Source organism: Prionailurus bengalensis, chromosome D3, assembly GCF_016509475.1.
Source record: "Prionailurus bengalensis isolate Pbe53 chromosome D3, Fcat_Pben_1.1_paternal_pri, whole genome shotgun sequence".
In the NCBI taxonomy this organism is placed as follows: Eukaryota; Metazoa; Chordata; class Mammalia; order Carnivora; family Felidae; genus Prionailurus; species Prionailurus bengalensis.
In genome coordinates this window covers 64,323,618-64,395,706 of record NC_057356.1, presented here as the reverse complement: position 1 = coordinate 64,395,706, position 72,089 = coordinate 64,323,618, and positions in this window count along the sequence as shown.

The window sequence follows — 72,089 nt, the reverse complement described above, 5'->3', positions numbered from 1 at the left end:
GAACTGGAGAGTGTGATGTTAATTTTTTTTTTCAACATTTATTTATTTTTGGGACAGAAAGAGACAGAGCATGAACGGGGGAGGGGCAGAGAGAGAGGGAGACACAGACTCGGAAACAGGCTCCAGGCTCTGAGCCATCAGCCCAGAGCCCGACGCGGGCTCGAACTCACGGACCTCGAGATCGTGACCTGGCTGAAGTCGGACGCTTAACCCGCTTAACCGACTGCGCCACCCAGGCGCCCCGAGACAATGACTTTCTTATTGAAACTCTCTCAGAGTTAAAAATAGACGGACATATATCCAAATCATTTATCAGGAGTGTATAGTTTGATTGTAAAATTTTAAAAAAGGACTATGCGATAAAATAAAACTATAGGCAAATATTACTTACTAACATAGATGCAAAATTCCTAAATAAAATTCTAAGAAATACTTTAGTATAATGAGAAATGCATCATGATTGAGTAGTATATCTTAGGAATCCAAGGGTGATTTATCACCATAAAATCTATTTACATTACTTGCCATAGATAAAAACAGAAAAGAAACATGGTCTTTTAAAGAGATAGTCAAAGCATTTGAAAAATTCAACACTCATTTATAATTAAAAATGTATTTTTCTCAACTACCAGGGAACAGAAGGAAAAGGTTACAATGTGAATTAAAAAAAATCTCTACCAATAGCATGCATTATAGACTCAATGGTGACACTCCTTAAATATTCCCATTAAATTGAGGATAATAAAGAAAAGCCTATTTTCCCTATCTCTAAGTAAACTGTATTGGCTGCTGTAGTCAATTCAATAAGAAATATGAAATGAATTCATTTTCAATATTCATAATCCAAGAGAACTAAGAACTATTAAAACCAGTAAAAGAAAATAGCATGTTTGAGAGAAAGCCAACACAGACATTCTTAGAGTGTACAAATAACCAATTTTTTAAAAAGTTAAAAACAAAAACTCCTTAAGTAGAAATATAGGGATAAGGTAACTAAGTATAAATTAAAAGATGTGTATGTTTGTAAAAATAAAAAAAAATCACAGAGTATAGTGGACATAACAGATGACTTATAACATAGAGAAATCCCTTATGGATAGAAAGTCTAATACATTCTTCCCTGAAATAAACTATAAGCTACTGTGACGCATCCTCTTGAAGCCCTACCGAGATCAGAATTTTTGTCTTAACTATCCTCTTACTCAGAGTGGGGTTCTCAAGAGATGCTTTTGTACTAAGTGACTGTGTTCACATCATTTGTTGTTCTAAGGTCTAACCTAGTGCTGTGGTTACAGTTGAGTTATAATAATAAATATAAGCTTTTGATTTAGCACATTGCTACTTCTTATCTTTAATTAACATTGTACTTTAAGTGGAATTTATTTTTTTTAAATTCTCCCTTAAGCAGCAGTGCTCAAAACAAGTGGATTCAGCTACATGCAATTGTTTCTAAATAAGAGTTGAAAATTGTTCAAAATCACTGCACTTAGAATCCATGACCCTGAAGACCATATATTCCTATATTTCAATAGCAGATTAAAATTAAACAATGATATTACCGTGTACAGTGATTGTAAAACCCAGGAAATATAGAACTTGAGTGACTTCAATTTTAGCTAAGTAACCACAAGATGTTATTTGTTTCAACTGTTTGGTTCCAGAGACATCTAAAAGCTACTCAGATCAATCTTAAAGACTGATTCAATAGACTTGCAATTTCAGGAATTTAGTGTGAAATGGAATTTTTGTGAAGCTCTGCCTAGCTTTTGTACACACTTCAGAATTATCTCAGCTATTTGTGTTATCCATTGTTTCACATAAATTTTAGAAATTAAAATTAATAAAAATGTTTTATGGACTTTAAACAAAGGTAGATTAACAAATCTGGCTATGCTGTCTATTGAACACAATTAGGGGAAAGGTAAATTTCTATAATGTCATAGAAATTTGTATAAGACTCAAAGACAGAAATTGTAATATTCTTATTGTTTACCAAGACATAGGAATATGTGGGTATAAATGTTTTATCTCTTTTTCAAACTATAATGTAGTTAAAATTACTGATTCATTATTTTTTTCCTTTGTGGATTGTGATATTTGTTTCATTATATATATATATGTTTTTTTTGCTTAATATTAATTTCACTGACATGATTATATACACAAAGAACAGTCATTTTTTCCCACTGGCTGCAAATTTTTCTGGCCATTATTAGTATTTGTTTCATTTCTTGATTACTACTAAAAATAGTTTGGTATATAAGAGAAGCAAGATCTTAAAAATTATTCTCTCTATAAGTCAACTACATCTTTTGTGTTGCTGTTAGAAACCAGAATAAAGATGAAAGATGTTCCATTGTAATTCCTCTCCCTGAAATTGTTGTATTTGGACTTCAAATTCCAGTTCTCACACCTTTCAAATGAGTACATGTACATTCATGACAGATTAGGGAGGAGGCATCCTTTTCTCTAGTGTACAGTTAATAAAAACCAGTATTCAGGCAGCAGATGAGCTGAGAGAAGAGGCTTCAGTTCCTGGTGCTTTTTCAATTTTTGAATCCAAGTCCTGTCTGAGACTCTTTTCATGAGAAGAATTTTTTAAAGTAATAAATTTCCTCACTTCTTCCTAAAGAGCTGGAGATGACTTCTATTTCATGGAACCAAATGACAACAAAGGTACTTGAACTCCAAAGCCTAGAGAATCAGAGAATGGAGAATAAATCTTAGAAATTCAGGGGAGGAAGCTACTACAAGAGTGGGTTTGTCCATGGGGGCTGGGGAGAGAGGAGACTGGCATGGGGAACCTGCACTGTGTCTGTCCCCTCACCTGGATTCCTGTGAGACCATGTCTATCCCCATAAAGAGAAAAGTTAGTTTTTACAAAGAAATCTGTATGACAAGGAGCCCTTTGCAGTAACAATTTGAAGCCAGGTGACAAAGTGAGATTTGGTCTGGCCACATTGTAGCCTACTTGGAGAGACACAACTGAATATTTGACATTGTACTTTCACCTTCAGGCATTACTTCCCATTTTTTATTGATTAATATTTGTCTTTACATCTAGCTGTCTATACATTTATTCACTGGCAAAAACAGGTATGTTGAGTTGTAGCTATATGTAGTAAAACCTAAATCTAGGGTAACACATTGCTCTTTTCTCCCATGGTTTATGCTTGTTCCAAAGATCTTATACTCTTTCCTAGTAATAATGCTTTAAGGTGTGATTAGTAAACAACTAAGTTGACTTTCTTCTAAAGCACAGCACACAAATTTGAAGGCATAATTTTTTTTCCCCAGAACTTACAAAATGTACTTTATCCCTTACTGACAAGGGAACAAAGGATTTCTATTTCTGGGCCTTTAGCTATCCTGTCAGAGAAGAAAATGCATTCACTGCACTGGGGTGCTGTCTGTTCTTTGGAAATAATAAAATTAAAAAAACCTAATAATTGACTAAAGTTATTTATTGAAATATATGCCTGAATACACAAGGACCAAATTCCAAGCATGTTGGACTTTTTCTAAATTATTGTTTTTCTCAAGAATAATATAAATTTTTAAATAAATCAGCCATTTTTCTTATTTCACTTAACAAGAAAAAATGTATATATCACTTGATCAGTCATGTCAGTAAAGATGTGAATGAAGCCAGCTAGTGTTAGATGCGTATAGGAGTATAAAACCAATATTGGCTACAAGTTTTCCTCTTGAAAATGTAGGATTTTGATGAAGGTGAAATTTGATAGCTTTAGTTGCTCACTTAAATCTGCTGTGTTTCACTGCTCTGCTACCTTTAGACCCAAAGTCATTTGGTCAGTGTTTAATCATTGTCAAGTTAGGGTGGTATGTTACTACCTCATGTAAGTTCCATGTTTTTAAGTATTTTGCATCTAATCCCTGATTGCAGAATTAAATTCTTTCTTTCTTTCTTTTTCTTTCTTTCTTTCTTTCTTTCTTTCTTTCTTTCTTTCTTTCTCTTCCTTCTTTTCTTTCTTTCTTTCTTTCTTTCTTTCTTTCTTTCTTTCTTTCTTTCTTTCGATAGGATTGAAGGAGAGTAGAAGAGAGTTTTGGGGGAGCGTCAATTTTCTTGATGCCCTTAACTATTATCTATTCTATTCATGCATGAGGTTGAATTTCAGTGAGATGCTCAGTGATGCTGGGGGTAAAGAACAAGCAGGTGGTTTTTGCTCTCCATGGAAACACACTCAAAACATAGAAAGGAACAGATAAATGACATGGTGAAGGTGATCTAAAAAGCAGTGGTCTGAGGCGCCTGGGTGGCTCAGTCAAACGTCTGACTCTTGGTTTTGGCTCAGGTCATGAGCTCATGGTTCATGGGATTGAGCCCCATATTGGGCTCTGTGCTGACAGGGGGGAGCCTGCTTGGGATTCTCTCTTTCCTCTCTCTCTGCCCCTCTCCCTGCTCGTGTTCTCTCTCTCTCTCTGTCACAAAATAAGTAAGTAAATATGAAAAATCAGCAGTCAAACAATAAGAGCCCTCAGAAAAGGAAACTATTAATATTTTGGCTTCTTCTAGTGAAAATCTAATCTCTTCTCCAAGCCCCATTGCCTGCATTGAGCCTGATGCATAGGAAGCTGCTCACATTAGATTTTAAGGACATGGTCTCTGCAACTGCAAACCTTTCTTTCTGCTTTGGCTTCTGAAAATTATACCATCTCACTCTTCAAATTATAAATCTTCATGGTTAATTATAAAAAGTAAACATTAATCTCCATTTAACTACTATTACTCATCATTCCTTTAAGTGACAGTAAAAGACTATAAAGCTAAAAGTTTAAGCTGAAAAAAATCCACATCTTTGGTCCCTGGTAGGATTGGAACAAATGAGCATGTTTTGAGGGAGTGACAGAAATGGGTCAGAGGTAATATCCTAGTTTTCTGGGGTGTATGGAGCCATAGAAAGGAGAAGACTACTGAAATATATGTAGAGGTTTTGAATAATTTTACAACTTCACAGTTCTACCAAGAGATGACCTTGTGTAGTCTGAACTTGTATGATCTGAATTTCTTTTGAACTAAAGACATACTTAGAAAGCAGAGTCATCTAGTTAATTTGCTTCCCATAATGAATGAATGAATGAATGAATAATTATTTAAAGATACCAGGAAACCCCTTTAATTCATTCACTCACACACTTTTCAAAGTATTAGCTGAATATGTTTGGCAGTATTAGTGAGTTGATTTTGAGCTGAACATACTGGGGCACCAGGATACCCACATGTAAGGACCTTGAAAGAGAAATTCATGCTAAAAGGATTTTATTTCTAAATCAGTTAAAGCTTGTAATTTTATTTCAGAGTAAAAACTTATTTTTCAGATAAGGAAATAAAATACACAGCTGGAAATGTAACTATATTACTTGTTTGGGAAAACTTCGTATCTTCATAGAAATTTAGACATTTCTTCTTTCAACATTAAGGGTATTTCCCAAACCTAAAATTCTATACTTTCACCAGATGATATTTTATTTTGCTTCTCTTGGAAAGAACATATCTGTCCCACTAGGCTGATAATGGCACAAAATGACATAATTTGTTGAAGAGTGAGAAAATGGCTCAAAACCATTGCCTCAAATTCCATCATTAGAGTTATTTGTTTAAAGGCATTGTATTTAATATAAATGGCAATAAAATAATGATGTACATGGTAGTGGTAAACTATCAAGCCATTGCTTATCCCCTGAATCTTGTTGGAAAATATCAAATCCTCTCCAAAATGACTCCAGGCTAAAGCAGTTTTGAACAGGGAATAGGGTCAGTTTTGGTGTTGAGAAGTGCATGAATTGAGAGGGTTTCATCTCCCCCATAATCTTCACTGACTCAGTACCATACCCCTGAAAAATCTTTTTTTTTTTGTTTCCAAACAGGAGTAGTTTGCTTTTACTTTTAAAATTTTTTAAATGTTTATTTATTTTTGATAGAAAGAGAGAAACAGCGCGTGTGTATGCACACAATTGCGCGTGGGAGTGGGAGGAAAGGCAGAGAGAGAAGCAGAGACAATCCCAAGCAGGTTCTGCACTGTCAGCATGGAGCCTGATGTGGGGCTCATCCCAGGAACCACAAAATCATGACCTGAGCCAAGATCAAGAGCCCGAGTGCTCAACAGACTGAGCCACCCAGGCACACCAATAATTTGCTTTTAAATAAATCTCTGAGTTAAGTCCCAGCTTCCCTTTCCAGATTTCTGCCCCAGCATGGCTGCAGCAGCCCCTAAAGTGGAAGGTCACAGATGGGCTGTCTCACTGAGTAGACATAGACAAACTTCCTCTGCCAGCAGGCCTTGCACAGCCAGGTTTCCTATGAGATGACCAAATGGTTGATTGGGTGCAAGTGAGTCGGAGCAGAAAAGCATTCTAAAATGTAACCCAGATAAGCCTAGAGAAACGTCATTTTGACTATGGCTGCTCATAAAATGAGTTCTGGTTTCTTTTTTTTTTTTAATTTTAATTTTATTTTTTAAATTTACATCCAAATTAGTTAGCTTATAGAGAAACAGTGATTTCAGAAGTACATTCCTTAGTGCCCCTTCCCCATTTAGCCCATCCCCCCTCCCACAACCCCTCTAGCAACCCTCTGTGTGTTCTCCATATTTAAGAGTCTCTTACGTTTTGTCCCCCTCCCTGTTTTTATATTATTTTTGCTTCCCTTCCCTTATGTTCATCTCGAGTTCTGGTTTCTTGATGTTTATGCTGCGTGCCACTTTGATGCTCACTCTGAAAGCATCTCAACTGAGGAGTCAAATAATTCTGAGAAATCATCCCATTTTATCTCTTTTTAAAATAACAGCTTTTTGTCATCTCATCTTTTAATTTGATTTATATACCACCTCTATAGAAGTTTTTGTATTTTGGGAGGTCAGCAACAGCTCTCTATAGCATATTCTTTTTTCAGTCCATATTCTCTTCCCAGAGGTTGACAAAGTTAGAAACTCTTTCCTTCTGGATATTTCTTTTCTCTCTTTGTTAAAACAAGTATTTGACAGAATCTTCTGAAACTCATTTAGGTTCTGTTCTTGAATTTAAGTACAAAGTCAACCTCTCACTCTGTGATTGCAGTTCTATATTGTGCTGCCTTGTTTCTTACCACCGAAGTTTCTCCATTGTCTGTTTTCACACGTTTCTTTAAACATTTTAAAACTGCTGTCATATCTCCCCTGGACTCTCATCTTCTTAAGGATGCCCTAATTCCTTTAATTGTTTCTCACATGGCATATTTTCAATGTTTCTAACATCTTGGTCATTCTTCATGATCTTTGTGTCTATTACAGAGCAGCTCCATGTAAGGGTTAAATTATAGTGTAGGGCTAATGCTTAGCTTGAAAGATAACAACTTTGTTCTGACACTGAAGGTCAAAAGATAACAGTCTTGCTTTTACTCTTGTAAATCATACTTCATACTCTTGTGAATCAGGCTTTACCAATGAAGGAAACAAAAGCTCAAAAAAAGAGCATCAGAGACAAGGTCAAGGAGATCCACTGGTTGCAACTTAGCGGCAGAAAGTCTAAAATAATCACCTCATTCGATAACTGTTTCTGACTCATCTGGCAACTGTTTCTAACTCATCTGGGAACCGTTTCTCTGTTCTGTTCCCAGATAATGATAAAACGATGTGATCGGCTTTAAAAATTCTGTACCCCGGCTGTTCGGGGCCACACTCTTATCAAGAGTGTTGGTCCCGATCTGTCGGCCTTGCCTCTCATTGTAATAAACTTTGTTGCGACTGTCACTGGTGCCCGTAGCATTATGTTTCAGGAGTCGTGTGGATGCAACACTCCAGTAACTGCATGTAACTCTCCTATGCAGAGAAGAGCAATACTTCCACACCCCTCCTATTCTAGTTTTTTACACGCATACTCTTATGTAAACTGAATTTCTATTAACATTTTTTTTGTAGTCACAGTGCAAGGTAGATTAAAATTGAGCCTGCTGCTTCTTAACATGATGATGTTTTTACCTATCTCAGTCTTACTTTAACTTGAACAGCGGATCTTTTAAACTCATTTGCTATCCCCACATTTATCCCTGTTAAAGTTCATGCCATCAGATTCAGCTCATTGCTCAGGCTTGCCATGATCTTTTGAGATTTTTATTTTGTCATCTAACATAGTCATCCTCCTTTTCAAAATCAGGACACTGACTGGTTTCTGAGCATATTTTTTCTTTATTGTCATACAGATTATGATAAAAATGTTTGTGTCACAGTGTCAAGAACTATCCTTAAGGTTGACAGCAATCTAGTAATAAATACTTTTTAAGCTTGGTTTATTCAGTTATTAATATCCAAGTGTAAAGAGGATCCATAACCTGTTTTTTTTAAATAAAAGCTGTTAAATTGCTCAGTAAAAAAATAAATATGGGACTTCTCATGATACATATATGCCTAATAACCTGGTCAAAGTAGAAAATTAAGTGACTGATAAGATGTGCTTTCAGTAAATTTATGGTGGCTCCCAACAATCACTGCTTCTTTTCTTAAATGCTTTTGAAGAATCCCTTTGAGCTCATATAAATCTATAATTCATGGAATTTCAAGCAATTGCCATTCTCCAGATTTCTAGAATCTCTCACATTCTCCATACTTTCATGGAGAGCACTTGTGTTGGTTTGGCAGACTAATTTTTCAGTTCTCTCAGTAATTAGAAAATGTACAAAATAAAAACAAATAATACGGTGATGTCATGATCAAAGTGGGTTGGGCATTTCAGTTCCAAGTCAGAGGTGGATGCGAGTGTTCAGGAGCCCTAATTAGATGACTACTGGAACCAAGTGTCCAGCCATCTGCTTTTGGACATCCTTCTATCTTTTGTCCACTCTGCAAAGAAAGTAAGTTAACCTGATTTTAAGGGTCCCTGGGAAAATGTATTGCTAGGAGTTGGAGAAAACTCAGGTGATGTAAGAACTACAGGATTGGAGTTGACACGTTCATGACTTCGATTTTCATTAGCTCCAGTCCATTAAACAAGCATTTGCCAATGTAATACTGTATGCATAAAACAACTGAAATATTCATTAAATGGAAAAATGACTGAAGAAGCAGGCCAACCGTTTCTCCCAGAAAGTTTTGCTGCAGGAATACAGCTCACCAGGGTCTACTGCTTTGCCATTCAGTTTAATTTTTTGAATTTAAGGTTTTTAAATATCTGTGCCCCATCAGGCAAATATATTTAAATGAATGTTTATGATGGAAACTATTTTTCCTTGGAGCAAACAGTTGAAATATTAGGTTTTCAAATATTTTTCATAGGAGGTTGTAACCTATACAATTCAAGTACACAACCTATACAATCACACAGGGCTAGGCCTCTTATATTTTAAGTAGAGATACTTCCTCTGATAAATCAGTTTGATTCAGTGTCCCACAACATCCTTTCACAAAAGAAAAATTGGTTATTCAATGAATGAGATCTATCTACCAGCATTGTACTAGACATTCTGAAGGGAAAAGCAAGATATTTCACTGCCTTCAGACTTACAATGTAATGGAGACATTAGATAGAAACAGATATTAGTATCAAACTAGGTAAAATAATTCAGTGGGAAGAGAATGGTCTGAGTAAAATTAGGGATCAATTTAAAATTAGAGGAATCATACTGTATTCATTTCCTTTTTTTAAATTTTATTTAAATCCAAGTTAGTTAACATATAGTATATAATGGTTTCAGGAGTAGAATTTAGCAATTCATCAGTTACATATAACACCAGTGCTCATCCCAACAAGGGCCCTCCTTAATGTCCATCACCCATTTAGCCCATCCCCCTACCCAATACCCCTCCAGCAACCCTCAGTTGGTCCTCTGTATTTAAGAGTCTCTTATGGTTTGTCTCCCTCTCTGTTTTTATCTTATTTTTCCTTCCCTTCCATTATGTTATCAGTTTTATTTCTCTAATTCTTGGTTTCAGCTCAGGTCATGATCTCCTGGTTCGTGAGATCAAGCCCCATGTCCAACTCTGTGCTGGAGTGCAGAGCTTCCTTGGGATTCTCTCTCTGTCTCCCTCCGTCTCTGCTCCTCCCCCACTAGCACAAACTCTCTCTCTCAAAATTAATGTTTATTCATTAAATAATTAAAAAATTGTCTATTTTAAAGATACAATGTAATTAATTTTGAAATTTTTTCCCATAAATCTCCAAGGTTCTCTTCTACCCCTTGGTAATTTAATTCCAAACCTTTGGTCTTCTTTATATGACTATCATCTTGCCTTTTCCAGAATGAAATATGTGGACTTTTGTGAGTGACTTCTTTCTCTTAGCACGATACATTTTCGATTTCTCCATAGTGTTATATGCATCAGTAGTTCATTCCTTTTTATTGCTGAGTAATAATAGCTGTATGGCAATCTTACAGTTTTTTTCCATTCATCAGCTGCTAAATATTTGGGCTATTCACATTTGGGAACTACTATAAATAAAACTGCGTGGAAATTCAAAGACAAGTCTTTGTGGGGATGTATGTTTTCATTTCTTTTGGGAAAAAAACCTAGGAATGAGATGGCTAGGTGTCATGGAAATTGGATGCTTAAATTTTGAAGAAACTGCCAAAATTTTGTCTAAAGTGAATGTTCTATTTTCCACTTCCAAAAGTGGTATGTAAGAGCTCTAGCTTCTTTTGTTCCTTGCCAATATCCCACATTGTCAAAATCTTCAATAGGTATGTAATAGTATCTCAATGTGATTTTAATTTGCATTACTCTAATGATTTATAATTTTGCCATTATTTTTATGTTTATTTGCCAAACCTCTCCTTGAATAAAGTGGGTTTTTTTTTTAAGGTTTGCTATTTTTTCAAATTTTTATTTGATTAAATTTGGATTCTTAAAGTTTTAGATATTTTTATAAACTCTAGATAAAAGTCTTTTTTTCAAATACGTGTTTGTCAAATATTTACTCTAGTACTTTTCACTACAGCTTGCTTCTTAGATAATTTATACATGCTTTCAATATTCTTTCGATACTTAAAAACAAATTGACCATTATGTTCTGCCAGATTCTATTCAGCATAGGCAGAATCAAGTTTCTAGTCTAAACACCCAATTTATCCAGTCACCATGTAACCTGAATAGATCTCACCCTGACCTTGATCTCTAATCTTTAGGGTCTTTCTGTGATGTCCATGTGTTGGCCATTTGCTTTAAAACTTGTTGTCATACAAGACTATATCTGAAAAGGATATATATTGGAAAGGAGACGATAGTTTAAGCCAATGGGATGTCCAATCATTCATTCTATGAATAAATGGGAAAATATGAAAGAAGTTAAGGAAAACTGTATTTTCCTCTTCATCTTGAAGATTACATATATATTTTTAATTGAGTAATTTTGAATGTTTCTGGGCTATAAAAGGAGAATAAAGCTCAGTAAATTATCATCAATATAACTATTTTGTTTTTCTACAAAGGAGGTTAAGGATAAACTGAGAACGTATGAAAGTTTTAATTAAAAAAAAAAAGATTGCAATTCCAGATAGTGTGAATGATAAAGTATCATTTGTTAGTTTCAGAGATGGAAAAATGAGAATACCTTAGAATGCTGTTTAGAACCTTGTTCCTATGGGCAGTGTCAATTGTGTTCCTCCAAAAAGATAGAGGGATTGATGTGATGATGTCATTAAATTCTAGGATTTTAAATTGTTTCAATGCCAGGAAGGAAGTGTGGCAGTTCCAAATTACTAACTTATTTATTTATTTATTTACTTATTTATTCATTTACTTACTTACTTACTTAAGATGTTTCTTACAAAAGCTGGGTAAGAATAAGGAACAACAGGCCAAAATCATTTTCAGTGACATTTATCTTTAAATACTCATTGAATTAGAATCATGAGTTATGAAGGCAGTGGTGTGAAAGAAAATGCCTATATCAGAAAGTAACATTTTATAAAATGTTTAAACTACTTAGTCAACTTGACTCACTTTCTTATACTTTTTAATGCAGTAAAATCTCTTAATTGTTGCTATTTCTCCATATGCAAATATCCTAGTTATTCACTAAATAATTTACTAATATTAATTGATTGTAAAATGGGAATTGACTTCCTTCTCCACCACTTCCTTCATCTTCTCCCTCTATTCAGTCTTTCTAATGCCTTTCTCATGATGTTTGCTGATGCTATTCCCTAATCAATAATGTTCTCACCTATTCCTAAGGATATACTAACCACTTTCTATACTTTATTCCAATCCTCACCATTCCTTAAAATCTTCCTTGTCTATCATAAGCTAAGTCACAAAAAATTCATGCTGCTTTCCTAATTGTCAATTCTAAAGACATTTTCATTCCTCACCATCCTTGCATTATCAAAAGCATTTTAAGGTGTTACCACCTCAACTTTGAAATCATCTTCCATAATGACGTCTGTTGTAGGCATGTCATACAGTTTCTGTTTGTTATTATAACTAAAAGTCCATTTTAAGTGCCAACTTCACTGCTTATACTCCTACTTTAAGAGGCCTTATTAGCATCTGTGTTTTATACTCCTTGATATTGACCCTCTTGGTATCATTTTAGGACCTAAGATGTGTATCTTCCAAACAGCAGCCAATAGCAGGAGTGGTTGTATGGAGGGATACCCTGTATAGAATGTGGGAGCAAAAGTCTTGAATCAATATAAAGTATGATTTATGTAAGATCATCTCCTCTGCATACATTATCACACAATCTGCACTGGGTGAGATAAGTAGCAAAGGATTCATGTATTCTAGATTCTGCTAAATATCACTTAATTAGAAGTAAATTCACTTAAGCAGCTCTGTTACTACCCATGACTTCAAGCTGCTTAGTTTTTTAATGCTGGGCTTAAAACAGCTGAACACAAACCTAGGGGAAGAGAAGTACACGTTAAGTTTTCTGGCCTATAGCATCAACTCTAGTCTAGGTGACATCAGCAAGAACAGAGAACCTGATCTTCTGTAACCCAACAGAACCTGTTTCACTCCCATTCACTTCTTCAGTGTATGTCAGAGCAATTTATTACAAATCTCCATCTCATGACAAGATTATTTCTACTTTTACAACATTTACTTTTTATTCCTCTCATGAGGAAAACCCTCAATTTCTCTCTTCTCTAAAAAATTTCTACTTATTCCTCAAGTTCTACCTGGAGTGTCATCTGTTTACTTAAGCATTTTCTGTCCCTTTGTTTGACTGTTTATGATCTCCCTTCCTGTGGGTGAAATCCTGTTGTGAAATCTATTGTATCTTCCTTTTAGCTGGGTATAATTAATGCTTTGTGAGGTGTTTTAAATTTTAAAATGGTGGTGTATTATCTCAATTAAATTTCGGTGCACTGAGAACCATGAACATATTTGATCTTTTCTTGTTATGTACCAGAGCACAGAGAGAGAATACCAGTGAATTGATTGAAATGAATTGAAATCAATGATATAAGATCAACATGCCCAACAGTGACTATGTACAGAGCACTTTCGTCTGCTGATTGGATTGTTCTTCAATATACCAGCCCTAATATAACCTTAAATCAACAAATATTCTCTATTTGCTACTGGTATAAATATTTGATATAAGTTATTCTCCTCTCCCCATCTCTGCCCATTGGAAGTACACTCCCACACTGAATCTGGACTGCATTTGCTTCAGCCAACTTGTTTTGGCCAGGAAGATTTGTAAAGTACCTGCACATCAGTCCTTTATCTACTTTATGGAACCTGGAGACTGCCACGTGCAGAAGCACAGGCAAGCTTCTTGAAGGATGAGAGATCATGTGGAGCAGAGTCAAGCCAACCCGGTTGAGATTCTGTAGCCCAACCAGCCTACCAACTGACATGGGAGGGAGGCAGTCCTAGACCATTAATTCCAACCAAGCTAACTCAGTCCTGGAGTCACTTAGTCCACCTTCAGTATCATGAAAAATAATAAATGCTTGTGTTAAGCCAATAAGTTTTGAGACCATTTTTAAGTAAAACCTGATTTCTGAAATCACAGCATGCAGAGGGAATTTGTTTTAAATTGGATTTATGGCTACCTAGTAGTTTTAGGACAACTATGACAAAATATTACATATTAGTCTAACATTGCAGAGTTAGCTGTGTGCCCAGGATTTGAGGAGCATATGGAAGGATCCTTCTTTTCTGAAATGCATGTTCTAGTCTAGAACTGTTCCACTACAGACTACCTGAGGGAAATGTAATATTACAAATTTAGTTCCACAGGTTGTACGGGTGAGTTTATTTAGTCAAGTATCTAATTCTTGAGAGAATGGGATATAGAGCAATCTCCCTTTCTATTTTCTGTAAAAGTTCACATAATATTGGGATTATCTATTCATTATGAGTTAGAACTATCTCTAAATCACTCTGAGTCTTTTATATATTAGGCCAATAGATACAATTTTCACAAATCATTCAAATCTTAAATTGCTTTAAGATTGACTTATTTAGGGGCGCCTGGGTGGCGCAGTCAGTTAAGCGACCGACTTCAGCCAGGTCACGATCTCGCGGTCTGGGAGTTCGAGTCCCGCGTCAAGCTCTGGGCTGATGGCTCAGAGCCTGGAGCCTGTTTCCGATTCTGTGTCTCCCTCTCTCTCTGCCCCTCCCCCGTTCATGCTCTCTCTCTGTCCCAAAATAAATAAACGTTGAAAAAAAAATTAAAAAAAAAAGATTGACTTATTTAAAATTTCTACTTATACAGTATTTGGTAGGTTATATTGGTAGGAATCTTCTACTTCATTTATGCTTCCAAATTCATAATACTTTCTCTATACTTTAAAATATATAAAATATTATATATGTGTGTGTGTGTGTGTGTGTGTGTACACACACACACACACACACACACACATATATAGTTTATTTCTGCATTTTTGTTCCTTGGTCACTTTTGCTATAAATTTGTGTGTTTTAACAGATTTTTCAAAGAACACTTGCTTTTAGCTTTGTTGATTCCTTTCTTTCCTTTTAATTTAAATTTCATTAGCATTTATTTTACTTACTATTTTCTTTGTTTTAATTCCTTTTATTTACAGTTTTTCTTTTAAATATCTTGTATATTTAGCTTAATTAATTTTTTCAGATATAATCCTTTTGGTGTAAAACTTACTTCTTTTTGTTTTTAATTTTTTTAAATGTTCATTTATTTTTGAAAGAGAGAGACAGAGCGCAAGCAGGGGAGGGGCAGACAGAGAGAGACAGGCTCCAGGATCTGAGCTGTCAGCACAGAACCTGACGTGGGGCTCGAACCCATGAACCACGAGATCATGACTTGAGCTGAAGTCGGACACTGAACTGACTGAGCCACCCAGGCGCTCCTGTAAAACTTATTTCTAAATAATGCTTCCTCTTCACTCCAGAAGTTTTGATGTGGTATGAGTGCACCATACTGATTTTCAAATGTTTTCTAGTTTCTATCATGATGTAGTAATCTTTTTTGTTTTTCCTTAAGCTTTTAAGTCTGTAAGATGTAAGCATCAGTTTGTAATCAGTGACTTTTCTATCAAAAAATATTTGTTTTTGTATCTTATCCTGATGTTGCTCACAATATGGAGCTTATTTGGTTTTTATTTAGAATGAAATGGAGTTACACATGAAGAATGGAATCTGAAAACTGTCTTTTTCAGTGTATCAAAAAAAGTTTTTGCTGGGTTTTTTTTGTTTATTTATTTTTGAGAGAGAGAGAGAGAGAACACAAGCAGAGTGAGGGGCAGAGAGAGAGAGAGAGAGAGGGAGACATAGAATCTAAAGCAGGCTCCAGGCTCTGAGCTGTCAGTGCAGCACCCTAAGCAGGGCTTGAACCCACAAACTCTGAGATCATGACCTGAGCGGAAGTTGGACACATAACTGACTGAGCCACCCAGGCACCCCTGCTATTTGTTTTTTAATATTTAAGGAGTGCATATTGTATGTCAAAGATTACAAGAAGTGTTTCATTTAAAAAATCTCATTACTTTTTTTTTTCATGTTTACCAGTTCGTTAAAGGATATGAAAAACGAAACAAATCAATAGGTCCTGAACAAAGGAGTTTCTGTTTTTTTGGAGCTTGGTGGCAAGTGGAAATGTTCTGTTTCCCCAAGTATGGAAGCTCTCAGAAAAAGCTACACAATCTCATTTCATCCTGTTTTGTTTTGTTTGTTTGTTTGTTTGTTTTTAACATACATTAAACTGAGGCGTGGAAATGTTCAGAACCACTACATAAGCAATAGGGTTGCACCTGGGGTTGAAATTCAAACGAAATTACTCCAAAGCCTTTGCTCTTAACCAAGATGTTACTTTATTCCTTCTCATAAACTCACTATGTATAAATATGTTACTGTTCATATACAGTTATCTAACTTTCTAGTTTTTGAAATAAATTGAACAATAAAATAAATTTTATCCCAGGAAGTAATAATGCAAGTATTCATGTGCTGCTCATATTTTTTTAAAGAAGTCTTCTTCTTTTTTTTAATGTTCATTTAATTTTGAGAGAGAGAAAGAGTGTGACTGGGGGATGGGCAGAGAGAATCCCAAGCAGGTTCTGCACTGTGTGTGCAGAGTCCAAAGCAAGACTTGATGCAGGGCTCGAACTCACAAACCCCAAGATCATGACCTGAGCTGAAATCAAGAGTCGGACACTTAACTGACTGAGCCACCCAGGAGCTCCAATTGTCCATATTTAAGAAGATGTGTGTGTGTGTGTGTGTGTGTGTGTGTGTGTGTGATAAAGAGGTAAAGAAAAATAATTTTTCAAAAATTGAAACAGAATACTAAAAAAAACTGGAAAGAAATCAAAAAGTAGTTGTACAACTTTGCCGTCAATATTATGAATGATTAGTGGACGTGGATAAGTTGTTTGAGCTCATTATTCCTTTTTTTCACAATAAGAGGTGGTGATTAAATAATCTCTTAGGTTCCTTACAGTTTTGATAATCCTTGAGAAGCTCAGAGTGTTGCATCATCCTAGGCAAGATGACGGTGATATTCTGGGGAAGACACATCCTTCCAAAGACATTTCAAACTACACATACATATTAGCCTTTTCAAAAAATGCAGATATAGAGTTAGCTGTAAAAGGTAGTCATGAAAATGTATAATTTGAAGTCACAAGATTATAGGTTTTCAAAATGGAAGAGTTTTCATCCACAGGACCAAGCATAGCAACTGGCCCCTTACAAGGACTCAATAAATATTTTCTGAATTAAATTAAATGTTATTGGTTTCCATCAATGTCCATCAATTAATAGTCATGTATTATACTTTAGGTGTGGGATCACTGCCCAACAGCCTAAGTGCCAACCCTTCAAGGCAGGAGTTGTTCCCTACAGTCCTTTTCTTAACAACTAACAAGAGGGTGAAGAAAGCATTCTCATGATTTAATTTGATCTAATGGGGAAAATGCATTTCCTTTTTAGATTTGTTGAAAGCAACTCTTTTTGAGTAAAATGACACCTGTCAAGTTCCTTGATGGTTTCAGTTTTTCTGAAAAAATTACAGGCATAGAAAAGCACACCAGGCTGGTCCTAAGCACTTCAGTGTCATGAATAGTATAGCTATAATTAGTGACTTTTGCCTGGTGTTAACAAATGCCAGAGGGTATCTCAATCTCTGCAGATGAGTTCTCCAGGATTTAATTAGCTCTATCCTTCTATTCTTTGTAGAACTATAGTGTTCCTAATATACCTGGTGCTTGCTTCAGGCATGGGTCAAAGTATGCAGCTGTCAATTATTTAATATTCATGACATTTTTTAACAAATGAAGTGTGCATGAAGCCTGTAGTATTGGAAGATATAGAAGCCGTGCATTTGTGGAACAGATAGCCTACTTCATTGAATAATAATTTGAAAAACTCAAGACACAGGAAATTTTGTTCTTAAATCTCAAGATCTGTCTTTTCTCTTTGCTTGTAATCATCAGGAGAGAAAGAATGAAGTAAGCATTTTGGGTTTTACTTCTTATTCTCTGTTATCTCAGTATATCAATTTTGCACATCATTGTAGGTTTCAATTTTTCATGTTTAAAATGGAGAATTGAACTAGCTGATGTCTAAGCCTCCTCAGGTTTAAAAGTCTAGGCTTTGAGGATGCTTATGGAAATTTTTATCAAATTCAGACTCATTCCTCCTTAAAATAGATTACTGGGAGGAAATTAAATTTTTGTTTATTATGATATACATATGCATGGAGAGAATGAAATTGTACAACTTTTTAAACTGTATAATTTTGGTTCCTTGAAAAGTTTGAAAACAAGTTTTATTATTATTTTTTAGCTATGCCAGTGACATGGGATACATAAAATCATTTTGGAATGAATCCCTGGAAGTAAGTTATATAGCTCTGAAAGTTATAGTAGTTTTTCCGGTCTTCAGGTTACTTTTTGATGTCCTAAAGAAGGAATTTATTGGATATCCTAATTATTATAGGTCCCTAAATACCAAAGTAAGTACCTCTTCTATGCTTGTGGTGAATCTGGCTTCTTACACACTTGTTACAGTTCATTTTTAAGCTAATTCTGAATATTAGTCAAAAGGTTTGGCTAATTGTCATTGCTCATTTAAGCTAAAGTTAACATTTATTTTTTTTTTACAAAATGAACCCTTGATTTTACTTTCAGTTATCTGAGCGATTACACTGTTGGCATCAGAATGGAAAATTAATTTACACGGTATAAGTGTATGTGGGTACAACAGTGAACTTTCTTTACAGTGAACTTTTCTTTACAGTGTATGCATTGCAATAAGGCAATTTTTAATTTTTTTAACATTTATTAATTTTTGAAAGACAGAGAGAGAGAGTGTGTGTGTGAATGGGGAAGGGGCAGAGAGAGAGGGAGACACAGAATTCGAAGCAGGCTCCAGGCTCCAAGCTGTCAGCACAGAGCCCAATGCAGAGCTCGAACTCACAGACTGCAAGATCATGACCTGAGCCAAAGTCGGCCGCCCAACCGACTGAGCCACCCAGGCGCCCCTACAATAAGGCAATTTTTAAAGTAATGATAATGACTCCAACATATGTAAATAATCTATAGGGCTAGACATTGCATAGTGTATGGAAAATCACAAGTTCTTATAAATAATGTTTGTTTAATTTCAATTGCTACTGATAATAAAAATAGATATAGACATATATTTAAGCAGCATTAAGGTACAATAGACATATAATTAACTCTATACATTTAAAGTGTACAATTCAAAAAGTTTTGGCATATGCATACATCAGTGAAAGCATCACCACAGTTAAGATAATAAACGTATCATCACTTCCCAAAGTTTCCTTATGCCTTTTTGTAATTGCTCTGTTTTGCCCGTCCCAAACCTCTTCTCCAAACAACCTCTAAGATGCTGTCTGCCACTATAGGTTTGTCAGTATTTTCTAGACTCCTATATAAATGAAATCATATAGTACGTACTTTTATTTGGTTTGGCTTCTTTTTTTCACTCAGCATAATTAATTGAAATTTACACATGTTGTGTGTAGCAATAACTTATTCTTATTCATCGCTGAGTAATATTCTACTATATGAAAATAGAGCAACTTGTTCATCCATTCCTCTGTTGATGAGTATTTGGGTCATTTCCAGTTTTGGGCATTCACAAATAGAGCTTCTCTGAATATTTGTATACCACACTTTTAAAGATATGTATTTCCTTTTCTCTTGAATAATAACTATGAATGATAAAGTCAGTTATTAGTTCCAGGGTTTTTTTTTTTAGTTCCAGATTTTATATGTAGATTATATCATACTGAAATAAAGACAATTTTACTTCTTCCTTTAAAATTTGGAAGTATGTATTTATTTTCATTGCCTGATTACACTGGCTAGAGCCTCCAGTTCAATGTTGAATATAATTGGTGAGAGCAGACATTCCCATCTTGTTTCTGGTCTTGAGGTAAAATGTTCAGAATTTCACCATTAGGTATGATACTAGCTGTAGGTGTTCACAGATGTCCTTTATCAGATTAAGGAAGTTCCCTGGAATTACTACTTTGCTTAGAATTTTTATTAGGATTGGATAACAAACTTCTGTTAAATGCTTTTTCTGCATCAATCGAGATGATTATGTGTTTTTTTTTTCAGTTTGCTAGTACTGTGAACTATCTTGTTGATTTTCAAATAGTAAGCCAACTCTTCATTTCTGGAATAAACCCTACTTGATCATGATATATCAGCTTTTAAATATTTTTTTGCTTCAATCTAGCAAAATATATCTACTTCTTAAAAGTACTGAATAACTAGGGGTGTGTGGGTGGCTCAGTTGGTTGAGCATCTGACTTCAGCTCAAGTCATATCTCACGGTTTGTGAGTTCAAGCCCTGCATCGGGCTCTGTGCTGACAGCTCAGAGCCCGGAGCCTGCTTCAGGTTCTGTGTCTCCCTCTCTCTGCCCCTCCCTGCTAATGCTATGTCTGTCTCTATCTCAAAAATAAACATTTAAAAAAAATTTTTTTTAAAGTACTGAATAACTACGTACCTTGGATATCACCATGAACATTTATTAAGTGCATGGACTACTTAGCTGCATTACCTGGATTAAAAATCCAGTCTTAGTTAAGTTACTTAATCTTTCTATGCCTCAGTTTATTCACCTATAAAATATCAATAACAGTAATAACTTAGCTATATCATAGGCTTTTAATAGGATGAAATAAGATAATGGAATTGGGAGAGTAATTCAATGCCTAATGTAACAATTCAATGAAACATGTGCTAGACATGCTCAGATAGTATTAATATATTTTGAGTGGTTGTGATAAATCCAGACCAGTAATGTGTGGCATGTAGTCAGTGGTGGGAGAAAATGAGGAGAGACAGTTTGGGAATAATTACAAAAAGGAGTTACTGAGCCAGATGGAGGCATTGTTAAGAGCCAACGACGAAAGGTAAGAGGTGGAGTTGGGGAGGGGAATGGTTTGGAGTTGGCAAAGGAGAAAGATTCTGGGCTAATTCTGGAAGTGAAGAACTGGGTGTCCGTAGAGTATATCTGTTTAGAAGATAAAGGGATTTTTATGCAGGAGATACCAATGGTCAACCAGGTAATAAGAAGCAGTTAATAATATCAAGGTCCAAATTCAATTCCATCCTTCCAATCTAGTCTCTTGGTACTTGACCTATAATGATCTTCATAGAGTTTCATTCCAAGGATCCCTTTACCAGTCTTGTGAAGCTATAGAATCCTTCTTTGCATAATATTTATAAATGCATAAATAAAATAAATAGGCTTAAAAATAATAATTAAAAAATTGTGAAATACTCTTTTATACACAGGCTTCCTTGGAGGGTTAAGGGTTGTATCTGTGGATCCCAGGTGAAGAAACGGGATAATAAGTGACATGGAGACTGAAATGGATAGAAAATTTAAAGAACTATTATATTTCTTAAATTTCTTATTGTCAAGTGAAATTTATGTCTCTTCTTTCAGTTACTTATTTTAAGGTTTATATATTTATTTTGAGAGACAGTGCACAAGCAGGCAGAGAGAGATGGAATCCTGACACAAGGCTCTATCTCACTAACCATGACATCATGACCTGAGCCAAAATCAAGAGTTGGATGCTTAACTAACTGAGCCACCCAGGTGCTCCAATTTTTAAATGTTTTTAAAAAATCAAAAGAAATATGTTTAATAATATGGGGAAATTTTATCAGATTCAAATTTCAGTGTTCATAGGTTTTATTGGAACAGCACCACATTCATTTTTGTTTATGTATTGTTTCAGCTGTTTCCATACCACAAGGACAAAATTAAATAGTTGTATCATCTGGCCTTTTACAGAAAAAGGCTGCTGACCTCTCACATAAAATATGATGTCTTAGGGGCAACTGGCTGGCTCCGTTGATAGAGTATGCAACTCTTGATCTCAGGATTGTGACTTCGAGCCCCACACTGGGGGAAGAGAGTAGTTAAAAAAAAACTACGTTTTAGTTTTATTTTCATACATTCTATTTTATCTATTATATTTTTTAAATTTTTTAATGTTTTTAAAATTTTTCTTTGAGAGAGAGAGAGACACAGAGCGCAAGCAGGGGAGGGGCAGAGAGAGAGAGAGGGAGACACAGAATCTGAAACAGGTTCCAGGCTCCAAGATGTCAGCATAGAGTCTCACGCGGTGCTCCAACCCACAAACTGCAAGATCATGACTCAAGCTTAAGTCCAATGCTTAACCGACTGAGCCACTCAGGTGCCCTTCTATTATATTTTTATTGTTCATTTCCCCCTCCCAGAATATAAATCCTTCAAGAGTAGGAATTCATCTGTTTTGTTCCCTAGTCTATTCCTGATGCCTAGAAACTGTGTGGCACGTAGTAAGTACTTACTAAACATCCGCTGATTGAATATCTGTCACATCAATAACATGATATATGGAGCAGTTGAGATAAAGCAAGTACTATCAGACAGGGAAGAGATGTATCAATGTATGGATTTTTGAGAATGCCTCAGTAAAAGATCTTGATGGATGAGTATGCCTCTGCTAGGCAGAGAGGAGAGGGGATGCCAAAAACACCAGGAAATGAGAAGGAGCTTAGTTTGCCAAGGTAGAATTTGCATGGCTTATTCAGGAAGTAATTAGAAAGAAACTTAGAAAATACAGTTAAAGGTTTACTTGAGAAAGAAAGAGAAATACTGTTGGAAAGTGTAAAAGTGAGTTGAGATTATGTACAGCCTAAAATGTCAGGATGAGACATTTGTTTGAGGCCAACTTTTCAATGTCCTGACTCAGATCTGTTTGTTTACACACCCTGGAAAGAAATGGGGGAGGAAAAGGTTACAACTCAACTGAGAAGATGTCAATTTGCCCTGTAGTTACTTGTGATTTGGAGCAATTCCAAACAAAAGCAGCAAATCGAAAGATCCCATCCCCTTTATTTTCTTCCCTTCACTTTAAGAATGCCAATTACAAGTGATTGAAAGAAAACATTTTCTTGGTATTTCCCCAGACCTGATTGTGTTACAAGTCTGGAGACAATCTCCAGGGCTCCAGCCGGGACACATTTACAGGATATTGAGTTTGAATTTTATGCCTTGTTTTTGCCATTATGTGGAGGTTACTTTGATGTTTATTATACTGCTGGATTGATACAAATTATAGTCAGATAAACGCAATCAACATTTTTTTACTAGTTGTTCAAATTGTGACTTGCCCTCAGTAGGAGACAATGGTAATTTCTGGTATTTTAGAAATTCGATGCAACTACCTGGCTTGACTCCCAAGACATTGAAGGGAATTTTTTATACCTTTAACCTACTTGAACTTTCAGTATTCGATTTAATATGCACTTGCTGATATCAATTGTTACCAGGTATAAGAATTTTAATAAAGGACATGATGTGTATAAATTAATAGACTCAATCAAATTCACATAAAAAAATTAAAAACATGAAACATTTCTAGTTGGCGATAAAATAGGATTACGTGATTATAAAATGGAGCTTGAGAATACAGCATTAAATTCCAACATACATATTTTATAATGCTAAAGCAAGCATGCATTTTCAACAGGGGCATATCACCTTCCAAGGGGGTGAAATTTATTCTTGGGGAGTGAAAAAAACCTTAGCTACCGCAGTGGGTTGTGGCCTCCTTATTGCCCAAAATATAAAAACAGATATACTGCATATCTCTGGTATTAAAATTTTATGGCTGGAGAAAAGAAGAAAAAAATTGTATAAAGACTTCTTAGGAAGGGGGAATAAAAACAACAACAACAACAATAACAATAATAATAAAAGATGTTCAAAAATACTAAAATAAAAAGATGGATGCTTATCGTCTTTTTGCCAGTCACCTTGACCTGCTGACAACTATATTTATAAACTGTGTTGTATGTATCTTCAAAGTATCTGTAGTGTGTGTATGTGAGTGCTTATATGCTTACATGTTCTACCCAGGTAAGGTACATACTACTCAAGAGTAGAGGCTGAGCCTGCTATATTTTATGACCTTGTAAAAATTTATAGTTTATATGTATCTTAGAACAGCTAGATAGGGGGCAAGCCTGGGTGGCTCAGTCGGTTAGGCGATCGACTCTTGATTTCAATTCAGCTCATGATCTCAGGATCCTGACATTGAGCTCCATGACAGGCATGGAGTCTGCTTCATATTATCTCTCACCCTCTATGTCTACCCCTCCCCCACTGACTTGTCTATCTCTCTATCTCTCTCAAAAAAAAAAAAAAAAGCAAGCAAGCAAGCAAGTCTTCTTATTGGTTAAAAATGAATCATAAAGTTTAAGGTTTTATTTAATCCTATATTCTTCTTTTTTAAATTTTTTAATGTTTATTTATTTTTGAGAGAGAGAGAGACAGAGACAGAGCATGGGCAGGGTAGGGGCAGAGAGAGAGAGGGAAGCACAGAATCCAAAGAAGACTCCAGACTCTGAGCTATCAGCACAGAGCCTGACACAGGGCTCAAACCCACAAACTATGAGATCATGACCTGAGTAAGCCCAAGGCAGATGCTTAACCGACTGAGCCACCCAGGCTCCCCTTTAATCCTATATTCTTATTTGACGTTTTTATCAATATCTTGTTTATAGATTTTCTAATAATCTGTAAAACAAAAGAAATACTAATTAAAATTCATCCCATCACACACTCTAATCTCAAGTAAAGAATCTCTTTGAAATATGAATAAAAGGTACACTACGTGATTTTTACATACTGGCTTATAAACAAAAGAAATTTATTTCTTGGAGTGCCTGGGTGGCTCAGTCAGTTGAGCATCTGACTTCAGCTCAGGTCATGGTCTTATGGTTTGTGAGTTCCAGCCCCGCAGAGCCTGGAACCTGCTTCAGATTCTGTGTCTCCGTCTCTCTGCCCCTCCCCTGCTTGTGCTCTCTCTCTCTCTCTCTCTCTCTCTCTCTCTCAAAAATAAACATTAAAAAAATTTAAAAAAAGAAATTAATTTCTTACATTCTGGAGAATGGAAGTCCAAGATGCCAGCATAGTCTGGTTCTGGTGAGGTCCCTCTTGTGGGTTACAGAATCCTGACTTCTCATTGTATCCCAACAAGAAAGAGGGCATATTTGTTATTTAAATATTCTAAACCTCCATTTTTTCATCTGTAAAATGGATATTATTATACTATCAAATTTACAGGGTTGTTGTGAGAATTAAATGAGATAACAGAATCAAAACTGTTAGTATAGAGGGTAACACGTAATAAAAGCAAAGTGAATAGTAATGGTGAGGGCGACGGTAGGGTAGAAAAAGTAGTATAGTTGTTATGATAGTGATAGTAGTGTATTAGATCAATGACCATGCTATGTACATGTTCAAATTTCTGTGTAAAATCATTATTTTAGAAACCCAACCCAGTGACAACAAAGATGATGAAATTCTAGGTATTTTCAGCCTGAGATGTGATCAGTGGCTCTTAGAAAGTTGGTAGTCCTAGGGGCGCCTGGGTGGAGCAGTCGGTTAAGCGTCCGACTTCAGCCAGGTCACGATCTCGCGGTCCGGGAGTTCGAGCCCCGCGTCGGGCTCTGGGCTGATGGCTCAGAGCCTGGAGCCTGTTTCCGATCCTGTGTCTCCCTCTCTCTCTGCCCCTCCCCCGTTCATGGTCTCTCTCTGTCCCAAAAATAAATAAACGTTGGAAAAAAAAAAAAAGAAAGTTGGTAGTCCTGGGGAGCAAATGAAGCCAGAAGGAGGCAGCTCAACTAAGATAAAAAGGGAAAAAATTAGCAGAAAGAGGTCATTATTGGATAAATTATAAGCACGATGCATGAGACAGAAAAAGAGAAGAGGTGAATTTGAGAAGGCTGTCACTTTAAGGAAATATTCAAAGTTCCGAAGGAGAAATGTTTCCAGTTGAAGTAAGATCCAATTATGGCTATACTCATGGATAGAGCTGAAGACCATCTTATCTGAAGGAGCTGAAAAATGGTTTTATCAGTTTATCAGACGGATCATCAACATGTGTACTGAAATTAAAGAGAAATGTGGCAGTAGATGAGGTGAGAAAGAAAACAACTTGGCTAGTTCTTGAAATCCTCAAGGAAAATATGAGCATCTCAGGAGGACCAAGATATTCTGCTGACAAGAGATTCAAGAGTATGTAACAAACAAATTTTACTAAACTGAGTTAATATTTGTGAATAATTTACAATAGTGCATGGCACATTTTGAATGCTATGTAAGAGATATTTACATACGTATAATGAACTTCTAATGGTGCAGGGACCCAATGCACATTCTTTGAAAGAATGATCATGGTAGTTACAGTGGAAATAAAACACCAATGATTGTTCATCACATGTTCATGGCAGGATTATACAGGGGTTACTTCCCCTGAAAGAGACTAGCCAATCTAAAAGAAGTTGACAACTCAGATCTCTTCTATTCAGTTGGACTGGGCAGTTAATGTGTTGTGTGACCTCTGGCTTAACTGTTAATGCTTATAATAAAAAAAAAAATTATAGTCAAACTGTTACATGTGCTCAGAAAATAGAAAATTAATTATGAACACCCCATTGAATGCAGGGAGGGTTGGATGTCCACAGTTTTTCTGTTAAAGCATCATTGAAGTAATTCCCCTACCACCGATTGAACACTTCTATAGAACTCATCTAAATGTGCTCAGTCAATGAATCCCCAGAGAGTTTCTGCTTCATTAACTGTTTACATGGTGACCTCAATAGAAAGGTTTCAGCCTGATGAGATGTCTCTCTTTCAGGCTGCCTTAGGCAACAACTGTAGTAGGGCTGTATAACTCTTCATGATATACTGAGAAATGAAAAATATTGCATTAACAATCTTAATCTTGCCACATTAAGTACTGAAACACCCCTTGTTGTGTTAACCTCTAAACACTCCCCATAACGATACATCATAAGCTCTATCCCTGAAATCCTCTCTATTTATTTGGAGTGAAAGATATATTTGTGGTGTTTCCTGCTCATATTTCAGGGCTCTAAAGTCCTATATTTGAAAGTGGGTACTCCACATGTTCCATTCACTTTTTAATAGCACTGTTATTTGCCATTAGATATATTATAATATATATCATATATTACAAAGTCAAGGAAATCCATGCATTCAAATTTCACTGGGCATCTTCTGAGAAAGAATGACTTCTCAGTAAGCAAAATGTTAAAAAAAAGAAAAGGAAAGAAAAATATATTTACTACATATTACTTGTCTGGTAACAAAATTTCTATTATAATAAAGATTGGATACATTGAATCATCCAGTGGGTTGATGAGAGAAAGGCAAAAAAATGCTATTTGACTTTTGCAAAATACAATGACTTTCAAATGTATATTTTGTAATAAAGCACTGATGTACGCAGATCAACATACATTTTAAAAGGGGATTAAACAGAAGAAGAGTCACTGTACCTGGGTTCTGGTCCCCAAATGGTTGGTAAACTGCTAAATTGTGTAAAATAACTTTAGAGTTTAAGGCATCAGTTTCTACATTTCTAACGAGGGAAATGAGTAACATACTAATAACTCAACTCTAAATTCTGTCATATTACCTGATATTGGGTACTATTTCTATCTGTAAAATTATTGAGCTTTAATATCATGAGCTCTGAAGTCTAACTTGAGGGGTACCTGGGTGGTTCAGTCAGTTGAGTGTCTGACTTCAGCTCAGGTCATGATCTTGCAGTTCATGAGTTTGAGCCCCACATCAGGCTGCTGTCCGTCCAGAGCCTACTTTGGATCCTCTGTCCCCCTCTCTGCCTGCCCCTCTCCCACGTATGCTCTCTCTCTCTCTAAAAAATAAACATTTAAAATATAAAATAAAAAAAATAAATCTAACTTGAAAGTTCTATGATTTTAGTGCTTTTCCCTCTTTATTTATTCTATTTACTTCCATTCTTTTCCAACACAGATTTAAATTGTTTGCCTCAGGGGCACCTGGGTGGCTCAGTCGTTTAAGCGTCCGACTTCAGCTCAGGTCATGATCTCACACTCCGTGAGTTTGAGCCCCGCATTGGGCTCTGTGCTGACAGCTCAGAGCCTGGAGCCTGTTTCAGATTCTGTGTTTCCCTCTCTCTCTGCCCCTCCCCTGCTCATGCTCTCTCTCTGTCTCAAAGATAAACATTTAAAAAATTTTTGTTTTAAAATAAATTGTTTGCTTCAATTATTCTTGATAATTATTCTCTGTTCTTGTTTTTGTTAATCTTTCTTTACAGCCATATTATACTCAATAATTGGGATTCATATTTCTAAAATAATATTCTTCAACATCAATAAAAATTTCTGATATTTACAGTAAAATTATTTCTATGCATGCCCTATGATGTATTTCATGTTGTATATCATCCTGTGTCTTTGTTAATACTCTTTGCTGACTTTTGGAGCCCATATAACTTTCTCTCCTATTCATAGTTCTGCAAATCCATACAGATCACATTTGGTTTTCACTTGTTGCTCTCCCATAGAAAATCCCTTGAAAGCTGGTTTATCTTCCCTTTTATTACCTTAGCACAGTGATGAGCATATGGCTGGTATACAGTATACGATCACTGCTGAAATAGATAATAGGCACATGGTTTGTTATATCTAACCATTCTTTCCCACAGCACTAGGGTCTGCGTTTTGAGACTTCTAGGAATGAATAGATTTTGCTGATTCCAACGATTTCCTTTTCTCCAAACCTCTTTGAACTAAAGACAGTGTGTTTTCAGTATGTTAATTTCAACCGAAAAGTGATATGCAACTATTTCTGTAATGTAACTGTAAGGGTAGAATTAATCTGGAGTCAGAATGTTTGACATTGTGAGTCTCAGTCTCTTGGACAGTATAAAGGGATAAAAATGTCTTCTATACTGGCATCACTGGCTTTCCAAGGGAATCACATGAGGAGCTGGATGAGACATCACTCAAACATTGCAGAGTGCTGTGAGATAAAAGAGATTCATTTTATTACAGCAGTAGTATGGGTAGTAGTAACAGTAGTAATAATGGTAGTAGGAATTGTAATACCATTAATTAAGGACTTGTTTGGCTTACAGAGGGGTAAAAGGCATTCTCAGGACTACTTCATATGACCTAAAATTCCAGAATTAAGCATAGTTGTGTGTGTGTGTAGATATATGTGTGTGTGTGTGTGTGTGTGTGTGTACGCAGATACATATATATATTTGTATATAGTTTTGTATTTTATATTGAGGGTGCCTTTATGTCCTCTTCTTCTAGCTATTGCTCCAGTTCTTCATGACTCTGACTTCTCAGGCTTTTATTATTTTTTTAATGTTTATTTATTTTTGAGAGAGAGAGACAGAGAGACAGAGTGCGAGCAAGGGAGGGGCAGAGACAGAGGGAGAAACAGAATCCAAAGTAGGCTCTAGGCTCTGAGCTGTCAGCACAGAGCCCAAAGCAAGCTCGAACCCACAAACCATGAGATCATGACCTGAACGGAAGTTGGACACTTAACTTATTGAGCCACCCAGGCGCCCCTATAATTTTTTTTATTACATAGAAATTTAGTACTCAAGGCCAGGAGACCATGAAAAGTCCTGATGTTTTTAATTGCAAGAACTTAATACATGCAAGAAGACTCAAGTAGAAAGCTGCTTATTTAAAGCCTACAGCAGATAATCCTGTGGATAATCAAGTGTCACAAGGCATCTAGATATGGTAAATGGTAACAAAAACCATTGCTTCTATCTCTTATTTAGTTGCATTTGCACTTCTGCTTATTTTTCAAATATTTTCTCATAGTCTCTCTGTTTCCCAAGAGTTGTTTATGGACTTAGTTTACTAGTCCTGATGCCTAACCTCACACCAACCTGACTTTCCATTTCAAGAGCCCATAATTATGATGGATTGATTATTATTATGGTTTCTGTACTCCAATTCTTTGGAAAGGGAACATAATAGACCTTTTGCAGGATCCACTTAAGTTGTCATCAAATATAACCCATCACAAGTAGTGCTCAGTTGGGAGATGGAGGCAAAAATGTATTGCCCAGAAAGCTATCCCCTCAAGGAGATGTAGAGTCTTCCAAGAGAGATTGTTGGTAATGACTCAAGGATAGAATACCTTCACCATAATAAAAAAAATTGTTTTTGATATCATTCAAATGAAACCAACAATGTTGTGTTTTAGTTAAAAGTGACTCCATGTTCAGTTATACATTTAATTAAAAGTATATAAAATAAATTTACAGAAATTCTCTCCATTCTTTGGAATATCATCAGAAAATGCATCTTTTCCTCTGTATATGTCCAGATACTCTCTGATCTGCTCTAGTGATAAAGCGAGTCCTTGGCTCTGACCTCTATTGATACTATTTAACCACTTAAGTCTTGTCTATCTCTTGAAGATACACAAGGTATCACAAAGATATACAAGATCTCTTACTTTACATAAGTATAGACTATATGCGCATGTCCTTTAGGTTATAGAACAAAATCCTTCTTTAGGTGAGCTAAAACTGGATACTATTAGATAAAAGAAATTATAAATGTTGGGGGCAATTAATTTGTATTCACATGTTTTATTTGGGTAATATTATCTTGCCTTTTATTATATTGAATTTATATTTTTAAAAAGAAACATATTTCATCTTACAATTATATTTGTCTTAATTGTCTTTATAAAGGAGAAATACTTAAACATTTTGTCATCTTGGATTTTCTGAGACTACAATAAACTTATAAACCCTCTTCCTACAGAAATGGATAAAATTTTTTTCCATACCATTTCTAGTGTTTCACTGAATCTCTAAAGCTCATCTATGGGTTCCCTAGGGGTTCAAATTTCATTGTCAAAATGTGCCACTGTAATGAAAATGATAACAGAAATATTTTCCAATAAATGCTTAGAAAACATACTTAAATAGGACATTATGTTACTGAGAGATTCTTTGCTCTGTTTCCCAAGTTCACCAATACACGAATTTAAAAATTTTCAAAACCATTTAGATGTCCTTCTTTTTATATTTTGGAAGTAGACCAATCAAGATAATCTGCAATCTAAATCTAACAGGGGTCAGGGAAACTCAGTGGCATTGCTTTGTTTTTAGAGTAAAAAATTCTTTATTTAAACACAATCCTACAATGGAACCCCAATATGAAAATGGGTAACAGTTTGACTGGTTGAAGTATAATTTAATAGGGTCATATATGAGTCCTACCTGTGTATCTTTTTTCCCACTTGTTCATTAGAGCTCCTAATAGAGCTCTTTAGAATCCCCAGAAATCTGAAACACATTAATGAGTCAGTGGATCAGATGAATAAAATGAAAGAGTATTTTAAGTAGAAGCGACAGTACTCACAGAGGTATCAAGAAGAGTAACAGAAGTTAAAAATTGCCTTAAAGAATTGTAATGTAGGTGGGTAAAGAACAGGTGATTTTTACAACAGCAGCCTCTTCCTCTAGGGCCTTATATTCTACATGAAATTATTTTAATACTATTCCGAAAGTATGAGGACTCACTGTGTATTTTAAGTATAGTAGTAATTTAATAAGATTCGAATTTCATAAAGACCACTCTGGTAACTATATATAAGATAAATTAGAGGAAGAAATTAACTAGGGACAAAAGGAGATAATTTAAGCAATTCAGGAGAAAAGTTATTTGAGCCAGAATTAAGAAAATAACATCATAAGTGGAGAAAAGTTTCCCAAAATGTCGTGTAGGTAGAAGACTTGACAAAACTTGGACCACTGGATACGGGTGGTAGGTGAAGAGTTAGTCATTATTACCACTATCTTGTTCATGTAGGGTATAGGCAGTAAGGGGAGAGTTGCAGGATGGGCGGGTAGATAATTTCAAATTCATCCTGTTCAGACCTTTCAATCTTTTATGTGCATAAAATGTCATTTTCTGGCTATATGATGATTTCCCCAGTTACGGTGTATGTTTTATGAAGAACTCTTTAATATCAGGGTGAAAATAGGTTAATTGAAAGTAGATTAATCAGCAGGAACATCTAGGTTGAGAAGGATGGTTATACCATGACTCAACTGCAAGCAGAAGTTTACTGTGAGTGTTTGACAATGTCTGCCATGTCTGTGGAAGAGAGAAATACTTTGTGCATTAGATACACAATTTTTTTATAATTTTGTTAATAAATTGATTTTATTCATCCATAGTTATTGAATAACAATATATATGTATTTCTTTTATCATGGAAGATAGACCAGATAAAGGAAAAGACACAGTCCTTGTCTTTAAAAAGCATATGGCTGAAATGTTGAAACTAATGTGCAGGAAATTATTACAGCATATTGTGTGGATGTAAACACTGGGATGCTAAGGATTAGCATCTTGGTTATTCATCTGTGTCTCTCTATCTCCTGCACCAATGTCCCTTATTCTCTGTCAGTGTGGTTCTATCTGCCTGCAGGACACAGGGTTCATGTATTGCTTCTGATGATCTAAGGAATATTCTCCCTGCTTTGAATAGTTCTCTTAGCTCTCTTTCCCTTACTTCTTCTTATCAGGTATCTCTTATTGACAGGTGCATATCTGATTTCCTGAAATATTTAATGAAGCAATTGCCCTTCTCCATCAAAGGGTCTAGAATCCTCAATAGGAAGCTAAAGCTATGGTAGTGAAAATGAAATGCCTCCTGCTCCACCAGAAATCCTAGCTAGATTTGGAGAAGACCACTTGAAAAATCTTCAGGGAATGCAGAAATGATAAATAGTTTGGTCTAAATCTCAAAACCCTATTGATATATATCTATATAGATATACATATATAGGTTGTATATATACATGTGTATATAGATAGATAGATAGATATAGATATAGATGATATAGATATACATATAGATATATAGGTATATGTATATGCATATCTATATATACATGTATATATATTGCTATTTATATATAAAATATATTTATATATTTTAAAATCCTAGTTAAAAATGCCTAGAAGAAAGTGTAATGGTTTTCAGAAAATATAAATGCTGCAACAGAGCTTTGGAAAACTTTAACTTTCAGAAAGATATCTAGGCGCAAGCTCTTTTAGGGTCTGTGGACCATACCACATAGACAGTGACCTGAGGCCACATGTGCATGAAAATGAATTACCATGAGGAAACAATGGGGGTTTGCCCAGTAGCTTATGTGAAGCCAATATCTTTGGAGAACAGACTGTTATAAATCCTCTAGAATTTATTTTGACACTGATCATTTTTGGATTTGCCTGGCTTGCTCTTTAGATATCTCTACTCTAGGAAATAATTTGGGCAAGTCTTAGCTGGGAAGGAAGCAAAAAGAAACATGGATAAACATAATTTACTTCTTTCTCTCCACTGGCTGACCAAATAGGCACAAAATAAGTGTTTTTTGGGCCAAGTAATAAACAACTATATAAGATATTTAATCTATAAGGGTTTCAGTTTTATTACTGTTGTTGCTGTTTTTTCTTCTTTTTTTAATAGAAGACAGGTTACTTTCAAGTTTTCTCTTTCTGTTTCTCTATTTATCATGTCCCTCCCCTAATAGATATATAGCCTTCCACAAAATATATGTGTCTGCTGCTTTTCTTCCAATGCTACATCAAAGGTATATATTTTAGAATGCTCTGTCCTTTTAACGCACTGCTTCATAGTAGATAGTAATACAGCATTGTTGGCATCATCATCATCATCATCATCAAGAATTTTAGGATGCCCTTTGAAGCCAATATTAGTCTGAATGTCATTAGCTGCCAACATTCTGTTAGTCTCTTAATTGGGAATCACTTAATTAAACTAACAAGGTCAATGGCAATTCCTTTTTCTTAAGCTCCAGAGCACACTCACTGCCATGGAAATTTTTCCTCCTTCAGATTAAATTACTTCACTTTTAAATAGTCATTAACTGCTGCCCTAACACTCTTTTTCCACAAGGTATACATGGGAGCGCAAAGGCATACTCACTGAGAAAGCTGGTTGGGGAAGGGCTCCTCCTCTCTGACTTTTGATGTACTGCTACACTTGAGCAGGCTTGATGATAAATCGCGCAGTTTTGGTTTATTCTTCAGTGCAATTTCCCCAAAACATTTTTGACAACCATTTAATTTGAGTGGGATATTTATGTACTAACCCACAATTCAAGCAATTTATTCTTGAAAATGAAGTAGGAACAATAGACACAATAGTATGATTTCAGTAAATAACAAAAATTTACAGCAATTGTCGTCATATTAGGATATAGCTTTCCTGTCTTCAGAAACAGATAGGATTTTAAGAGAAAAATGCCTTTCAAAATGACAAGCAAGATGTAAAATTGAGATAAACAGCTCAGGAGAGTGAGTACCCAATTGCATGTGGTCTTATTGGTGAGTTTGTTACATTGCTTTTCTAAAGGATTATATACCTTCCTGACTCTGGACTAAAGTATCCTTTAAAAGGCTGATATACAAGCAATAGAGTAGATTCTTCCCAATAATTTTGCCTGCTTCTCTTATTCATGAAACTCTGGAATTAGATTTAGTTTAGCTATGGAAATTGGGAGAGAATAAAAGTTTGCCTTTATGACTCAATGGTAAAACTTCCCACTTCATATTCCAGGACACTCAGAGCATGCCTACTCACTTATCCTTTAGAAATGCTCTAATGGAATTGAGGAAAAACTGGATAATTATTTTTCAGAGACAGGTTTGTTGGCAGAGACTGTAACTTCTGATTAGTCTGACTATTCCACCAATTTACTTATCCTATTGATTTTAAATGTTCTTTTAAACCAGACCACTGCATTATTATAACCATGAGAAAAAACCTACCAACAGATATTTTCTGAGCATGTCATAAATAAGACACCATGTTAGGCACTGAAGAGGGTTTCACACAACTGTACAATACTGAGATTTCAAAAGAGAACTAAGATGACAGATAAATAATAGTGTTTTAAATATATAAACAAAATGTTATAAATCCAGAAAAAGACAGTGCTACAAGAAATATCTCAGGTGAATAAAGTGAGATTATCAAAGAGTAATTTAGCTAGTTGGTATAGAAGAGTTATTCTTAGAAAAGAAGGAACTTGTACTGTACTTTCAAGGAGGCAGGATTTGGAATGGAGAAGAGGAGGAAGAGTGGACTTTCAAAAGTGAAAATGATGGTATGGATGTAAAAAATGTGAAGATTCTTCTAACCGCTACCAAAGAGAGAATTTTGTAGAGAGAAATGTTTGCACTGATACTGACTGACAGAAATTAAGTTGGCTAAGTATAAAAGGCCAGTTTGAAGGAATTCAATGTCAGAGAATTCTTTAAACTCTATATTATATAGTTTGAAAGTAATTTTGTATTATTTCTCTAGTAGGGAATTCACACAATTTTAAATTTAATTTTAAAGGAACAAGAATTCACTCACATATTAGTTTGTTTGTATTTTATATATTTTTTTATTGCCTCATTAAATGTAGGTAATGTTCTGGTATTTGAAGATCTAGCATTGAACAAAACAAAACAAAACAGCCTGCTCTCATGGAATTTATATTCTTGTAGGAGGAAAAAAACAATAAATAAAACAAATAAGTGAAATATATCACATTATATATGGTTAAGAACAAAGGGAAAAACTTAAGGCAGGGAGAGAAAATATGAATTGTCTGGTACACTGAAATGTTTGTTTGAGGGCCCATTGGAACTTTCATTGAGAAGGTGACTTCTGAGTAAAGACCTACAGGAAGTGAGGGAGTCATCCATGTGGATATCTGGGGTCAGGAAGAGAATGATAGGCAGGGAAAGAACAAGTACAAGGCACCTCAGTAGCAATAATCAAGGGGACTAGAATCATTGGAACACCATGAACAAGAGAGACCAGAGACTATCAATCGGCTCATGGACCGGATTATAGCCCTTCTAAGGACATTGATTTTTACCTAAGAAGCCACAGAAGGGCCTTTGAGAAGCTTGATGTGTTCTGACTCATAATGGGTTATGCAGTGGATATTAATATGGCCATTAGATAAATTTATAGGCAAAGAAGTTTTTAAAATTGAAACCAATAGATTAGAAAAGCGCATGAGTCCAAAGAAGTATTCAAGTATATCTGTACCTCTAAAAGACTAGCATAGATATATATTAATGTCTCTTTTATATTTAGTGGAAACTGATAATTTTTAAATTTTCTATATAATACAATTTTAATCTAACTTGCACAATTTGCTAAAAGAGTCTAGGATCATCAGATCTATGGGAATCATGTTAGTAAATGAACATATCTTTATGAAAGTACTTCTAGCATAAGTGACTTTGTCTGATTCAGCATTTCTCATGTGATCTAGTGGAACAAGTTCAGAATCATGAGTGAGCATCAATGGATTTTAAAACCAGATTAGCAACTAACAAGCTCTGTGTCTTAGATAAATGGATGTATACAGACCTCAGCTGACAATCCATACTCTGCCCATTGCATGTTATTCCTACTGTGGCCCTTGTAAAAGGCAAGCAGGGAACCCTTTCAAGTGGAGTTCTCTAGAACTGAGCCAGATCACAACTCACTCATCTGTTTCTCACTCTAACCTGCTGTGATTTACTCACCACCAGGGTTCCGTAGTCATTGTCATGCCCACACTTTAGATAGCTTGCTGTGCACAGTGTTATTTTAGCTGCCTGCCCCCACTCCCATCTTCCTCCTTGGACATTATCTGGTATTCTTTCTCCTATAATTCAGGACCTCTTCCTTGGCATATTCCCCACTTGGCCTGCCTATCAGGAAAGGGATGGATCTATATAATTTTATATATGGCCAACATTCACAAATCCACACCTATGGTGAGTTTTCCAAATACGTCGTATTAATTACGGATTCTTTGATTCCTCTACTAGTAATGCTGCTCTTGGCATGTGTGTTCATAGCATGATGTGTTCATAGTCAATGATCTTATATGGTCACTGGAAATCTACCTGAGTTCCCTGACATAGGACACTTAAATATGTGCTATGGATACTATTCTGAGTAATTTGTTGTTGCCTTGGACATTTGTAATCTGAGAAATTAAATCATAATCCTCACCATCGTCATGAGTAATGTTATCATTATCATGATTATAGTTAATGTATACTGAATGCTTGCTGTGTACCAGGAGTGGAGCCAAGAAGTGTTTATAGGTTATCTCATTTAATCTTTGCAAACTATCCTAAGAAGTAATATTATTAGCTCCATTTTTGTCAAATGATGAAACTGAGGTACAGAAAGGCTGTTACATGTCCAAAGTCAAATAATATAAGTGGTTAAGCTGAAATTTGAATACATAACATCTGACTTTGAAGGTCTTATTTAAGAAAGTCTCTAGCTATTCATTTTGGCCTCTATAGTGAAATTGGGGTTGAGACTTTTCTACAGTGACAAAAATATAAATATTTTCCTTAACTAGCATAATAAAAATGAATAAGAATGGTAATATTTCTGAAATGTTTATTACTGGCCATAAGAATATGAAAAGGGAGAATGACAACATGTATGTAAATAAATACACAATACACATATACCAAATTATGACTATAATAAAGCAAATTTGCCCAAACTCTTCAGTACCTTTCAAATCCTGCATTAAAAATGGTAGGCAGTGTTATTGATTTGTGCCCTTGTAGATTTTGAAACAAACTGTGCTGTATAACACAGACCACATAGTATTTACAGATGAGTGAAGACATCGACCAACTGTCCAAATAGGCAGAGAACAGAGGAAATGATGTGAGTTTATTTGGAGATGCCTATCATCAAGCTCACATTTCAGGCTATTGCAAAGCTGTGGAATATATTACAAACAGATTCGTTATAATTTAATAGCTTTTTTTCCCTCCTGGAACAAGAGAACATAAATGTGAGCAATAACATTTTAGGATATGTAACAGTTCAGTATGGGCTTTCTTTGGCATTTTGATGAATAAAAGAAAAAATGAGGACAAAATTTGTCATCCAGGCAAACATCTGGATTATTAGAATATAAAAGTTGATTACACAACCCCATTAAACACAGTAAGGCAGAATATAATAGTAGGAATACTAATGCTAGGAAAAAGTTTTCATAGGGTACTGGGAAGAAGGCTGAACTGCAGTTAGGAAGCTCACTGCCTCTTTTTCTCATGGGCTGTAATCCTTGTAATTTTCTAGGTTTCTGTTCCTCATCTGTAAAATGAGTAATTTAGGGTGAATTAATCTCTAGGAGCTTTTCTAGTACTAGAATTCTGCCCTTTGGATTTGGATTAAAATAGAGAATTCCTTTAAGACCAAAATGTATCTATTATTAGAATAACTTCCAGTAATATCTAATATATAGCTTAGTGTGAGCTGTAAGATTATTTTCATTTTAAAAAGAGTTTGTTGCAGTATAGTGAATGGAATATTGGCTCTGGAGTCTGAGACTCAGGTTTTTAATCCCAACACTTCTGTATATTAGCTATGGATATGCTTCTCAGATCTGTTACATATAAGGCTCAACATACTATTTTAGATGTTTGAAATAACAAGACCTACTTCACACATATGAGATAAGCATAAAAGAAGACTTTATAACCCACAAATTGACGTAAATATTAAAGGACATACAGGCCTTTACAGAATCTCAGATCTTTACTACAAAAATTTCATAAGGATAGGGATAATGTTTGTCTTAGTTTGGGCTACTATAACAAGACACCATGGGTTGTGGGGGGTGGTTAGACTACAGAAATTTATTTCTCATAGTCCTGAAGTCTGTAATGTCTGAGATCAGGGTACTGGCATATTTGGTTTCTAGTGAAAGTGCTACTCTTGCATTGTAGACAACCATCTTCTTGCTTTGTTCTCATGCTGTAAAGAGATCTAGCCCAGCTTGTCATCCCTTTATAAAGACACTAGTTCCATCACGGAGGAATGGCCTACATGGCCTAATTCAATTTCTAATTCTAACTACCTCCCAAAGGCCCTAACTACAGATTGGGGATTAGGGCATCAACATGAATTTGGGAGTGGGCACAAATATTCATTCCATAACAATGGCAAGTTCAAAACTGAATTCTGAACATTTAGAACTGGCTTGGCTCAAACTAAGAGCTCTCTAATATTTTTATGATTGAATAAACAACAAATGAATACTTGACTTACTTTTGATCATGGGGCCTTCTGATGATGTCTCAAATTGCTATTAGGGTTGGTTTTTGTTTTGTTTTATTTTGTTTTAATGTTGATTTATTTATTTTGAGACAGAGAGAGCATGCACAAGTAGGGGAGGGGCAGAGAGAGAGGAAGAGAGAGAATCTCAAGCAGGATCTGTGCTGACAGCAGATCCCCCTGCAGTGGCTCAATTCCACAAACTGCAAGATCATGATTTTGGCTGAAATCGAACCCTTAATTGACTGAGTCACCCAGGCACACCACTATTATTATCATGTATTATGTATGATCATGTATTATAGATGACTCCTAACCTTTGAGATTGTGAAAAACAAAAATAAGAATCTTCAGTTTTCTTCCCATAGCAGATATTCTTTTAACTCAAGGTTAGTACAAAGTATGTTAATATACACCATGAAGAAACATGGGCTTTGTGTCTCATGGATCTGGTTTACTTAGATCTTAACCTGTCTTAAAGCCTCAAGAAATTGATACTGAAAGAGAGAGAAAGAAATGGCCTCATAGCTCTTCCCCTGCTCCCTCTCTCTCTCAAAATAAATAAATAAACATTAAGAAAGGTGGGCGCCTAGGGTGGCTCAGTTGGTTAAGCATCTGACTCTTGATTTTGGCTTAGGTCATGATCTCATGGTTCATGGGATTGAGACGCATGTCAGGCTCTTCACTGAAAGCACAGAGCCTGCTTGGGATTCTCTATCTCCCTCTTTCTCTGACCCTCCCTTGCTCTCCGTCTCTCTCTCTCTCTCTTTCTCTCTTTCTCAAAATAAATAAACATTAAAAAAAAAAAGAAATGGCCTCATAAGATTATTCAGAGAATGAAGTTACATAGTGTTTATAAATTAACTAATTCAGTATCTGGCCCGCAATAGGAAGCCAATAAAGATTTACTCCTTTTTCATCCATGCTATAATATCCAATCATCAATAAGTAGGAAATTGGGATGTATAGATGGAAAATTAAAAGTGTCACCGCCACATCTAAAGATAACAATGAGATTATCACTGTTTATATCCAACTTTTCAAGAGAGAAAGATATGAGAGAGAGAAAATATCCCTATTTTATTGCTGGATTTGTGAGAAATTATAATATGCTACCTAAAATAAAAACTTGTTGTACAGAGTGGTGGGAAAGTAACATACACATACCGTCTAGGATACATACCCTAAGAGGCTGCATTAATTTGATTATAAGATGCAATAGTATGAAAAGTTACATCAGATGCCCTTATATTGCATTTTCTTGGATTTATTGGCTTTTGGATTGATTTAAATATTAGATTAAGAATGATTAGTTTCTGACATGCAAAGAACACAGGAATCCAAAACACCTGACTCATGCTGTCCATAATCTTGTCCAGAGGCAGAAAACTTTTTCTGTAAAGTGTCAGTAAATATTTTAGGCTTTGTGGGACATACTAACTCAAGTATTCAATTTTGCTACTGTAGCAGGAAGGTAGCCATAATAAAAAGGGGAATTAATGAGTATGGCTGTGTTCAAATGAAACTTTATAATAGTAGTGGCCAGATTTGGCTCAGGGGCCATAGTTTCCTACCCATTTATTAGTCCACTGGAGAGACAGCAGTCTCATAATTATGGAAGTCCTATTTTGTGTCTAGCTCCATATTACACACCCTGCTTGACTGAATTGAATAGATGCAGACCTAGATGATAGATCATGTAGCTCCAGCAATAAAATTATGAGCAAGTGCCTGAAGATCCCCAGTTTGTACCATTGCCCATTCCTAAAAATGTAATTCCCATTCCTACTCATGTCCCTTCTTTAGCTGCTTAGGTCACTGTGCACTCTTCTATTTTCTGGTGATTAACTTAGTTGAATACTTAGCAAGTATTTTTTTTTCAGACTCCCAATTGGAAATAAGGTGCCAGTGACTGACAAAAACTTCCAGATATATATGTTAAGAGAAATTTTAAAAAATCAAGTAAATAAATTAATCCATATAGTAGGAAAACAGATACCAATTAACAGCTAAAATAGATTTTTATCATCAAAGGAAATTTTTCTTAAAATTATTTGCACAGACAGATGACTTCATAATCTGTAGTTGAGTACCAGGCTTGACATTTAATTTTTTAAGGGTACCTAAAACTCAACTTAAATTCCATTGTCTTTTTTATTACAGAATTATGACAACAGGAATCCTTGGTGCAATATATAATACACACACAAACATGTGTATATTTATTATTTGAAAACCAATACTTTCAGTTGTTTTCAACTACTCACATTCCAATGAGTTAATTTTTCTCCTGCTTTCTCAAGTGGCAGTAAAGTGGAATGTTGAGCTATGAGAGGTATAGAACAGTGGTTCCCAAACTGTGATGCCTGGACCAGCACCCATTAAGCTTCACTTAAGAATTTGCTAGACTTATTGAATCAGAAACTCTGGGATGGAGGTCTAGAAATCTGAGCTTTATCAACTAGTACAAGTAATTCTAATGCTAAAGCTTGAAGACCTATGACCAGCAGACTAAACAGTCAGGCTTTTCTGCTGTCCCCTGCTGTCTTTCAACTTATTCTCTTTAGTGAGCCCAATTCTAACAATTCTTTACGAGGCTATTTCTGCCTTCCATTGATTCTTATACTAAGTGAAAGTTAACATACACGAGGCACATAGAATCCCTGTATTATGTGTATTTGTTAACATATTATGATTTTCAATATATCTCACTTTTCTCATGTTCTTCCTTACTTCCTTATCCAGCTTACCCTCTACAGTCAATCCTTATGAATCTTCTTTTGCTATTCTCTCAAGTATTTTTCATGTTTTTATTTCATTGTATCACTCCGGCAACACTATAAACACGGTTAAATCCATTCTATAAGCATGTAGCTCCATAGCTAAATGGGTGTGGAGAAAGATGGACAACCATGTGGCTATTCTCATTTAATGTTCATAATCACTAAACTTAGGGGATATTAATGTTGCCCAGTAATCAGACCATAATTCCCTAGCCTTTTTTTTCTCCACTCCTTGAGCCAGATACTTCATACTAACACATCTCTCAAACCTACGAGAGTTCTTCTGCTATTGTCAATAAAAATTGATAACTATATTTCACTGAATGATAAAATATCCACTCATCTAGCTAAGACCAACTTTTGATTTGTGCATTAGAGTTCACCATTTCTGACCTACTAGAAGAGACTGCTTCCATACCCTCTCCACATCTTTCAAATAGTAACATTTTTTTCTTTCTCTAATGAATCATTACCATCACAAAATAGTCATGCTGTTATTTCTCCCATCTTAAAAAATAAAAACTCTTTTGACCCTACCTCCCTTGCTGGCTACTTTTCCTTGTCTTACCTTTTCTTTACATCAAAACCTCCTGAAAGAGTTCTGTATACTGGTTCTCTCTCATTTATCTCTTGGGATTGCTCCAACCAAATTTCTTCCACTTCATACCCTACAGAAACTGCCTCCATGTTGTTCAGTCCATAGTAACTTATTTGGTTTACATCATACTTGTACTTTCTGGATCATTTGATATTGCTCTCCTCCTTAAAGTATTTTCTTGTCTTGACTCAAAAGACCTTATATGTGCCTATTTTTCTATTACTTTATAGCTCCTACTTTTCTTTCTCTTATAAGCTGCTCTTTAGCACCCTGCCTGTAAGTTCTATAGTGACCTAGTACCCAGTTCTTGTATCTCTTTCCCCTATTCACACTCATTCTTGATATGATCTCATCAATAACCACCCTGAACTCCAGATTCAAATATCTCCATGGTTATCTTTGCTTGGATGTCTAATAGGCATCTTAATATGAATATACTCAGGAGCTTCTACTTTGTCATATGGAGCAATAGGGAGCAGATATATTCTCTTAAATGATGAAACTAACAAGCAAGAAAAAAATCTATGAAACAATTTTGTTTTAGACATTAGATATCCTGTAGCAACTGACAGAGATTTCTGAGAAAAGAAAAATAAAGATTATTTGCCATATCCTACAGTCTATTGAGAGTTTCCTGGCTGCAGCACATAGAGAGGGTACCCAGGTGGAGCATAACAATTGCCCTGTACCAAGGTGACAGATGGAAAAATTAAGATAGGGTAAGGTAGCCTAGGTTTAGAGGGAAGTGTCAGACAGAAAAAAGCTGCAGAGAGAGAATTTTGGATATCTACAGAGGTTTCCCTTTAGTTTTCAACTGAGTACTGATTAGTGTATTTGCATATGAAAACTACTTCACACCCAGGAAGGGAGGGACACTCAAAAGGAACAGAAAAGATCTCTTGAGTTTCCATAAAATCAGTAATTGTGGGGTGCTAGGTGGCTCAGTCAGTTAAGTATCTGAATCTTGATTTTGGCTCAGGTCATGATCTCACAGTTCCTGAGATCAAGCCCTGTGATGGGCTCTGTCCTGAGCATGGAACCTGCTTGAGATTCTCTCTCTCTCCTTCTCTTTCTCTGCCCCTCCCCCAGCTCATTCTCTCTCTCTCAAAATAAATACATGAATATTTTTTTAAAAAACATTAATTTTGGGGCGCCTGGGTGGCGCAGTCGGTTGAGCGTCCGACTTCAGCCAGGTCACGATCTCGCGGTCCGGGAGTTCGAGCCCCGCGTCAGGCTCTGGGCTGATGGCTCGGAGCCTGGAGCCTGTTTCCGATTCTGTGTCTCCCTCTCTCTCTGCCCCTCCCCCGTTCATGCTCTGTCTCTCTCTGTCCCAAAAATAAATAAACGTTGAAAAAAAAAATTAAAAAAAAAAAAAAACACATTAATTTTGTTTCCACAAGCCAGAGTAGAAAAACTTCATAATTCATGGAATATTACTCAATTCATGTACAGTACTCAAAAAAGTATTGGTAGCTGGGAAAAAAAATATTAGCCCTAGATGAAACACTGTTCTGGATCAGCCTCACAAAGCACAAAACAAGCCATAAATGATCAAACCATTTCTAAGTAACATAATTACATCCAAAAACAAAGCTCAGGAATATTTATAGGAACACAAAAATATCCAGAGCCCAACAAGATAAAATCATAATGTCTGGCATCTTGTCAGAAATCACCAGATATGCAAGAAGCAGGAAAATATGACACATAATGAGGTAAAATATCAGTCACTAGAAATAAGTCCAGAAATATCATAGATAGTAAAGTCAATAGACAAGGGTATTAAAAATTATCATAACTATACTCCACATACTCAAGAAAGAAAAGGTTGAGCATATTAAGTAGAGTCAGAGAAGAGTGCAGATCCAAATTAACTTCTAGAGAGAAAAAACTACATGTCTAAGTTTATAAAAATACACTGAATTTCATTAATAAAAGATTAAAGTTTGCGAAAGAAAACAATATTGACCTTGAAGGCATGGAAGTAAAAACTATGCAAAACCACCACCACCACCACCACCACCATGAGTACAACCCCCAATGTGTCAATAAATAATGGAACAGCATCAGGTGGCCTGTATATGTGTATGTGGAGTTTCCAAAGGAGAATGGTAAAGAACAACAATAACAAAAATTTAGGATAAAGAGGTAATTTTTTTCCAAATTTGATGAAAACTATAAATTTATAGATTCAAGAAATTCAGTGATCCCCAAGCAGAAGGAAATGGAAGACAATCACAGCAAGACACATAATAATCAAATTGCTTAGAAGAAGTGATAAAGAAAAAGAAAGAAAAAAAAGGTACCTTAAAAACACCCAGAGAAAAAATACAACTATGCAGAAAGGCACAAAGTTAGGAATTATAGCAGATTTCCCATTAGAAATAATATATACGAAAAGAAAGGAGAGTAGTATCAATGAAGTACTAGGGGAAAAGTCTCTATTTCCAGTGAAAGCCAAAGTTCCTTATAAAGCCCTGTTTAATCCATCCTCTTTCCCAGACAGAATTTGAGACTTCACATTCACTTACTTTTCATCAAGCTCTGCATATTCCTGTCTCCATGGCAGCATATAAATTTTCAATAATTTTTATTTCATAGATACTTCTCCAAGGTCTGTGTATGTCTTACACGTAAAATTTAGGTACAAATCATCTTGAACAGTTCTTGGCATAAAGTAGGATTATTAGATTAAAAGGAAGAACAGAGGAAAAGATAGTTTCAAATTGTAATTATAAATACTTACTATTTAAGTATTAAAATATTAAGTATATAAAATAACTTGTGCATTTGAACATAGCATCTAATCATCTCACCAATACTGTGATGTAGGTACTCTTATTACCTACTATTAGTATGCGTTTATTATTCACTAGGAAACAAGGCACTGAGAGAGCACAGAGTAAATATTAACCCCACTTTGAGGACAAAGCCTTGGTTTTGACTTTGAGTCATAAGACCTGAGTTCAAGGCTACTGTCTTTCCCTTCATAATTCTGTGTAGCTTTGCAACTTTTAGCAAGTGATTTATATTGCTTAACTTTAGTTTTTTCACTTTTAAGAAAGGGATAAGATATACAAAGTTCATTTTAATGATTAAATAAGTTTATATTTCAGAATGCCTGTTGTATGGTAAATAACCAACCCATACTTATTATTTCTTTGATAATAGCTACAGAAAACACTACCATGGGAAGGACTTCAGCATGCAGCCTAAAAAAGGGGCCTTACAGTGCAGCAGGAGGGTAATAAGTCCTGTCATCACCAGGACTTACCTACTACATTTTCAATCATCTCATGTTTTTTTGATGACATTGTGTACTTTAAAAAATGGGGAAATAAATTCCTTTTCTTAATATGTATCTGTTCTACAGGGAAATGGATAGACAGTATCCATTGAGCTTCCTGCTTTGCTATAATGAGGGGTTCATGAGCCATAGGAAGTCCATTGGGTGACTATAGCTAGTGGAGACACAGTACGGGACAAGGACATTACTATTGTTACTACTACTACTACTATTTGTACTGAATTCTCAAGAACAGGAGAGTGTACCTGTTGGGGCTGGGTGATGGGAGGTTCTGAGAAGAAAGGAATTTAGTTGAGCCTTAAGTATTTTTATGGGCCGCCATTTTGGAACGAGTGTTCATTTTTGCTGACTTATTTAGTGTATATTCTTGTCCTAACTTTAAATAAAAGCAGCTGCTTAGAGAAAACCCACCTCAAACACAAATCTGTGGTGCAGTAACTTTTGAATAAAAATTGAACAAAAACCAAATAGGAGTTTTGTTTTCACCTATGCAAATAACACCCCAATTAGTTGTATCTATGGCATGCATTTCTTTGGGTAATTATTCTTATGGACTTTTGCCAGAAGGCATATTTCCTCTTTCCCAGCACTTTCTAGCAAGAGCTAAAATACTAGAAAGGCACTCTTATAAGAAATTGTATTGAGAAGTTTAATTCGTAGTAAATAAAATATTATACTGATATTAATCATTAAGTGGTTAGACTGCATATAGACACTGACAATTACTTGGTCTATGTAACTCTTTTATCTAACCAGCAATTGTAGCCCCTTCATTCTGCTCCTGGTTTGTTGAAAGGATCTCTGTAGACTGGCTTTGCTTCTGTGTTGTCTCACTAAGTTTCTAGAGATTATTGTGCATTTGTTGGCTTCTGTTTTTAACAGACACATGTGTCTTGATATTCCTTGAGATGCAAAGCTGATTTCTTCTTGAATGCTATCATTAGTATCTGATGGACATCAATATTTTATAGCTATGAGGAAATCTTTTTGGATCAGCTGCAGCTAAGCACTGTATTTCCTCTTCACCATAAGTGGCTCAGATCTTGGTTCCTCCAATTCACACACGATACAGAGCTCTTTCTTTCTAAATTATACTTAAACTGAAGTATACAATGCTGAAAGACTTTCTGACATCCCCTATAGAAGGAGTCCCTCCCCCCCCACACACACAGAGGTTGATACAAACTTCTCTTTTCATATCCCCAGGACTCTCATAGTCTTCTGTTTTACTTTATATCACTAATTTGTGTTCTTTCAGCTTCCCATCAAGTTCTCTCTTTTTTTTCTTGGACCATAAATTCCTTATTTATATAACGCAAATATTTTTGGATTTTTAATTTCTATTTTATATATGTTATGTGCTATCCTCTCTTTCACACAAATATGGAAAAAAATCTAGAAGGTTGGTATTATGTTGGCGAGAAACATGTTTTGTTGGTTCAAATTTAAGTGTATATATACTTTGTGTCACTGCAAAACAACTATTGTATTTTTTCCTTTGGATGATAATTTTTTGGTAAACAGTAATTTTCACAGTAATTATCTCATCAAATGACAAGCAATCCATTTTAACTCATATCAAATTCTTGCTATTATATCACAATTAAACAGATTTGTCAATACATCTATCAATAAAACAGTATTGATCTATCAATAAAACAGTAATTGTTAAAGTAGAGTGAAACATGATTTTTAGACTAATTTTTAAAACTATTATACTAATAGTTTTAAGACTAATTTTTAAAACTGTTCCATATATGTACTATAATTTTAAAATACATATGTAAAATAAAGAAATCAAGAGCTGATGGAATATTGACTTGTTCACTCAATTATATTGAAAATAGACACAAAGTTTAGTTGACTATATAAAGGTTGCATTTTGAAAATGAGTTTAAGAAACAAAATTATAGAAAGGAAACAGGAGAGGGAGGGAGTCTAATACTGGTTTTCATTATTTCTCTACACCCATCATAAATTTGATTTTGGCTACTTTATGTTCTTCAGCCTATCTTCCCAACTATCCATTTGGAAAGATAAATTAGAAATATCTCTGGGTTTTTTTGGCTATTCTAATGAAGGAAATTAAAGAGTGTGTTAAATGTATTAATATATGTGGAAAATTCCTGAACAAAAAAAGATTGTCCCACACAAAATGCAAATAGCTCCCTAATGAGTAAATTGGGCTAACAATATCTAAGACTAATTCCAACTTCAAGATTCTGTAGTTGTTGTTATTAAATTATATTGAATCCTAATATAGTTCTAGCACTAAATGTAGAGCAATGGGTATTAGAGAACTGCAAGATTATCTTCTCAATGAAAAGACTGTACACAAGTTAAAAAAAATGAGTCACACACAAAAACAGAGAAAATCCATTAAGACAGCATTTCATTATAATGTAAGTTAGAATTCTAAAACTATCAGTATTTTAAGTAATAGAAAGTCTTTGTATTTTGAGACAATCACATATACAGTTATAAGATGCAGACATATTGATATGATGTACCTATCCCTAACCCCCCTCCTGGTTGGATATCAGATGAGATGAAACCTACAGTAACATAAGCTGAATCACAGAGGCATATCAGGAAGACACAAGCTAGAAAATGCAAGAAAACAGATTATACTCTATAGCTTCCAGAAAGGAACACAGCCCTGCTGACAGCCTGATTTTGGCCCAGTGGGACTTGTGTAAGACTTATTCTGACTACCAGAACTAGAAGATAAGAATTTGTGTTGTGTTAAGTCATTGAGGTTTTGGTAATTTATTATGGAAGCAATAGAAAACTAATATTGAGAGGCAAAAAATAATACAAATTATTCCCCTACTAGAGAAGGTAAACATCTTTGTTTAAACACAATTGGCTATATATTTCCTTATGTAAGTTTCTTGTTTGTAACTTTCTTTTTTGCTCAATTGATTTTGAGTCCTCTATATATTCTAGATATTAATTTGATTATTATATACTCTGCCATTTTTTCTCACAGTATGTTTTTCTTTTTGGTATGTTTCACTATGCTGATTTTTTATAATTAAATAATTATATATAACTATAACAATGTATTTAAATATAAGTATAAAAATTATATAAATATAATATATAATAATTAAATATACTGGCCTTTAGATTTATGGATTCTGGATTTCATGTCTTATATAGGAAAACCTTCTCACCACACATTTACTAAAACAATCTTCCATATTTTCTCATTTGCTTATGTTTATTATTTTTAGTTATGTGGTCCATTTATAATTTATTTGTGTAAAGTATAAGGAAAGAGTGTAAATGTTTATCTTCACATATAAAGACTTAATTATGCCAATGCCATTCAATATATTTTTCCTTTGATATACAATCACATTTTTACCACAACTGTATCACATATATAATTGTTTTTAATTTTTCATTGTTTCATTGATCCATTTGTTTATTCCGATATCAATTATATATTGTTTCTACGGACTTAATTAATACAGCTTATTTGTACAGTTTTATTAGCTGGAATGGCATGTGTTTTTTCTATCTCAAAATTTTCTTGGATATAACTGCATATTTTTTAATGACTCATGCTTTTCTCTTGTTAGACTTATTATTGAGTTTTTAATAATTTCTTTTGCTGCAACATTATTAATATTGCATAATCTATTTGGTTGTCTCCAGTGCATTGAAAAATGCAGCATGGTGTTTAAGTATATAGACTCGGTGGCCAGCCTGCCTGAATTCATCTCGTTCCTCAGCCACTTACAATTTGTGTTATGTAGCCAATGTGCACCAAAGTTTCTTCATCTGTAAAATGGGACAACAATAGAAACTATCTCATTAATTTGTTATGAAGAATATGTGTTTTAATATGTCTAGAGACTTACAATATACCCTGTACATGTTAATTACTGTACAAACTTCTGCTAGTATTGCTATTTTTTATTATGTTGATCACTTATCCTCATATTTTTTATTGATATACAATTGTAGAGTCCATTAATAAAGTTATTTTTGTTTCTTTCCAGTTGGTATGTTGCTTATTATTTCTATTCGTCTGTCTTGACTATGGTTTCCTCTTAAGAATGAATCTTAGCAGTGACATTTTTACTCTCCTCATTTTAATGCTTAAGTTTTTACCAATAATAATGATTTTTTTTGTAGAATACTAGTAGATGTACTTTAAGAGATTTTGAGAATTTCTTCTAATCTTATTTTTCCAAGTTTTTATCATGAATGGGAATCAGATTTCATGAAGTGTTTTTGTATTGCCTTATTGAAATAATTATTCTGATTTTGTAGTAAAATTAATATATTCCTTAAAACATGTGATAAATCTCAACACATAATTTTGATGAGTATGTGGATAAAATAGGGATAAAACTTTTTTTCTAAATCTGTAAAGGGCTTTTCTCTTCTGATTCTTACTATGATCAAATAAGTTTGTATGATTTCTGCTCTTCAGTATTTCTTGAGTTTTATTTGGATACATACATCAATAAAATTCTGGTTGATTCACATGAAGATAACAAGTATATGGAATGAGTAAATCTTAGCTAAGCAGAATTCACTACATGTTTCTCTCAGGAATGTCTGAAGCCTGGTAATGCCCATTGGCCAAAGCTACAGAATGTACTAACTAGAGATAAATGGTGTTTGGCAACCATGGCTTTTTGGAGGTAGTATTGTTGATGGATTCATGATTTACACCTGCTTTCAGTAAAGCATGAGGTTAAACATAACTAACATGTATAACATGGTACTGAAGACAAAGATGATACATAATGTGATAACTATTTGTTAATTAAGTATTTAATTAAGTATTTAATTGCTAAACGGACTCACAGGACTCAAATACTGGAATACTCTCGAAATCTCAAGAGCAGGCAACTGTATTCTCTCATCACTGGGTCATTCAGGATATGATCTGTCTCGAGGTCTTGAACTACAACACACACACACACACACACACACACACACATATATACATACACACACACACACACACACATATATATATACACACACATACACACATATATGTGTATATATATACACACATAAAATAATATATATATGATTTTCATTATGCCTCATACTTCCTTCTAAACATAAGATTTATAGCTTGATTTATCCACGTATATTTTTCTTTAATATTTTATTCCTCCTTAGATTCAGTTTTTCATCTTACAGAGTGTATATTGAAATAACTCTTTCAGAGATGTATTTATTTTGCCATGGCATTAAGTACAAACCTCTTAATTCTTCAGAATGCCTCTCTTGTCTTTTATCTGTTGCCTCCGTATTCATGATTTGCCCTACAGCACTTTGCTTCCCATTAGTCTTCTGCATGGTGTTGGCGAAGTGATATTCTTTAGTCTTATTTCTTTGTGGAACTATCATATTCTACTCTTGATTTCAGCTCAGGTCATGATCTTACAGTCATGGGATAGAGCCCCATGTCTGGCTCCATGCTGGGCATGGAGTCTGCTTAAGATTCTCCTACTCTCACATGCTCTCTCTCTCTGTCAAAAAATTTTTTAAAAATTGTCTGTTGGAACTTTTAATAGGACTTTAAATGGGAGATGAAATAGAAATATCAGTTTGGCTGGCCTCCTTAATTCAATTATTCTCACTTGATTTTCACAACAAGTTTGTGATAAGGCTTTTAGAATTCCTATTGTACAGATGAGAAAAATGAGATTCAGAGAATTTAAATAATTTGTGCACAAATAATTACACATAATTATTAGACACATCTAGTCAATATGGTGCTTGGGTATGTAATCATCTGTGTTCTCTCAAAGTTGGCTCTTCTTTTGCTCCAATGCCATGTCTTGAGATTGATACATAATCTAGGTGCTGTTGCTCCTAAATGTACTAGAGGTATTTATACTTGGAAGATATGGGAGTTTTTGAAATCTATTTCTCAGCTCTTTCTAGTGATTTCTAAATGAACAACAGTGATGTTTATCGGAATTTCTGTATAAGGAACCATTAATTAGTGGAAAGAATATGCATTTTAGGTTATTTATAGCAGATTTAAATCTTGGTTTTCAGTTCCAATAACTAACTGTGTGACTTTATGCATGTAATAATTATTTTTCAACTTCCTCATGTTTTACTCTCTTCTTTTAAAAAAGTACATATAGTAGCATATATTTCAAGGACTTATGTGAAAATTTATTGGGATACATATTTAAGAGTCTAGAAGGTGAGGCATGTGTTGGACACTGACCAAAGGGTAGCTTCCTTCTCATTATACATATCATATTTCATTTTGAGAACAGCCCAAGAGTTGGATATTATCATTATTACCAGTGAGGACTTTTGGGCTCAGAGAGGTGAAAATGACTTGCACTAAGCCATGTAGTTAATAAGTGGTGCAGTCAAATTTAGCATGGAAGGCTGCAGGACACTACACTTTTTGTTTTCTCCAGGGATTTTTCTAATTCCCATTCTGAACTTGGTACCACATGAACACTTCCTTTGATCTAAGCAGTCCTTCCTGTTGGAATCCCCTGAGTTTACTTCTCTCTGGTGTTTCAGGCCACTGGATTTAATTAAAGAGAACTGAGTTTCTCTTTGTTGGAAAACCTTCAGGAAAGGGACCTATTTTTAATGATTTGGAAAATGGAGAATTAAACAAATCTGAGCCTGTAACTGAAATCATTAGCAAAGAGTTTGGGTGGTAGTTAGGATTATGGATAGAGAGAAATAAATCTCACACAGTAGATAAAATCATTGCAAAGGGGGAAAAAAACCTCTTACTCCATTTATGTAAATAAAAATGCCTGGATTTAATAGAAAGTTGTCAAGATGGCTATATTTATCTTAACAGTGTAGAAAGCAGCCTGGATTCAGCTCTATAATTAACAATTGTCAAAACGTTTTGGTACACAGGATTGTGTGTGTGTGTGTGTGCATGTGAGAGAGAAAGAGAGAGAATTATTACTGATACATTCTAAGATACACCAACAGATCTCTTTGCCACTTTTGTTGTAGTAATACAGGGGACCCTAGTTTGTACTTTTTCTATTCACTTTTCACCCTGAAGTGTAAAAGAAGTTGTTGGAGGAGGGAATGCTTTAATTTTCTAAATGAAAGAAGGAAGTTTCACAAGTTGGCTATTGAGGATATTAACATGTCATCATGTATCACTTTAAACTTTCCCTGAGCATATTGATGATGTAGTTTAATGCTCACCAAAATCTTTTAGGTAAGTATGTCAAATGTCACCTGTCCATTTAATAGATGAGATCTCCAAGGCACAAAGACATTGAATGCCTTACCAGTGCTTTAATTACTACTTACTGTCAGGGTTTGTGTTATAACACAAATGTTAAGATTTCTAGTCTAACCCTCATTTGAATATATGTGAATTGGTTTGAGAAAGATTTTCTTTTTCATTGTGGCATCCTACTAAAAGACAGAATCTTGCTACTAAAAAGAACCCCCTTAGAAGGTGATGCATCCTATCCCCTGAGTTTGTGTGATAATCCATCCAAGTACCTTCCATAAAGAGTGTATGCCTTTTTATACCCTTTAAGTTAAACATCTGTAAAAAAAAAAAAAACAAAACTCACTCAGCTTCCATGAATAAATGTTTAGTTAAATTCGAATAGTATATCATGGGCATAGTGCACTTTATGAACATATTGTCTTCACCCTGTAAATCTAGGGCTTTGAATTTCTTCATAAGTGACTGCAAATTCCCAGTTGATTTAAGGCTGGTCAGTTAGTGAATTTGAGTGTGTTCTGGTCATGGAGCTTAGGTAAATTACAGATGCAACATTAATTATATGTGTAAGGGGACATATTCAACTGTAGATAACATTAGGCTTTGGCAGATACTTGTTTCACAAGAACTGATTCATTTTGACAGAAGATCCCAGAAGACACAATTCTATCAAATACATACTTGGAACATACATCACAAACTGTTAAGTTCTGAAGAGAAAACTGGAGATTATCTCTTGCAAATACTTCATCTTACAGATGAGGAAACTGAGGCACTGTAACCTAGTAGTTAATGGATAGATTTTGAAGTTCAAATTCAAGTTCCCCCATGTCAACTACCTTGACAGACTTAACAACCCTTTTTTATTATTATTTTATGTATGGAAACTGACATGCATAAGTCTCAAAAGATCTCCAATTCAACCATTAGAGATGCTTTCTTCCACGTATCTATTAACATCTCAAAGACCTTATGTTTCTTCCATATATCTACCAGCATCACAAGTACCCTGCTGGTCAAATGAAAAAATAAATAAAAACATACATACAAAATAAACAACTTAGCTTGTAACCCCCTTCATGACTTTGCACAGACAAATACTGAAAACTTTAAGCCTTATTTTCAACTATGAAATAATGGAGTTACCTCTTTAAGATCTATGAACATAAATACCAGATGCAGCATTATAGTGATTAAGTATACTGAAGACACTACAGAGTGAAGCAATGTCCCCTCTGAAAATCAAAAGCAGAAAATGTTTTATTTTGGTTTCTCTTCCCTGGAGGAAATTTTTTTTTCTTCCCTGTGTTAACTGTAGTTGATTTTCCTTCACAAATTTTCCTTGATTTTCCTTCAAGTATTAGTCTTTTTATTAATATAGTTATATATGGTATGAAAAGTCCAAATCTTCTTTGTGTATTTCAGCTTATATGTTTTTTTTTTATTGAACTAACCAAGATGAATATGACATATACCAAAAAAACTGAGCCCCACATTTTGACTTTCTGGCTGACATGTGTGTATGACGTGCATATACATGTCACCTACATGGGACTTATAACAGATGAGCCACCAATTCTAACAGCATCATCCTCCATCTAGTTAGAACAGAATTCTGCTAAAACAAAGTCACAAAAGATTAGCTAGCATACACACAAAGCAAGACTTATTGAAATCCCACCTACATTGTGCTATGATTTAACCAATTAGCATGGTTAAATAATAATTACTCTAGAAAAGCAGTACCAACTTGAAGAAAAAAAAATAGCAATGATTTGGTACTAAACAATTTTGTACAAATCAGTGTTTATAAAAAAAATTAACTGAAAGGGTCTTTCAGATGTTGTTTGTGATAGCTTTTTATAATTTATTTATTTATTTATTGTTTACATCTATTAAGCTTGTTCCTGGAGGCTCTGGTTAACAGCACTGGGGCAGAGTTTGAAGCTAACAGCCTGGACTATAGAACATTAGTCACCCAATAAAACCTTAATATAATTTCTTTCTGAAGAGAACCACTTCTTCATTTACTTTTGAAATAAACAACACATTAAAAGATTACTCATTCTTTTGTTAACTTCAGCCCAGTGTTCTTACATGTTCACACTGAAAAGTTCCATGAAGTTTATTTCAAGCAACAGGGGGCTGAGAAAGCTGATTTCACTTATAGTTTGAGGTTTCTTCCCCCTCGTTAAATATTTATACTGCCAATAAACAAACACAGATGTTTAAAAAGAAGGAAAAAAGCTAACTAAAAACCTTGCCCTGTGAAAACAGGCATATGTTAATGGTTTTCAGTATGGTTTGATTTGGAATATACTAGAAATGATGCAATTACCTAATGGTTTGCATAACAAATGCAGAAATTCTTTGGCCTATGTAAACAATGAAGTTTTTATAAGTCCTTTAACCTATGTTACACATAGATCAGTCATTACGTTTAGATAGATGTGGCAGAGCTGTCTAAAAGCTAAAAATATCTAGTATGATCAAATAACCAAGTGCATTAATCAAATACTGACAACTGGATAAAAATCATAAATAGATGGTCTGCTAAATCATCAGTTAATATATCAACAGGGAAGAACAATTAGAAAAGTCATCAGTGACATTTTATGAGTTATTATTGAAAGATAATTGTTTCTGTAATCAATAAGGAACCCTTTAACCCTAGAGTTGAACCATAAAAAAAAAAAAAAAAAAAAAAAAAACAAGCAGATGAGTCTATATGTTATTTTTTTCTCCTGTAGGTGTTAGCCCAGATTTGGTCTTGACTAGTATTGGGAATATTGTGACATAAATAAAGGTGTTCTTACTAAATTTTATAAGGTAAGTATCTTTAGCAATAAACTGGAATACAAAATACATTCCATTAAGTAGGTGCTACATAAAATGGAGAATCTGTCTTTATATCTCTCTGTGGGGCATTCCAGTGTTGTGATTGCTGTAGTGGGGTAGAAGGAGCAAGCTCTTCTTTAACTTTGAAAGAATGTTCACAGTTAATGCTTCACAGGGACCCAAGGAATGGAGGTGGGAACAGATTGCTCTATCTTTCAAAATGACTTTTTGTCTGCTTTTGCTTTTCTTTTATGTCCTGTTGAAAAGCCTGTGATTTGAGAGAAAACAGAAAATGATGGCTGAAATCAGAGACAGAGTTGAAGAAAAAAAAAAGGGAGAGAAATAAGCTGATGAAATCAGAGTGGATTAAAATAATTCTTATTAAAATACCACATTCAGTGGCTGGGAATTTTTGTGGCACCCATGATATATGATGGGAAATGCCTGCAAGATGAATGTGAATATTCTGAACTTCATTCTGGTATTTATAAAAAAATGTATTTCCAATAGGCTGACTGATTTCAATGCCAAAAATAGTAAAATAGAAGAAAAAATTATCTTTAAATGAGCGACTTCAAATAAAAACCTTAATTGTACATGGGTTAGACAGACATGAATAGTCTTTATTTCAATCATTCATCCATTCACTTAGTCAAAGTATATTTGCTGTGTATTCCATGCCAGGTGTTCTTCAGGCAAGCATAAAGTAAATACAAAAATAAATGAACCATACCTAGGACTGCTGTAATATAAAAAAGATAAACAATCATAAGTGTTGGCAAAGATGTAGAAATTAAAACCTTCATTCATTACTGATAGGAATGTAAAATGATGCAGTCACTTTAGTTTGTCAGTTCCTCAAAAGTTAAATAGAATTACCAAGTAAACTAGGAATTCCACTCCTGGTATGAATACAGGGGAATATAAAACATATGCCCATGCAACAGTGGATACATAAATATTCACAGCAACATTATTCATAATAGCCCCAAACTGGAAACAACCCGAATGGTGATTAATTGATGAACAGATGGTCAAAAAGCGGTATATCCATACAAAGGAATATTATTCAACCATATAAAGAAATAAAGTATGAATTCCTTTCAATGTGAACCTTGAAAACATTATGCTAAGTGAAAGAAGCCAGACACAAAAGGCCACCTACTGTATGATTCCATTTATATGAAATGTCCAAAATAGGGAAAATGACAGAGACAGAAAGTAGAGTAGTGGTTGCCAAGAGCTAACAGGTGGAGGCAGATGGGAGAATGACTGTTCCATGTATGATTTCCAAGTTTTATAGCTACATTCAGTGGAATAAATGGGGTAAACTATGATTACTCCATCTTAATTGAAACTGTAAACATATTCTCTTTTAAATTCAATAAAGTTTTTGCTTCCCACACTCAATTGAAACTGTTCCTGTTGAAGTCGTCAATATTCATTATGGTGCTAAATCCAGTGTTTAATCTCTGTCTTCATAGTTGTTGACATTAAGACTTTGATCAAAGCTCACCTTCTCAAGGAGATCAATTCTAAAAATTTAATGCCACAAACTTCCCCCACAAACCTCAACTTTTCTTTGGTCTACTCTACACTTCTTATAGTACTATTACCTTATCAATTTAAGACAATTTAGTAAATTATTTTACTCATTTTTATTTCATCACTCTAGAATTTACAGTCAGTTATCATTGTTTTATTCACTTTCTTAAAGTTTATTTACTTATTTTGAGAGAGGCAGAGACAGCACAAGTGGGGAAGGGGCAGAGAGACAGAAAGAGAGAGAGAGACAGAGGGAGAGAGAGAGAGAGAGAGAGAGAGAGAGAGAGAGAGAATCCCAAGCAGGCTTCACATTGTCAGCGCAGAGCCTGACACAGGGCTTGAACTCACAGAACTATGAGAACATGACCTGAGCCAAAACTAAGAGTCAGATGCTTAACCAACTGAGCCACCCAGGCACCCCTGTTTTATTCACTTTTGTATTCTAAGTGCCTAAAATAGTGTTGAACTTAAAAAGCCTGGGTAATTTGTTTAATAAATTAATGAGCTGTAGGAAATTTCTCTCAATTATTTATTGGAAAATTTCTTCTCTCCCTTTTTTAAATATCTATGTCTTTCAGAAGAGAGTTAACACAGCAGGATGCTATCTTTAGAGTGTCCTGTTTACAAGATAAGTTGTTACCTGGCATCTGGGAGCTTGGATTTCAGGAGGGCTCCCACTATTCCCAGAAATGATACGAGTGGGGTTTCCCACATGCTGTTACAACTCATTGGTGGGGGAATTAAGTACATCCTGCATGATTCCAATGGGAAAATACTCTTTGAAGCTTGTACCTAGCTTCCTCTGCTCTTCACCCCACGAACTTTGCCCCTTTGCTGATTTTGTTTGTTCAGTATCTTTTAGCTGTAATAAATCACAGCCACAAATGCAACTATATGCTGAGTTCTGTGAGCTATCCGAGTGAATCACTGAAAATGGAAACGGTCTTGGGGAACTGTAAAACACACACATATGTACACACACCTATCTATCTATCTATCTATCTATCATCTATCTAGATATATATGTGAATATATACATGTATATATTCAATTTTGGCATATATATATATATGGCATAAATATGACATCACTGATTAGAGCTTTCTTGTATTATTTCCATTATTTCCATGTTTTCTGTTTATTGTATCCTTTATTACTCATACTGGAAAATCTCCTCAAGTGGCCAGAGAGAGCTAGTTTTCAATTGATATTTAAAGGTGATGCATATAAATTGATAGTTCTGTATATACAGTAGGGGTCATTGCTTAAGAGTTATCACCAGATAAACTGACATTTATATTGGAGATATCTGAATATCAAAATTCAGATTAAATTTTTTTCTGGCAGTGTTCCATTTCCACTGAGAAAAATCCTCAGGTATCTTTCCCAGACAATAGAAGTTTTCTTATTGTTATTTTCCATGTTTGTAGTGGTTATATATAGAGTTGTGATGGGAGTATTCTATATACACACCCATCCACCTGATACTTTAATTCTTACTCCAGACTTCTACTTTGGCATTAAGACTTGAGCCTCCTCCAGTGGTTTATAGGGAACATTGGCTGCCTGACCATCTATATCCTGCTCTGCCAGAACACAAGGCCTACATGTCCTTCAGCCCTGTTCCATCACTTATCACCCTCTATCTGCTTTTCCAAAATACTGTTGAAATCTTTTGTCAGCTTGGCCCTTCTTGTGTTTTACTATTGTGGATTTATACATTTTTAATATTTTATTACCATTTTAATAGGATCCTGGGATGGAGAGAAGATAGAAACCCATGTTAAAGCCCAGTTATAAACATTTTTATTAACTTCTTTATAAAATGGTCTCTAGAAATAATCCCTGAGCAGATTGTTAGGCTGCCCATAAGGTGTGATCTGAGCAATCATGACAAGATCCCCTTTTCTCCCAATGTTCTTTTCACTTGCTTGTTCACACATGAAATCCTTGTGGCATCAAACAAATACTTTAACTCCACAGAGACAAAATTGAAAAAAGACATTTCAATATCTGTAAAATGTTGGCATAATTCAAACTCATAAGTGAAATATAGATTTCAAATCTTACTGAGAGTAAATTTTGAGTAGGAAAAGGTAAAGCATAGTGTCAGGACTCTAGACCTAAAAGGCAGGAATTTGAACACCAAAATAGATATAAAATACACAGTATAGGATTTAGGTATAAAAACCAATTCACCTCTGATAAGGCTATATAAAACACAATGTGAGCCAGACTGGGAAACAGGCTTATAAATATAATCTTAACATTACCACACAGGATTCAGTGGCTTTTGCTATGCTAGAGGGGATTACACTAATGATACTTAATTCCTCATCAGCTCTAAAACCCTATAATACGTTAGAAATATTTGAACTGGAATAACCATTATGCTTGCTGACCTATACTTAGCATTACTATTGATGTTTAAGTATTAGTATTTTCAGTACGCGTGAACCTAGATCATTCTTTCAGATTTTATTTTTGTTCCACAGTTAATGTTTCTTTAGTTTAAAGGATTCATATAAGAGGACTGAGCCTATCTCTCCAAGGGTGTTTGAAATATTTACCCTAATCGGAACAGTTCCTTCTGATTCTTATCCTTTCTTGCCTCTACTGAATGTTGTGTTGATGTACTCTTCCAGGTACCATAAGTGGAATAGACATTCCTTGCATGCATGAGACTGGATTAATTTTGATCATAGGCTTCTCATCTCTGCTTTCCATTGGTGACAAGTGTGGAGAGCAGAGGTGCATAGTTTATAATTCCTGCATGATCTGTAAGACTTGCAGTTGAGGGCATCATCAACAAAGAAAGTAACGACCTTGGAAAGAGTCATTAGAAGCCAGTGTTCATGGTGGCTCAATGAATGATACAGCATAATGAGTAATAGTGCAACCAGCCTTAAATGAATGATAAAAGGGAAATGCAGAGGCAAAAAGTCATCCAAACAGGTGGCATTGTGACAACAGTGTTGCTCTTTATTGCAGTGAAAGATATAAAATTAGCTAACAACAGTTCATTTGACAATTAAAAACTCAAAAAGATAATTCTTGAATATGAACAGAAAAAGATGGCTCCTGGAAACTATGAAGAATCTTCACTTACTAAACAATAAATAAACGTGTCTTCTTTTTCCATTTTTCTAAATTTTCATCAATAAATCACTGTACCTCTAATGGGCCCACGAATTTTATAATTCCCTTTAAACCATATCGTTTATATACACAAGAGATTCACACAAAAAAGTATTTGCTGAGGACCCCACACAACTATGAGTAGCTCAGGCTGTGAGAACTAGGTCATATATTTTATCAGATGGCTTGTATGAAAGAAGCCATTGAACAATGAAGTTTCCGATGTTTATCATATTTGACAAGTCCATTTCTAGATGAAGGGTTAAACAGGTCAATTAAAAGACAGACAGATAAACAAATATATTGACATGTATTTAAATATTCTTTTTTTCTAAATTATATTAATTATAATTTACTTTACAAATATTTGCTAATATGAAATTAAGATAGCTTCTGAAGTTTCCGAAATTCAGTTCAAGAAAATTTGGGTTAGTTTCTTGTCTTTATAACGCTATAGAACCAGTTTGAATAATGATTTGTTTAATTTTTGCTCCCAAAATCTACAGAATAAAATGTAGTTTAGTATAGACCATGAAATAACTTACATAAAGTTTAAAACTACAGAAAGCAAGAGAATATTTTGTGTAGGGCTATAAACCTACATGATGAATGAAAGAAAATGCATGATAATGATAAATGCCATATTAAGGATAAAAGCTCTGATGGAAAGAGAGAAAGGCATGAGATTGAGAATTACTCGACAAGAGGCTTCAATTATATTTTAGTGTTTTATTGATAAGTATGTAGATGTTTGTTTTCTTATTCATTCAAACACTTTCTCTAAACTATTTTTCAATAACTTTAAAAAGTCCTCTTATTATAATAATATAAAATGTATTATTCTACATTAGTTATATTATTCTACATTTTCTCTTAAGAATTATGAGTTTTATCTTCATATTTTTTGTCTGTAATGCACCCAAGAATTCATGGTGTTAGAGAATCAATTTTATTGTTTTCCATATGTGCAACCATTACCTCCAACACTGTTTATTGAAGAGTCCATTCTATTTTCAATAATTTTTAAGGTCACTTTTGTCATTTATCAGGTTTTTATATTTGGATGCTTCAGCTTGGAATCCCTATTCTATTCCATTGCTGCATTTGCATATTGTTCCATATTGTTGCGAGTTGTGTGTTCTATAGCTCATGCCTCTCCTCCTCTCATCACTTATATCCCTACCCTCCTGTTTAACTTTCTCATTTCTGGATCCTATGTTTCTCTTGGATTTTAAATGCTTTATTCCTCTGTGCTTTACCTGGATACCTCATATCATTCTCTAAGATTAAACTGAAGCATCTGTTCCTCAGGGTAGCCTTTGCCCAACACTTACTGTGGTTAGACCCTTCTATTAGATATACATTTATAGTGTAGAGTACCTGTGCATTTTCCTGTGACTCTTACAGTAATTATTAGTATATTTGTGCCATTAATAATTTTGTTTAACCCATTGGACTATATGTTTTTAATAGTAGGGGTTGTATCTGTCTTCTTTTGCTTCATTTCTCCAGTAACTCACACAGTGCCTGAGGCCTAATAATCACTCAATATTTATTGAGTGGATGTGTTAATTTTGTCTCTCTGATTTGACTGTCATCCTCATCATTCTAATCCTTGTGGAAAGTATACTAAAAGGAGTCAGAGAGAGAGAGAGACAGAGAGAGAGAGATTAAGACTTGTTTGTGCTATGGAGAGAACACTGGACCAGAAACCACACGTTCTAGGAGCTCTTACAGCTGCAGTGGGTTCTGCAGTTGACAAGCCTGTTGTCAGGGTCTAGGGCAAGTGTGAATTCTGGTCCCTAAGTGGTTGGGACTGCCTCCAGGACCTTGGTCAGTAGGGCCAGCACTAGTTTAAGGGTCTACTTTGAGGTTTATAGCAACCTGTTACCAAGTGTACAGATGGCTGTGACTTCCTCTTGGTTCCTAGGCAGGCAAGATTTGCCTTGGACCAGAGCTGAGGGGCTAGAAAGGTCACAGGCCTGCTTCAGGATTAGTAGACTTGATTCTGGTGGCACAGCTGGACTGAAACATCTCTTCCTAGGTCCCTGGGTAAATAGGACTATTCCTGGCCTGTGGCAAAAAGAAACTGGAGCTGAGCTATAGGACTGTTTCAGGATTAGCATTTGGATCTAGGTCAGAGGCCCTGTCTCAGGGCATGGACAGATGTGTATCCTAGTGAGTCCGTTGGTGGGCAGCAGTATTCTGTCCCATGGCCAGGAAGGTCTTGTGGTTGAGATACAGGCCAGGCCATTTCAGGGTCTACAGTCAGACTAAGGTCATAGGGTCTGTGTGAGGGACAGTTGGGCATGTCTCCTGACAGGTTACCAAATGGACATGACTGATGGTTAAGAGGGGCTGGAATAACATATGGTCCATAGCCAGGTCCGAGGTCCTTAGGTCTGTTCCCTGAGGCATGGGTGGGTGTGACTTCTGCCAGATCCCGGATAAATGGTACTAGCAGCAGGACCAAAGACACATGAGGCTATAGCTGACTCCATAGGGAGAAGGGGCTGTTTTCAAGTTTGTAGCTGGAGCCAGGGTTGGGGTTTTGCCACCTAGGCACGGGCCTGCCTTTTCAAAATGCCCCCCCCCCTCCCAGGTCTTGGGCTTCTCCAGGGTTCCAAAATCTCCTGCCTGGATACCAGATTCCCACAAAGGCACTTTCTTCCATGGATGGCTACCAAATAATTGTTGCTGAAGGAGGGATGTGAACAGTGGGTCTCCTATTCTACCATCTTGCTAATCTATTTAAATCTCTAATTTCTCTCAGCAATGTATTATAGTTAAGAGTGTATAGGTCTTGTACATCTTTCTTTTATTTCCTACATTTCTTTTATTTTTTTGCTATTTTACAGAATTTTTTTTCAAAATTTCCATTTGCAATTGTTTGTTGCTAGTATATAGTATTATAATTTTTTTAAGATTATTTATTTTGAAAGAGAGAGAGCACCGAGAACACACAAAGGAGGAGCAAAGAGAGAGAATCCCAAGCAGGCTCCACATAGCCAATCCAGAGCTTGATGTGTTGCTCAAACTCACTAACCAAATTGGTGAGATCATGACCGAGATGAAATCAAGAGTGAGTTGCTCAAACGACTGAGCCACCCAGGAACCCCTATAGTAGTATCATTTTTTTATATCTATCTAGTACTCTACAATCTTTCTAAAAACACATTATTTCTAGTAGCTTCCTTACAGATTTCGTCAGTTTCTCTACATAAGCAATCAAGTCTTCTATCAACAGAGACAGTTTTACTTGGTTTTTGTTTCTTTATTTTGGCTTATTGCCTACCTAGAACCTTCAGTACATCTTCCAGAATCCTGAATTTTAGGGGAAAGGCATTTGGTTTCTAACTATTAAATATCATATTGGATATAGGTTTTCATACATCAGGTAAAGAAGCTCCTTTTTATTCCTAATTTGCTGAGAGTTTTTATAATAATGTTACCATCTAGAATATAGGACAGTCATACTTACCACCTATTTTAAGAAATTATGGTTCCCTAAAGTCAGTGCTCATTTTGGTAGGACCCACTGTGCATGCAAGGCATCATTTAGCCTTCTTTGTGTGATCCTATGAGAATCAGGCCTTGGCAAATTGACTAAAAAATGCAGTGATTTTGACTCAATTATTGTCATGAGTAATAAATAAATTGTCCTTCCCTCTGGTCCAAATGTCTTTTCTACAAACGCTCATGATACTATGGCAGACTAATTTGCTGGCTTTCAAGCTAGGTAAAATCTAAGACTCTTCATGCTTCTTGATAGTATCAAGCTCTATCTTCCTTGGGTTTAGGAGAGAGGTCTCAGAAAAAGAAACAGTTCTGTGATCAGCATTACCAAAGGGAACACATGGTTCATTATGAACATAATGTCTAATGCTTCTATGAATGCAAAAATTTTCTTTCAAGTGTGCTAGCCAAGCCCATAGCCCAATTTCAAGGCAGGTCTGAGAGTTTCAAAGGTATATTTTTTTAAATGTTATAGTTAAATATAATAAATATGAATGGCTTTATTTATTTATTTTTATCAAATACTAGGTGCTAAATTCTTTGCAAGTATTTACTAATTTGAATCTCATGATAACCCTTTGAGTGTTATCTGTTAGCATTTTCATAGAATTGCACTTAAATTATCCTGCAACCTTTTCCTGGAATTTTAAGGTCTTCCTGAAAATGATGCAGTGGGAAGAAATAGATATCTGTTTTTGCTTGCTTGTTTGCTTTTTTTTGTTTTTTAAATCTGGCACTCTTAAACTTCAATATGGCTTCCAGAAAATGGTAATCATGTTTTATCAATAATTACGATTCTAAAGAAAGGTACTCAACCTCTTCTGTACACATGCCACATGCCAAGTGGTATGCTACACAAACATCACAGCTACACAGGCATATGCAGATGATATACACAAAGTCAAATCACTCACATGCCTACACACACAAACACATGCACCCAGATTTCTTGGCAGTTTCTCTGGATTGTATTTCTACATAACAGGTCTCTGGTTTCCAAGAGGGAGGAGACAAGAAAATTATGCTGAACAGGATATATTTTCCATTCATTACACTACAAAGATATAGGCACAAACTATTAGAAATGTATGAATGTACCTGCTCAAACACAAATCAGTGATAACACTGAAAACACTCTAATTACCATAGTATCTCTGAGTATTAACGGCAGAACCACCACAGATTCCAATGTTTTGAACTATTGAGATAGCTAAGGTTATGTGGACAGCTGAAGTCCATAAACTGTCACTGATAAGTAATTTGGTGAATTACGCCTAACTTGGCACTTCTGTTCTCCATATTTTGTACAACTGTCCTCACTGAACATCTTAACAAATCAAGTTAAGTGAATCAGCATAAGTTTCATCTATTTTTTATGAGTTCAATGGACATGATATTTGATGTGAGGATGGTGTGAAGACCACAGTCACGAAGTCAAACAGACTTTGAATAATATCATCTCCTGAGTGCCATGTTGCACCCTCTTCCTTATCTCATAAGTTTGTTGAACAGACACAATACGGTATTTACAATGCTACAGCATTCCTGAATTATAATAAATATTTCTTATACTCATCTTTTTTCTTACTCCCATCACTTAAATTTTACAACACAATAAACCAAACACTTGATTAAGGAAAAAAAAAAGATAATCACAATCTACCAATTTTTTGATCAATGAATGACAGTCTCTAAATCTTCCCCAGAAATTTTTTCATACTATTGTCTTTTATATTTAAAGATAATGCTCCTTAATCTTAATTTTGGTTTATGTAGCTGTAGGACCTAACACTGTCCTCAGTAAATTACATAATGTTTATATTCCATTATTTTTTGCTCTTTTTAAAAACTCATTTGTTTGGGGCAGGAAATGAGGTCCATCTAAGGAGCACACATTTCCTTGCAGCAATGAATAAGTGATAAGAGCAATGACTATAAAGATGAGAATGAAAGTGGGCTGGGGACTTCTCTTTACAAGTTATTCCCTTCTCGATTCAGGCAACTTTTTTCTTTCTTCCCTCTTTCTCCCTTCTCTTAAGAATAAACACATGGTATTTTTCTTACCATGTATATCATGTATAATAATGATATTGTGATGTTAAGGGATGTAGTTACATCCTAAGCATGGGCATATGGTAAAGCAGAATGATAGAAAAAGACTGAATCCCTTGAAATCATTGAGATGCACCATGGTGAATACTCTACACATTAACCTCTTGTGTGAGACAAACTCCTTTTGTTGATTAGTCGGATTTTCCATTATTTTCAACCAAAAATATCCTGAAGTGATAAATCTCCATACTCTGCATATAGCAACATGTCCTTTGCCCAAGAAACAAATTTAAAATGTCAACTGGATTTGTATGCATTTTCTAAAATCAGACTATTAGTGACACTAAGCACAATAACAACAACAAAATCCTTAAAAATTGGCCCAAAAAATCCTATTTTTGCATAGACTTACACTCGAGATAAAGAAAATGAAAACAGTGAAAGATTCCAAGTACAGATTCTCTGTAGTGTCCTTTCCATAAAAGGTTTGGAAGAATTCCATTCTGCTGGATTTCTGAGCTCTTTAGAGAACTTTAGATCTGACACAAAATATTTAGCATCAACCAAAAGTGATAAAATGGAACCAAAGTGGCTTTGCCTTCCTGGCCAACTTCTCCAGAGATGTATTGATATGAACCTGACCTTGTGACCCCTTTATTTCTTAAATGGGTCTGTTTGCAATGCATACATCTTTATTCCTTAATTCAATAAATATTTCCTTATTGGCATAGCTTATTTGCTTCACTCTTATGGTTTCACTTGATGGTTTTCATAAAGGCATATTCAGAATGTGTGTTGTTCTATCTCTACATCCCTATATTACCTTCATGTATGGATGTCATATCCCAGTGCTATCTTACTAGATCAACTCTTATCCTTACTTCACTAATTTCAGGGACATACAAATTGACAATCAGTCTAATTTTTCCATCTTTAATAATCTCTAAGTCATGTTTTATTGGGTTAATAGGTTATTTATGGTTTTATTGAAAATGTATTTAATATTTTATATTTAAGATTGCTGGCATATTTTATATTTTCAGCTCTGAACTTCCATTATGTCGTATCTTATCCTTTTCAAGGATCATATAGCATGTTACAGTTTTTTTTTTCAACGTTTATTTATTTTTTGGGACAGAGAGAGACAGAGCATGAACGGGGGAGGGGCAGAGAGAGAGGGAGACACAGAATCGGAAACAGGCTCCAGGCTCTGAGCCATCATCCCAGAGCCTGACGCGAGGCTCGAACTCACGGACCGCGAGATCGTGACCTGGCTGAAGTCGGAGGCTTAACCGACTGCACCACCCAGGCGCCCCTAGCGTGTTACAGTTTTAAGAAAACTTAGTGATCATGGGTTGCAATTTTCTCATTTAGAACTAATAATAATTTTTTTTAAATGTTGAAAGAATAAAATAGAGTCAACTCTTTAAGGATAGAAGTTAAGCTATAGATAATTGATAGACAAATAATTCTTGTCCTCAATTAGGTAAATTAATTTTGTTCAGTAGAGATAAAACTGCTTTGTATCCTAAAGAAAAGATTATTTCAGACATTATATTTTATTGCCATATGGGATATTAATTAGTTAATTTCTATTATTAAATTCATTTAATCATTACTGATTGTATTTATATGTGTCTATTCTTCAAATTCACCTTTAACATTTACTGATTTCCTCGTTAAATTGAGTTAAATAAAATTATTAACATTTTTAAATTTTTGAAAAATTATACTTTAGTGGCACTATTACTAATTCCATTTTGTAAGTGATGCACTGTGATTCTGAATGTTAAAATAGTTGTCCAATTTGATTACTTGACTACTAGCAAATCACAGACTAAAGTCTAGTGCTTCTTCTCCACTAATGCATAATTAGTGATATATCCTAAAATTTCAGCTTATATTCCAGACTTTTCTCTCCTCACAATTCTGTTTTGTATCTAATTACCTACATATTCATTTGTCTTACACACATTAATACACACACACACACACACACACACATACACTATACACACAATGAATAAGAAAAAAGTAATATTAAGTTCATGGAACATGGCGAAAATATTCTATTTCATTACATTTCTTTATTATTTTTATTTTCACCAATAATAAAACGAGAAACTACTAAACAAACATGGAAGGCACATGTTGATTTTGTTTTGCTTCTAGTTATTTAATTGCTATAACCTAGTGTAAACAATGGGCATTTAAGTTTAGTGAAAGGATGCTTTTTATTTATTTTTTATTTTGTTTTATTGTGATACCTATGTGTACATGGTTACCATATTTGTAACCTGCTGACCGTTTGTTTTTCTTGCAACTGTTTATATATTGTTTCCCTTCTGAAGAAGAAGGTGTTTCCATTTAAAACAATGGTGGTGGTGTCAAAGAACCAGGAATTTGTTTTTAAAATACCATGTTTTCTATTTTAAAAAAGAAGGGAAAATTAAGGGAGAAGGGGATTTTTGTTTAAGAATAGCACATGGACAGAAGATGTGTCTAATTAGATCTACTGTTTCTTTGTCAAAGACTGAGAACTCTGCAGAAAAATAAACAATGCATTTTACTCCCTGGGCAGAAATAATCCATCGAGTTTATTTTCCTCTTAGAATAGCATAGTGAGTAGGGGAGAAGGAGAGAGAAAACCATAGTTTTAAAAGGATTTCAGAATTATTCTTTGCAATTTTTTTGAAAGAAGAACATATGCATTAAATAATCCATCAGCTCTTGCACAGCAGTGCTCCAAACCAGACTGATATCTTGTGATATTCCTTTTGTCAACCATTCTCAGCTAATGAGGACCTTAGTTCAAACAAGTGTCTCCCAAACTGTACCATGGGAAACCTTCTCCACCAGGTGTTAGCACTTACTAAGTTGGAAGGGAGAGGCAAGTAGGTGGGTTGTTTACAATTAAATATGCTTGTGAAACCCTGTACTAATTAAAGTTATTTTCTTGTTTTTCTCTTTTTTTTGCAGAACATTTAAGAGACTTTGTTATCCCAATGTAACTATTTATTTTTTTATATTAATTTAGCTTATTGAGATTGTGTTTGATGGAGCATTGGTAGGCACCTCTTAGCCTTCTGCAGTCAGGAAAGGGTGGATCTGGAACAAAGATCATCCTTGACACAAAACTGGAAGCTCTGTGATGGAAACACCATGCCTCTTTTGTTCTTTGCCTATCCTCATTGGCAAGGACAGCATACATTCAATAAGTATTCTGTGAACACAATGCCATCTTGTTTTTAACCAACCCTATTAATCATGAGGCTTCTACCTTAAACAAGTCATTTAATATCCTTTCTGTCTAGTAAACAGTTGTTTTGAGGATCAAATTGTATCATGGAAATGAAACATCTTTAACAACTGTAAACACTATTCAAATATAGAATAATGGATGCTGCAACTGGTCACTGAGGATTATCTGCATCAAGTAACTTCAATTTTCTTGACTGGTACCTGAAGTTACTTGAACAAGGTCACACAGCTCATTATTGTCAAACTACTACTAGAACCCAGGTCTCATAATTTCTGTCTCAATGCACTTGACATCATGATTATTATTCCTATTTGGTGTGAGTTTTAGCACATTTATTAGGTAATAAATTTAGGGGGAGGAGTAAATCACATTTACTAGCAGGGCATTTGAGACCAAATGGGAGAAAATAACTTAATAATTGTCAGATACAATTGTGTGTCTATATTAAAGCTGTGCCTGGTAATAAAAACTAACAGACAGATAAAAATACAAAAGACAGATAACCCTTAAAAGGGTCCCTGAGCACAGATATTTTTATAGTTTTGAACTCACAGTCCTATGTCCTGAGCCCAGAACATTTATGAAGAATTATGTAAAAGAGTAGATTAACTTGGCTTAAATGCCAAAGAGATGAAGATTTGGACTGACAGTGTTTATGATGTCCATAGCTTTCTCTCTTGCTCTCTTTCCTTTAACATAATTGACTTTGACTGGGCAAATCATGTTGTTTTCATTGTAATGTCATTGCAATTTATGATTCCATAAGGCACATGAATAGATTTTTTATTTCATTTGCTTTGCATTTCATTTTAATGCCACCAAAGAAAATTACCTACACAACTATGCATGCTACCTTTTATTAGCTTCACTGTGTTTCCATTTTCATATTTTTGATCACCATCAAATTTTGTTTTAGCGGTATTATAAAATTAACTCTGCTTTCACAATTAGATCATTTGCCTTTAGACCCTTTTCATGTGAATTCTTTATCTGTAGCATGATATTAAATGCAAACATATACCCAGTAAAACAAAACAGTAACAATCATCTATCTGCTTATTATTATATAACATTTATGAGACAATTTTATTTTATTTCCAAACAATAATTTTGCTTTAGACTTGATCTTAGTCATTATTTTAATAATCTTTAAGAAGCAGGCAAAGATATAAAACCCTAACATAAAGATTTTTTTTTCTTTTTGGTTGACAAATTAGTTGTATCAACCTCTTATTATATGTAAATGCACAGTTTCTATTCATAAGACTAAGCACAAACACAATCAGATTATGCTGTTTTCATACACTTTATGGCAAATGAAGATTCAGTGATGGGATTGGCAAGTATTGGAAAATTAATGTGGCCCTGTGAATTATGTTCCATAAAGATAAACAATTTCCTTTGTGCATTTTTCTCAGAATAGGAAGTAAATTATTTTCCCTCTACATTCTGTTACATAGTTCCAAGCTTACATTTGTCCATTTGTGTTTGGCAGTAGCTTACATTTGAAATTAGATTTTTTGCCTTTTAGTTTTAGCTACAAATTGATGTATTTTACAAGATCCTTAGGGTTCCAGTTTCTCTTTTACATGCAGTGGAAGATTCTGAAGGCAACAGAAACCACCAAGACAACGAAACTACCAAGAAGAATTAAATATAATGAAAACCGGACATACTCTTACAAATGCCACACCAGACATTCCAGCCAAACTTAAATCTTAACGGAGTAAAGAGAATAGTAAACAGTGATAAAAAATAGTGTATTCTAAATCATCATGTCTGTCATTCTTTTAGAAACCAACTCCCATTTGCTATAACCTATGGGTCTCTTTCAATGAATTTTATTCCTTAAATTATCACAGATTTCATAAAGCAGACTGTTGAGACAGGCGATAGGGCTTATCAAGGATTGGTGGAAAATATTATGCATTTTAATATTAACCAAATCTTCTATTAAACACCACACAATCAACGAGAATCTACCATAACTACAGCATTCTATTAGCACTAAGCAAACAGAAGAAGAGTTCCTTCTACTAATGGTCCCACAGACTGAGAAAATAAAATGAGATAATATTAACCTGCATAAAATGACTTGAAATGAACAATATGAAGTAGATGGTGTTTCTGACTAAAAGGATTCATTAGATGATGTATGTGCCTCACTCACCTGGCCTGCTGTATTAAACATTATCAGCTCAGTTTAGACAATATCAACTTTCTTTTAATATAGATTCACGAGTCTTTCCTTTGAAGATCTCCTTTCCAAATAATTTTTGAAGATTTAATTGTTTTTATTCAACACATATTTAGTGCTTACTAAGTACTAGGAACTCTCCTAAGGCAATGGATATGGAAGTAAACAGAACTATGAAACAGAACAAGACAAAAATATGCCAACAAATAATGGCACCCATTTTCACAGATATCAAAATCTAGTAGGAGGAAAGAGAGAGAAAATTTAGGTTTTATATTATACACACACACACATATGTGTAAATATAAATGTATATGTGTGTGTGTGTGTATACACACACATACACAGCATGTCAAATGGTTATGCTGATAATAACAGGTGCAACTGAGAAAAACCAAGTCCGTATGACAAGTTTGAGAGTTTGCAATTTTAGTTGGGGGGTTTCCGACAGATGACACTGAAAACGTGTTCTTGGCACAAAGGACTTACAGAGTGAGGGAGAGAGCCAGGAAACATGTGAGAGAAAACAAGTACCAAAACACTAGAGGGATGTGTCTGAAATATTCAAACAAGAGCAGATAGAGTGTGATGAGGTTTGGTGAACAAGATGGAAAGAAACAGAAGATGAAACAATAGCAGGGTCATTGGATTAAGCAGAGCCTTTTTGGCTACTGTAATATATTTGGTA